We start from the raw sequence: 71380 nt of genomic DNA, 5'->3' as shown, positions 1-71380 counted from the left end.
CTCATGGAGAACAAGCAAAACATCTCAGAAGCTGGGCAGCATTTCGCTTGAATAGTTCAAATAATCCCTGTATTTAAAGTCAGAGATATGCTTGTGTAACTTAATTGAATGAGGACGTTACACAAAAAAATATGTTATCTAAGCCTGACTTGCTTAATGCTTTCTGCTGGTGCTACCAAAGAGTCATCCTGAGTCTGTGACACCAAGAACATTCAGAATTTAAAAAGGAAACAACACAAACTCAAATCCTTATTCTTCTGGGTAAGGAAATCACCCAGCTTGGGGATTTATTTGGCAGAACTTAGTATGCATCAAATCCGACTGAAGATCTGGAAACTCAATGTCTTGCTAATGCTTTTTAAAGGGAAACTCACTCAAGATGAATACAATGACGACAGCAAGTGCTCCGTGATGGTAAAAAAAAGCACAACCAACAAACTGACACATCTAAGAAATACTTTTCTAAGACACACAGCTGCACTGCTGAACTACCTGATGGTCAAATCTCAGAATACAAGCTTTCCTCCACCTGACAAAGACCATTCAATTTTTAAGACTTTATATGGGCAGCTTTCTAGTTGCCAAAGGTTGTAGAAGCTTTTCAGTTTTGTTTTTCACACATTGTCGAAAGATTTTTTGTTTTGGTTTGTGTGCTTTCAAAGGCAGAACAGAAATATTGACAAAGGCACTATTCATGTCAGTATTTAACTGCTGATTGACAACTCTTTTTCTGCGTGCTGGTGGAAGCTGCTGAATTATAGCTTTGCCTGGAAGGAGCCAACAGTGAAACTGAACACCTCTTCCTCAGTCCCAAATAACTGCAAATCTAAAGGGTCTTTTGTTGAAAGATTATTGAGTTTCAGAAAGCCAGGCAAGAAAGAAAAATATTTTTTTTCCCAGTCAAACTCTGACCCCTGAACTCAGGGTAGATATTTCTACCATCCTCATCAGCATGCCATCTAACAAAGAGGTTGTTAGTTTCCATTAGGTGTTTTGTTTCCTCCTACTTAATTTCAATGAAATAAGAACAAAGATAAAAGTGCTAGATGTTTAAAAATTTTATGGCATAAAAAAAGAAAAGTTGAAGAGATGGACCTTGTTAAGTAATGAGACCTTATTTTCTGCACAAGGAATAAAAACCAGAAAAAAACCCAGAGAAAATAGGCAGATATTTTAGGTTTGATATCTTCTAATAAAAAGCTATTTCACATATTTAAGCAGTATTTACACATAAAATTGTCTACTAAAATAAATGGTGCAAAGTTTCCATGAAACAGCTGCTGCTTCTGCCTCTTAATATTTTGAGCTTTCATTTTTTAATTTGTCCTTTTGAAAGGGGAGCCTTGAGAGGTCTCAGGGGGACCTCATTGCTTTTTTCAGCTCCCTGCAAGGGGCTGAGGTGAGTCGGGGCCTGAATCTGCTACAGTGCCTGCAGTGAGAGGACAAGAGGGAATGGCCTCAGGCTGAGACAAGGGAGAGTCAGATTAGATACTAGAAAAAAATTGTCACTGTTAGGGTGGTCAGACACTGGAATAGGTTTCCCTGGGAGGTGGTGGAGTCACCATCCCTGGAAGTGTTCAAGAGGCGTCTGGATCTGGCATTGGGTGATGTGTTTTAGGGGTTTAGGGCAGTGCTGGGTTGGTGGTTGGACTTGATGAAGGTCTCTCCCAACCTTGATTATTCTATGAAAACACTTACCTGGATATTGCAGGGTAAACCTGCTGGACTTTGTCTTTCAAATACATGGAAACAACTTGGCATTTACATGGGCCAAAATACTCAGAAGTGTTTCCATTTCAGAGGTGGACTTTCTGAATGCACATATAGCAAGTGAGGCAAAGTCAGCCCCAATATTCACCATATAATAATATACCAGGAATAAAGGGCTTATGGCTATATTGGCTTTTGAATTGTCTCTCTAGTATGAGACCATTTATCTAATTTAATGTTTCCAGATATTCTAACATGTCAAATAAATAATTGAATCCATAGAAATATCAAGATAATTATTTTTCAAAAGGAAGAAAGACAGTAAAAAGATGAGGGAAGCAGCAAAAGGACAGTAGTAAGCTGTTCATAAATGTCCGTGTCCAATCCAGCATTTTTACAAAAACTTGTGTAACATTTTGTTTTCTGGGTGCCCAATAGTTTTGTCACATTCCTCAGTGTGTAAATTCTGAAAGAGGCCCACCTTTTTCTCAAGAATTTTCACCTATTCAGGTGCTCCTCCATTGCTTGACTCAGAAGAGATGTTCTTGCCCTTCACGTTCTTTTAAACTTTTAAACCATTAGAGAGGATATGACTCTGACAGTCTGGCAGAAAGGGCTTACATCATTCTATTCCCAGCATCTGTCCCAATTAAGGAGGTGTTTCCTCACATTTTTCTAGTAAAGCTCTGCTGGTGTCATCAGCCTCTTAACAGAGATGCCAATGGATCTCTTCACAACCTGTCAGTAGTAACTGCTATTTTGTTGGGTTCCACAGGCTTTTATCAGGACCTTAAAGTCTACATTTCTCCAATAATTGCTTCAGTTCTTAAAAAAAACAGAAACAAAAACAATTACCATTTTCAGACTTCTTATGCACAAGATTTTGGGAGCACAATGGGAGAAGAGAAGAACTTTGAGTAGAAGACTTAGACAGCAAGTTTTTCTTCCCATTTGAACTCTTTCTTACAGAAACCTAAACCAACTAATATTATAAAGGAGAACTGGTTTAAATGCTTTCAGAGGAAAATCAGGGAAATGATCCTACCAAACGACAATGAGAACTTTGCCTAAAGGTGTGCAGCCATCACTGGCAGTGCCTGCACAAGTAACTTGCCAAGACCAAAAAAAGAAATCAGTCCCACAAAACTTAAAAATTCAGAAATAAATTTTCCCCTCATATAGAAAAGGAAGCCTCTTTGGGCCCTACCTCCTTAAATGATGATGCCTTACAGTCCTTGCTTTCTACTTTACCTGCACCTAAGTCATGTACATACATATGTAAACACTTACATGTAAGCACCAACATTCTTTCAAATTCAATTTTCTCCATAGTTTTCTGGAATTCTGGTGATTCCAAAACTTGACTTTGAGGTTGCTACAGGAAAGGATTATTCTAACATCAGAAGCACATTGCTAAATTCAGTTAAAGAGCCTTAAAAATTCATAGTAAATTCCACAGAATATCTCCAGAATATCTCCAATTATTAGTACTATGTGAACTGTGCCATAAGCTCTAGAGTATTTTACATAGCCCTATTCTGTGGTGCTTTCAACCCAGCAGTACTGCGGTCAGATGAGTAAGGATGTCCCAAAACTTCTTCCAAACCCTCTTTTTTTTCTAGTAAATGGGATTCCCTTCTTTCTCATGTCTGTCCCAGTTCTGCTTCTATAACTACTTAAAAAGTTGATCTGTGTTACCGTTCTAGACAGCTATTTTCACCTGCGTTATGGGAGACATAAACACACAGTGGGTAGGCATAAACCACAGCTAATCTGAACTACTTTAATTTGGTTTTATGTGTATTTATACTCTGCCATGCATGCTATTAAATGTTACTTCAAGGAGCAAAACTTGAGTGGAAAAATACTCTGGTGCACTAGAAGCACTGAGTGCAGGTCCTCAGAAAACTACAACCTCTGGTAACTCTGAGCAAATCATTCTTCTTTCTTTGCCTGGGGTTTTTTATCTTAGCAACTGTGTAGGAATTCTTCTTTTCCCCTACAACTTTTTCTGGTTTTATCTTCAGACAATGTAAACTCTCAGTACAGGAAATTTCTTGCTGTGCCTTTGACTGGAACCAGAATGAGAAAAATCTGTCTCACCTTCAACTTTCTGTGCACTTTGTTGGAATGACAGTAAAATAAATGCTAAAAAAATCTGGCCAGCTCTGTTAAAGCCATTCAAACTAATATTACTTTTAGCTGTTTTCAGTTTTTTGGTTCCATTGTGCTAAGTGGCAGTTTTAAATATATTGTTGTTAAATTAGTTTAACAGTTCCTGTACAAACAGAACTAAGTGCCATCTAAACAGTTAAACCACTGTTTTTCACTAGGTGCCTGACTGGGGGGAATTTCCAATAAGAACTGACGTAATACTTCTGTTTGTGAAACAGACAGACAATGTCATCCCCAGGCTGCATTGCAAAGGCATATCTTTGTGTCAACAAAGTGAGGTGACCTGTCCTCATCATTGATGCAAAAGTACTGGCAATCTGGGAGAACTACACTTGGCAAAGTTAGAAGTTAGCTCTGTGACTTTCAGGTGGGGTCAGATGATGGGAGCAAACTCGCTTTAGACAAGCAAAAGTAAACAAGTCTCCAATAGGTTTTTGACATAACCTCTATTCCCAGAGAAAAGCAAAACCTAATACACATTCTGTCCAAAGGCCAAATGCTGAGCCTAGGCCTTGGCTGCATATGCCTAATTTTTACTGTAATCAGCAGGAACTCTGTGTATGTCAAAGGTCAAAACTGAACCCCAACTTCAGCTTGGATCAATATAATCATTTTGCCAGCTCCACCTAAGTGTAATAAAGTAGAATTCAAGCTATCACATCACTGACTAATACATTTCATGTTTAAGCAAAGATACAGAACTTTAAATTAATTGTAGTCCAAGAAAATAAAAGTAAGTGCAAACCAAATAAATACCTTGAAGTACAAAATATAAAACCCCAGACATTTATCAAAGCATAGCTTAAATGTTCTGTGCACAAGAGAGTACATCTGAAGGAATAAGAGATGTGCTAAGAAACCAGGCATTAAAGGTGCAGAAGGAGAAGTAACTCATGGAAGGACTTAGGTCAAACATGTCACCTCAACTACAGTGTATAAGGAAAGAACAGCAAGCAATCTTATAAATGCCACTGAGAACTGGACATTTGTAGTTGAATCCAAGTAAAAAGTACAAAACCAGTTCTCCAGCCCTTTTTTCCACTGAAGGGAGGAGTGTTTTCCCTTTTGAGCTGCCTACTGGCTTGAATTAGTTTGGCACCATCTACTTCCTCTGTGTCCACCATGACATGAGACTACAATGAGTCTTCCCCTTCCAGAGCATCAGTTTTCATTCTGTGCTCTGTCTTGGCTGTCCCTTAGGAATATGACTGTATGAGGTGCAGCATCTGACATACTGCATGAGTTAAGTCCCCAGGCACTCCACTCTTAGCAAGATTATGAGGTCCAGGTATTTCTAATTCTGTTCCAGCAGAAGCAACACAGGACACCCGCTCAAGCTCTAGTCACAGTTGTATGTGTCCTTTGAAGGGAGACAGGCATGAATTAAATTTATTTTTTTACATAGTAATTCCCATTCACACATACAATCTGTACACACAGATTTGCATACAGTTCTTGGGAGTTGCTTGGTTTGTATACACATAGATACAGTTGGTTGCATATAACCACCTGTCCTTAACTGGCACATCTCTCACTGTAGTTATTTTTATAGTAAACCCCTTTTTATAGTAAACCCCTCTTTTGACAAAGATATCTTGATCATTCTTTTGGGATGCACTGTATGATTTATATGCTTGGAACAGGAAAACATACCCCTCATACTACTCAGAGCCCTCAAAATTTGTTTTTCTGTATATATCCAGTTTAGCTAAGTTTATATATTTAGAAAGTAGAAAATTAATAGAGCCATGGAAAATGTTAAATAAATCTAAATTGTGTGCATGTTATGACACAGTTTTAAAATTTCTGCCTTCCCAAGCGGGAGTAGAGACTATGTACTATAGAGTGACTATGTATATATTGTATATTTTAAACTGTATTATGATTTAAAATATTTTATTAGTAGAGAAGCACTCAGATCTTAAACAAACCAGTCTTAGAGTAGTTCTAATTGTAATGTAATGTCTTCCAGCTGCTACTGCTGTTCCTGTTGGCTGCTAGGATTTATGTTACACTTCACCTTGAGGTGTTCTGGCAATGCAGGGTCTGGTTCCACTTCTCTCAGCTCACAGTAGTGTGATGATGCATTATCGACATGGCCCAGCATGTCTGTCAGGGCTCCCCCAGAAAATGCTGGGCATTTTGTTTGGACAGACAGCACAGACAGCACCTTGGCAACATAAGACCTTTGAGATTTTAGTAGTAAGGACTAAAAGGACTCCTTGTATGTTATGGCAACTTTTCACTCTGAAATGACAATTTCTTTGTTACCTCAATATCCTCCTCCTTCAGTGCCCTATTTGTAACCTCAATATCCTATCTATTTGACTTAAAGGAAGGAATTTGACTTAGTGCTAGCAAGTACGAGGTCACTAAGGAAACAGAATCTTCTACTGTGCCTCTATGCTAGCCTTGCTATAAGCACCACTGACTAGGAGAAAGAGGCGAGACAGGAAGCCCTGTCAATTTGATAGATTTATTTGGCAGGTTTAATCCCTGTAAAAAGATATAAATTGAAGGAAGTACTCAATTACTGAAGAAATACTGTTTGGAAACTGTAATGTAGAAGAGTGGATGAAAAACCTATATATCTTCCATGTTGAATGTGCTGCTTTGCCAATCCATTTGAACATCCCAGTCTTGCTTTGTTAGAGCTTCATCACAAAATCAAATTCTCTCTCTTGGCTACAACCCATGATGCTTAGAAAATATCATTAAGGCGGGGGGAGGGGTGGGCATGGGGGTGTTGGGGAAGGTGAGAGGGGAAAGAAAATAGCATTGAAAGTCAGGAAAAAAAAGGAGTAAAAGCCAGATGACAAGGGGTGGGGGGGGGGGGGGAAGGGGGGAATAAAAACAAATTTTAAGCTGACAGCATATTCCCACAGACCCAAGATAATGAAAAATAAGTTTCAAACCACATCAAGAGTGCACTTCAAAATGCCTGGCTTATTTTCCCTACTTTTACTCCACTGAGTTATTACTGGTCAGCATCCAGCAAAGAAGACACCCTCTTAACTAGAGAGGACCTTCAAACATAACAAAAAATACAGCTGCAGGCCAACTGGTGTTCTTCAGCCAGGAGTAATAGGACTTACGAGAGAAAAGCAAAAAGTGGAAAAAATAGTATCTAATCAGAACTGTAGGGGGAAAAAATGTGTCTATGTGGAAAAAGGTAATTTCCAAGTTGAAAACTAAGCAGGAAACAGGCTTGAAATAGTGGAAAACAGTAAACAAATTCCTGTGAGATGAACTAACATTGTGCCCTGCAATGAAAAGTAATTGGAAAGTAAAGAAAACAAGTGGTTTAGAGCCAGAACATAACAAAAACCATCACGGAGTCTCAGATCCCAGATAGCCCACACACTTCTGGTGCTAGGCACATCTTGGAAGAACAGTCTGTCTCCTGTTTGACTCCGGAGAGTTCACAGGAATTTTTAAATCACAGCTGTCTCTCCTGAAGGGGATCTAAGAGATATAAAGAACATAAAAGACACAGCTGAATTGGTGCTCTCCTTTCCAAATGCACAACCTCAAAAACTCGCTATTACATCACTGGGACAGAGAGACATCAGCATCATTGCATCCAGGTCTACTTCTGTGGGTACCAATAGTTAAACTCAAAGTTCAATACAAAAGCACTTCTATGAAATGCTTTTCTGAACTTTGACATTGTCTTTTCAAATTTCCTGTCAATCCCATTTTATTTTATTTTCTTTAGGGTGATATTGCCTTTCAATTAAAGAATCCCACCTCCATCAAGAACTTTCCTGTAAACCAGTGGATTTCCATTTTAGGCATAAATTTCTCCATTTTAGGCATAAATTTCATAATGAGCACATAGGATTAAATCTCATAGGATTATGAGATTTAATCCTATGTGCTCATTATCTCCATGCAGGAAGATGTATCCTCCTGAAACTTGTCCTTCTTTCTTAATTGTGCTAGCTGATCTAATGACTCTTGTGGTACAAATTAATGTTTTATTTTTATGGGTGTCTGGAGCATTATTCTTATTAATTTATGAATTATAAACATGAGTTACAAGATCCACCTTGCGGTATCACAAGGACACCACTCCCCCATTATGGTTGTCTGTAAGTCAGTTACCTTCCTTATGCCTCATCTGGAAGAGTGATACCAGAGGATGAATCCATGGAAACTACTGACACATCTGGAAGAGCCAGTGGTAACACAAGAAGTTACCTGAGAAGTTGCTTGGCTTGTGACATCCTGTACCACCACACAGGTAGGTAGTACCAACTCTGATCTCTTGGAGAAATGCCAGCAAAGCTGCAGCAACCCAAAAGGATTTAAGAGCCCAGTGTGTAGTCCAGAACCATGCTCCAGCGGGTGTGATGCAGCTGATCTCTATCAATCAGCAAAAGAGAATTAGTTGAGATATACCCATGATTCATTCAAATGAGATGGCAATACTGGCTCCTGTAAACCATCATGCCCCTACCCTAGCAGGCCAGGCCACGTACTTTGACCCCTAGTAGGAACTTAATGTACTTGTTAAACAAAAATAATTCTCTTCTCAGCACTCCTAAGGCATTTGCATCACAATAACATGAGTAGCTATAACATTGAGAAATCAGCATGGCTTTTTTAATAACTGCTGTCATTGCCCTTTCATTAATCAATAATTCCAGATCTCTTCTAAGGGTTCTGTATCAGCAGAGTTCTCAAGGGAATCTTGCATGTGGAGATCTTCTGTGCTCCTAGGAAGCAAAGACTGTGAGTTGATTGAAGACTTCTATAAAATATTCTTTTGAGATCTGCTTTGTGTAGGCAAATCTGGTCTTAGGACCTCATAATTAATCCCAGTATAACTGCTTCATCCAGGGTCAGCATCTTTCCTTCTTTTCTGCATGGTCCATCATCCAGGGCCATTCAAATTCTCTTTATTTAAGCATGGGATAATTTCCATGAACCCAGAGTGTGTCACAGTGTGTAGAAATATCTGTGTGCTAACTCAATGTGCTGTCACTTTCCATTATGGCATGAAGCTGCTTCAAGCCACTGTATTTATTTAACAACAAGGTCAAGACCTCTGTGTAGGGGGTTAAAGCAACCACTAGTCATTCCAAATTCTTATGTTGATGAGTATACCTGTACAACACCAAAATATTTCTTTCTTCCCATCCTAAATAGGAAGGAGGAGATTTACAGTTTAATGGGTTGCTGCTTCACTGTTTTTTTGAGTGTGACCTTACCAGCACATTTTGTACCTTGCACCAAGCGCAGCTGAAAGTGTGCATAATGAACCCTGGTGATTTGTTGCTCTATATGGATTAAATCTGGTGTTAATTTCAGTGGACCTTACTATGCAAGGTTGCAGACTGTGGTGGCTCAGAAGGATCTTCAACCTACAAATAGGCTCCAGCCTTTGAAACATATATGTTCAGAGGGCTAGATGAAGGTAGCAACTCTTTGACCTGTCTGTTTCAAACTACTGGTGAATCTTGGTCCTGATTGCTCCTCACTGAACTGTACAAATCTCTTCACACAGCTAATCCCAGTGAAACTGCAGTCCATGGCAAGGCCTGAGCTTTGGAATCTCTCTGGCTTGTGGTATAGCTGGCTTTCAACAGGGGTTGTAAATACAAGCTACTGGCAGTGTGAAAATGCAGTCACTTGCAGTTGCTTCATTATTTTCAAGTGACAGTGAGCTACCCCTTACAGATAGAAAGCAACCCTTGTTTCAGAGAAATGACTTATAATTAAGGTTAGCATTTAATGTTACAGTGACTCCATGACTCATCTCCTTGGGATCCTCTTAACTAGCTGTTCTGCCATTGAAAATAAGGGAATTCCAAAGGCAAGTCAATATTTGGTCCTGTTTTGTTTAGAACTAGCTGGTTTCCAAAACCCCACCTTTATTTTAGTATGTGTCTATGAAAAGAATTTTCCATTTGGTTTGTATCATTTTCAGCTCTGTGGAACAGACCTGCACAAGTGTTTGGGAACTTTTGATTATAAAAGTTGCTTTTATTCAATGTTAAGGTTGTGACTTCAGAGTCAAAAACTACTACAAAATACCTAACATTATTTCCTTTTGAAGTGAGTTTTCTCTGCACAGGTGCATTTGATATTTCTAGATCTTATTTTCAAATTTAGTGCTTCAATAGAAGGGCAGGGTAACTGAATGATTCCTTATAGAATCAGAATGGCTTCTGTTGGAAGGGACCTTAAAGATAATTTCATCCCAGCCCCCCTGCCATGGGCAGGGACACCTCCACTAAATCCCTGTCCAACCAGGCCTTGAACACTGACAGAGTTTGGGCATCCACAGATTCTCTGGGCAACCTGTGCCAGGGCCTCACCACCCTCGCAGTAAAGAATTTCTTCCCAATATCTAATCTAAAGTTTTCCCCTTTCAGTCTGGAGCCATTGTCCTGTCACAACAGTTCCTGATGAAGAGTCTCTCTTCAGCTTCCCTGTAGGCTCCCTTCAGATACTGGAAGGTTGCTTTGAGGTCTGCACAAACCTTCCCTTTTCCAGGCTGAAAAGATTTCACTTCCCTAGCCTGTCTTCATAGAGGGCATAGTTGCTCTATAAAGAGCAAGTCCTTATATTTTAGCTGTCCGTGGAAGATGATATTTTTTTAGGCAGCAACAGGAATAAAGGTTAGCTAAATTAATTGAAAACTAGCAGAGGCTTTGCAACATTTTTGTAGAGCTACCTGCCCGGTCTGATAGAAAGCCACCAACTCCTCCATGCTCAATTCCCTTATAATTAAAGAATTTCATATTACTCACCTGCTACAGACTTCATACTGTAGGAATAAAAACTTTCAGGATCTCAGATGCTGAAGCAGTTGAGGCTATACATGTTACTTACACAAAATTTAACTAATTTTGTGTACAACAGTCTAATTCTCTCTAATGCCTATTCATCCTGGCTCATTCCTATGTGCCAGGAATGGAGCAAGGGATATCACATTGCATATAAAAGGGCAACAATAGTTTACATTTTTGTACTTTATGCAATTCAATGTCATTGAGAACCTTGAGACTGTTTTCCTACCTGGTACAAGAAATTTTACAATTGGAATGTTGCAGTGCTTTCCAAGATGCCTTAAACACTGTGTTAGCAAAAATTCCAAGTTTGGGAGTCTTAAAATTACTTAAGTTGTTTTTTCAAGTGCTTTGTGCCAACAGAGCAGGAGCCAGAATTCAGATTATAAACCTTAACATTCATTTTTGCAAGATATCAGAACCCCAAAATAGGGTAGAAAAAATTAAAGGACCTTCTTAATCTCTGTCTACATTGCAATGCCTCTACAAAGTGAAGTCCAAAAGCAGAGATGCTATTTGTTTTCACTATGCTATGATGTAGGAAAAAGTTTTTCCTCTCATACTTGCCTGTTGTCTGAAGACTTTAGTTCTAAATACTCCTGGTAGATGTGAAACTGGCTGTTAGGGCTTTTCTCAAGCAGCACCTCTTCACTCATAAGTAACCATGTTCAGGGAGGGATATAGTTTGAAATCTCAGGTAATACAAGTAACCAGAAGTAAATACTCAATCCTAGTAATGGGCTTTTTCAATCAGTGTAAAACATTTTAATTTGGTTGACAAGAGCACAGCTATTCCAAGCTCAATTGGATAAAGATGTTGCCCAAGAAGGTAATAAGCTTTCCTCCAGTGTCTGAGTTTAAACAGGACTATTTTGCACATTTCCTATAAAGAAAACTTTTTTCAAGTGCTTGTTTTCTCCCTATGCCTGTGCTTGGTAAATATTCTCGTACAAGAAATCTCAGGCTCATTCTAAGCCCTAGCTAATGCCTGAGGAATAAATATGTGCCACAGGACTGGGTGCCTCCTGTAGGTTTTTTCAATATTCCAGTGAAAGGTTCAAACCATGGGCTCTAGAAGCATATGTAACCAGACCTCAAGTGAACTTGGTCTTTGCAGTAGCAACAGACTGTCAGCATTTACAGAGTAGTTCTTTAATGTCCAGAACTATTTCTGCCCCTCAGAAATGTCTTTCTGCCCCTCCTTATGCTTAGGACATGCACCTTCAGGGCCATCCACTGAGAGAGTGATCAACAGGAGATCTCTGCATCTGGTTCCAAGCACTCAAACAGCAATTCAGTAATTTTCTTAATGGAAAAGCTGCATATCTGTCTGCAGATTGAAACAAGGGAAGAAGCATTTTTCAGCAACTTTATTTGATCAGAGTGCTCATAGTTAACAGAGCATGTTTTGCTGGGGGATCTTTTTCAACTAGGGAGAAGAGGTTTCTTTCTCTAACTGTGACTCTCAGAGCTTCCCAAGACAGCGGTTTACAATGAAAACCAAATGCCTTGCATTGACGATGTGTTTTATAAAGCAAATAAAACAGAAACAAAAACAAACAAAAAAGAAAACCAAAAGATCCTGAGGATCTGATTTTGAATACTGAGTGGGAGCTGTCCTTTGCAGCAGAAATTTTTCTTTCTGGTCAGGCAATATATTTTTCTCATGGCAGCTTTGTGATTCATGTGATTCATGGTTCTCAGGGAAACTCGCCAGATCAGGGTAGCATGTGCCACACAATCCTCTTATGCTGTTCCTCTAATCATTATGAATTAAAGAAGTAGGTTAATGATGTTTCATTTCCTAAGAAATATCATTAATTCACATTTATCCCTCATGTTTTAAAATGTCCATCACCATGTGTCGACCAAAGAGCTAAACTAAGCCTGGGAGGAAGCACAGGGGGCTGAAAGCATAGAATAGACATGAAAAATAAACTAAAGCACAAGTCAGTGAACAATATATACACATTATCTTTGTGGTTCAGGAAAGAATTTTTTCCTACTGGAAAAAGTGAAGTGAAAATAGAGTTGATTTTGACTTAATGTGTTCCTTTCAACCTGCAATGAGAGAGGAAGGAGGTACACCTTAAATGTCAAGAAGTTAAGTTTTAAGAGAAAATAATGTACTTATCTGTCTGTACCAAAGGTTTCTAGTGAACTGGAGAGTAAAAGCAAAGGGGAGATGGATCTGGAAAAGGTGTAAGATGTTTTCATTACTTTTTGAAAAACCCCTCAAATGTTTTTTGTGTGGCATGCACAAAAGATCAAATTGGTCAGAAGAGTTTGTCTATGCCTATTTTGGGGGTCATTAATCCCTGAAGAAATATACTGTAGTCTTAAGCACCACAGGGTTCAGAGATCTGAGATTAAATTATTGAGTAAAGCTTCATAAGAGCTACAAGTGTCAGAGCTAGTCTGGAAGACCTGCACAGTTGATCCATGGTTGTTTTGTTTCCTTTACTAGAGACAGTGAATGGAATTACTCTCCATTCACAGAACATATGACTGATGTTCAAGGACAGTGAAATCTTTCATGAGCAAAACTGGCAAGAGCAGAGTATATGGTATGGTTGAAAAGCACTGAGCTTCTGCTTGATTTGTTCTGTTTGTCTCTGCAAACAGTTACTGTAGGTAGGTCACCTCTTTTACCCATGGGAAGGCTATATTCTTGCAACACAGCTTTCTCTCAGTGATGAGAGGTGTGTGAAAAAATAACTACAGGGACTTGCTAGTGAATAGCACATCTTTTTGTGGTTTAAGGAAAAAAACTGTAATGAAAGAAGGGTTATATATAGGGTGGATTTTGGTTCTGTGTTCCTCTACATCAACAATGGACAATGATGAACAATGTTAAAACGTCAAGAGACTCAAGGCTTAAATAAAAAAATTGAACTGATTTGTGTATGCCAAGATTTTGTAGTGAGCTAGACACAAGGTAACTTCAGGCTCAATTATCCGCAAGAACATTAAGAAACTCTTTAGGCAGCAAGAGACCCTCTTTGAGAAACAATTTCTGCTAGAGGCTTTAGAGGTCGTAGATCTCAGCATGTGAAGCAAAAGAACTGCTCACTCGATGTTTATAGGTACGTGAACCCCCCCTCAAACATGTCTCTAGTTTCATTGTATCTAGCCCTTGTCAGCCACAGCCAAATTAACTGAGAGGGCCTTTCCTTTCCTGGAGAGCCCCCATTGTCATCTTTTCCCTTGCATATGGCACATACCTTCCCAGTGACTCTTGGCTATAGAGCCTTCCCATCTCAAACATGTCTTTGATAAACAGTTTCTCTTCTTGCTAATAATAACTACACTCCAAACAAAAAAACACCACACCCTTGGAATTTGCTGAATTTATGTAAATATTGCACTTCACTCCAATCCGGGCATTACTTTGCCTTCCTATGTCTTTCTATTACAGCTCCTTCACTGAAGTCTTGGTTAATGCATCAAATCATATTTAGGCTGAGTTCCTCCTGCTGTTACCAGCCTGGATGATTTGAGGCAGTTTCTCAGCACGTAAAGATCTTAGCAGTAACTCAGGTAAATGTTAAACTCTCTTCAATTTACAGTGACATTGGTCAATAGCACCTTTCAGGTAAAAGCATATGAAATGCTAAACATCTGTTTATTGCCCAATGAAATCTAATTGTTAGCCTACAGCATATTGCTACCTCATCAGATGGCCAGTTAACACTATTCCAAACCTAAGGTACATTCATATGCTAGATTTAATATGCTGGCTGTTCAGCCATAATAGTGTGCAAATACTATTTTGCTATTACTGGTTCCTGTGTTTTAAACCAGCACAAGTTATACGAGCATATTTGTGTGAGTGGAAAGGTGATTATGCTTCTCATTATATTACTTGATATTTGTTGATTGAATATTGCTTTTAGTAGGTAGATAGTAGCTTTACTTGTGCTGTTCAGAGCACCTGATGCTTAGCTAATGCTTAGGAAGTATCAAATGTAGTGGCTGTGGTATGTGTTCTAAGGGCTCTGGACTCAATTACACATTTCTCTTGAGGTTTCCTGTATTTGTACCCTTTATGTTGGGCAGGCTACCTCCTGTATGTTGAGGTACAGAGGACACAACTCCCCAGTAGCTACCTTCTTCTGAAACACCTTAATTCTTGTATTATGCTATGCAATGCACGATATCATGCTTACCGTGGCTAAACTGTACTTGGGACAACTCGTGTAGATTGTTGTTATCACTTCTGCCCGTATTTCCTCTGTTCCACTCGCTAGGCATATGAGTGACTAGCTGGAGAAGTATCTGGGGTTCTGTGTGTGTGCATCCTAGAACAGCTAGCTGCTCTCATCTACTGTGCCTTCTTGGCTGTCTCCCTGATCTTCCATTCCCCCTGGCCTGACTGAACATGAGGTCTACAAGCTGTAAAGTTTGTTCTTTAATTCTACCTAGTAAGCAAAAGCCTGATTAATAGGCTGTAATTGAAGTTAATTAAGTGAAACTGCTTATTTTCTGCAGGAAGGATGAGGAGAACAAAAAGCACTGGGTGCAAACTGAAATACAAGACATTTTGTGTAAACATAAGTCTTTTTTACTGAAAAGGTGATAAAACACCAAAAGCCCAGAGAGGCTGTAGTGCCTTGGTCCTTGTAGATACTCAAAATCCAACTAGGCATAGTCCTGAGTAATCTGCTGTAGATGACCCTGCATGAGCAGGACAGCCAGACTTCCAGCCTCAGCTCATCTCTCATGCTGTCACACTTTCAAAACAAGTCACAGGTTCATTCAAAAACACTTACACTGCTCAAATATTTTCTAAAAATTTGACACAGCCTCTCTGGAAATGGGATCTCATAAAGTAAATATTTCCTGGGCTTGTCAATATAGAGGGAAATATGTGACTCAGCCCAATACTGATAAAATTTAAACTGCTCTCTGACTAACCAGCAGTCACCTACGAGACTAGGAGAATTGCTACACATTCCCTCCTTGAGAATATGTTATTAACTGCATTAAATGAATGAGATAGTCTCCATCACTCAGCTTTGCTGATTTTTATGTGTTTAATTACAGTTAACTCTTTTCAAGAAGGTTCTTTCCCAGTGACTAAATCTGGAGGATAAAATTAAACATCAGCACACTCAGTGACAGAACTGCCCCCAACTTAATTTGAGTCAGGATTCTTTGCATGTTTGACATACTGCCAGCTTTTAAAAGTCTTTTCTAACAGTGTATTACTTGGAAAAAATTTCATGAGAAATGTGGATTTTGGTAAAGTGTGATGAGTATTTTAGTTACAGTGAAAAAAAAGTTTAAAACTCTGAAATCAGTGCAGAAATCCAGTTTTATTTCAGTTTTCTTATTTCAGTTTTCTTCTTCATTAGCTACACAGAATGCTTTGGAAACTGGACATTAGCTGAATTAAGTATGATTAGTCTTCTTAAACGTCAAATCTCTGTGGGATCAGTTTTGAAAATCATCATGCATGAAGCATTTCTCTGTTCCTATTTAAAACACGATCTGACAAATTAAATTGTAAAAAAAAAGGTAAAAAAATGCACAAAACTATCAAGATGGCCTAAAGCATTAAAACCTAAAAGACTTAATTAAAAAAAAAAAGGCACTGCTGTTAGTTGTATCTACTGTACTACCCATAAGTACAAGTGACTGGAAGCTTAGAAGTTTATATAGTTACTAATTACATTGAGAGCATACATCCCCATAGGTTTATTGAGAAGAATCAGATGATGTTTAAAAACCCTATTTCTGATATTCTCAGTGTGACATCCAAGGTGGAGCTTAAAAGGCGCTATAATTAGACAACCAGCTATTTAATTCTAACAGGAGCCTAAGAAAAGGCATCTAACCTCTGAAGCAGGTTATGGCACTAGTTAGCTTAGTGTCCCATAATTGGCATTTGCTCGAGGAAACTGTGTGTGGTCTGGAGGCTGCCCTAGAGTACTCCGATGTACAAGTAATGAAATGGATCTGGCTGTCAGCCTTAGCCATGCAAGTCTTCTGTCCCTGGTTAAACATTCAGCAGGTCTTACGCAAATGCGTGCTGATGCTTCTCAGTTGTTCTCCTGCGGCACTCCTGTAGCCTAAAAGGAAAGAGGAGAAGTTGTTGCTTTAAGGAAAGAAACTGTCACTGCCTATTTCATGGTCTCGTTGTGTACCTTTGTTCTCAGAGTAGCTCCTAAAAATACCTGGAGAGTATGTTTTCAGTGCTCCTTGACAGAGTTTTGTAGAAGGCACTATGTGCCTGAAAAAGTCATCCTGTCTATTGGCTCTGGGTGACCATGAGTAAGCTCATGGCAGAAGGGACTGCTGAGGACTGCTTCCTACTTCAGACTATCTTGTCTCCCCGATAGCCTGCTCTACTTCATTTTGACAGAAACTGCTTGAATGTCCAGCTTGGAAGACAGGCTGCAAACAGATACTGCCTCCCCCTGCAAAATTCCTGGCAGAAGAAACTGGTGTGCTGTGACACCCAACACAAAATCACTTTTCTGTCAGTGGACTTTCCTATCAGTATTCTCATGTTTTGTACTTAAACTATGCAGTTATTCCAATGGGCAAGTCCTTTGACACACATACTGTTTTTTTTTATTAAGCTTATATAACTTATTGTGTGTTTCCTGGAGAGTTAGTTAATCAAGACTTCATCATGGCCAGAGGCCAGAAATCACAAGGGATTGACATGTGTCTTTTATCTATAAATTTAAATTTTATCTAAAATTTAAATTTTTTCTAAAATAATTAAGACAAAGAGGAAGAACTGAATGTGCTTTTGTTCAGCCAATCTTCTCACTCATAAAAGACAAACAAATTACTTTACATTACTCTCTTGGTATTTATAATTTATAGATCTCTGCTTCCCTGGGTCCTTCGGTGATCTGGTAAGCAGAAGAAAGTTTGCTTTTCCAGTCTGTTTACCAGAAACCAAGTCACTGAGACCAGAAGGTTTTTGTAGCATGAAGTCATTTTAGGCAGCTGAATGGTCCAGACTTGCTACCACCTTCTTGTTTAACGGAATTCCATTTAGAGGAATTCATGAAAGAGACCTGACAATTAAGATTTAGCTCTTTCCTGTAAGCCAGATCCACTGCCCCATAAATGGTGAAAACACTGCCAGATGGTTACAGATCAGAGTAGGGAAACACTCCAAGCCAAAATACCTAGTCTCACGTACTATCTTATGTACTAAATATTCAATAAAGACTTAAAAGAAAAAGAAAGAAAACAAACACTGAATCCTTGCATTAATTTTGTTCAGAATTCTTCCATGCTAATTACCCTTTAAAATCTGAACTATAAATTCAAATTTATTTCTCAAGAACTTTTCAAACTTGGCAAGGCTAAAATTTCAGTTTCAGCTGTTTGGTAATGTGGCAGGCTTCAGAAAAATAATTTACATGGTACTTTACAACTATAAAAAACTTTAAATTGATCTGACTAAGGACTTGCTCTAGGAAACTCCTGAGCACTGAATTTCTGGCTTCAAGGAAAATGAAAGTGTTCAGTATCAAACAAAACTAAATAGTGTTTGAACATCTGTGGCTGAACATCCAGAATCAGTCCTTTCTCCACAGGTAAGTAGTTATTTTTCCCAATGCATGGAATAGTGCTGAAACCCTGTTAACCCCTCCCATGTGTTCCAGCTTGGTTGCTCCAAAAATGGTCTTAAGATTTCTTTCCTATCCAAATAAAATCACCCATTGCCTAAGAATGCAGACAACAGACAACTGGCCAACTCTTACTCTCAGAGCATGTCTTACTCTCTGAATATTGTGATTATGAAGAATTGAATTGATTAAAGAAGTATTTACAGTAAGCTACAAGGTTTAAAACCTCTTGAAATGTGATCCCTTTTGGCAGGACAGTTTAGGCAGGAAACGTCATACCTGACTAATGCTGGCCAAAACAAAGTAGCTACTTCACACTTTCCATGGGCTAGGTTGTATTTACCATCATTTGCGGCCTGAAGATGCTTAACTAGTAGCAGATGTCTCACTAATCGTCTCTGCTCAGAAGGAGAGGAAGGCAACAAAATAGGGAACTCCACATAAGGGAAGTGCAACTTGACCAATCAAAGAGTACTTGAAAACAAGGTTTATCTGATCCAAGAGGAGATGGCCCAGGAAGGACAGAGGTGCTGACCCTTCTGCATGTCCCAGGGCAGGGTCACTGCAGCCTGTGCAGGCAGCAGAGCAGCCCCTTGTGCCCATCCCTACAGAGCTCAGAGCCCGGGGCTGGGTGAGGAGCACCTCATCTTGTACTTACGCAGACAGTCCTTTCTCCAAACTGGCTGTAGAAGGTCATTGTGACTTTGTGCTTGTGCCCAGTCCTCTGATCAAAGGTGTTGCAGGTGTCGAAGGGTGGGCTGTACAAATGCAGGCTGACAGCAGGCTCTGTGTGGCTTATGTTCTCCACACGGTGCAGGCCAATGGAGTCTACACCAGCAAAGGCACAAAATGGCAAAAAGAAGGTGTGTTAGCAGAAAGATCCAATGAGATCTCAATTGCCTAGAAAAAATACTTTTTAAACTGTAACTCATGAGCAAATAGGCATGGCCATACTTCTATGGGCAACAAGTAACTCAGTACAGGGAATTTGACTGGTGTTCTCTAGCACAGATTCCTAAATACACTGGTAATTCAAAACGTGTTATTGCCTTCCACAGTTCATGTCATTTCTAGATTATCTGCCACAGGATAAAGGCCAACAGAAATCCCAAGAAAATTAAGGAAGACCATACGGTAAATATTTTTCTAGCTCTCATTCCCAAAGGACTTCAAGCTCATTTATTTTCCTAGGAGACCTGTTGCTATACATGCTTCAGAAGCGGGAAGGAGGCAAAAGCTTTTGTACTTTACAAGTAACAAGGATATCAGTCACATTGAAAGTCAGCTACATGCATTTGGGACATGGACTTATGGGCAGACATATGGTGTCTTCTACTGCAGGCATCTGTTTCCTAATGAATCCTTCCAGTTTATTGGTTTGGAGAACACATTTTTCGTTGTTTTCACTTTCCTATAAAGCGACTAATCAATAGTGACTGACACACTTCCAGTCATGACTGAATACTAAGCATAATCAAGCTATTACAGAAAAATGTAAGGTATGAAGAATCACATCTGTGAAACAAACCATGTCCATTCTACACTAAAATGGAGGTTTTGAGTTACTTAAGAGAGACCTTGAATTTAATTTATGACCCTGCTGTAAAAACATAAATTATTTAATTTATGATTCTGCTGTAAAAACAGCTCAGGCCTTTGTACTTGAATTTGTTATATAATACCTGGACATGTATTGTGCAACATAGCCATGGTACCCTGAGAGTCATGAGTACACTCTTAACTCTGATTGGAAGCCCAAAGTGTTGTTAACATACTTTGTCTAAATAGAGGATGTAGCAGCTGGGGGAAAGTCCTAAATCTTTGCTCATCTAACGGAGAACTCAAATAAACATGGTTTAGTGGTTTCTGACCCTTACGTACAAGAGCAACCAAGAAGCACACAGTAGAATCATGAAGACACTTGCTATCAATGTAATTATGGCAATCAACACACTGTCAGTGTTTTCCTTCTGCTTGTTTAATGTGTTCCTTTTAAACCAAAACATCTGTTATGAAACATGGCAGAGATCCAAACAGCCTCAGAGAACTGGATACCAAATTTGTTTTAAACAGCTGAGGAAGCTTTGGGTAAGATGCACAGAGTCTGCAGTTGTTTGCATTGGAAAGGACTGCATATGCAGGGAAACCTGACTGAGGTGGAGAACCCATGTCCCTGGCACAGGAGCATCAGCAGATGTGTCAAGCCATTTCCTGCCCTATAATTCAGTGTTTTCATTTAGCACGGCAAAACTTCAACAGAGGGCTGCAGAACACCAGTCTTTCTCCCCAGTGCCCTCACCCTGGCAAAGTTCCTAACCCAACATGAGTCTTCCTCTAGCTGGGAAGTTCCCAAGGTCAGCCCCTCTAGATGCGCTCTCCAGTGTTTTACCCATGACATATGAAGCAGATGACCTGCTTGTCTGCTGCTTCACCTTTGTTCTGTTGAACTCAAAGTGGTCCAGCACAATGTGCAGGGTCTTTCATAGCACCAGCACACATTACACCCAGATGGCAACTCCAGAATGGTCTCCAGCAAAGCAGGAGGTGGTAATAGTTACAGATACATGGGTTGATGCCGTGGATTTAGGTACTTAAAGAGCCTTACTGATGGAATCTTAGTCATTCTCAACATTGTGTGGTTTTTTTTTTTTGTAGATTGGGAATTTCAGTTTTGCTCACACTGCACTTCAGCACTACAGCCTTTTGTTGATTTGGACAAGAAGTAGCACTGTCACAGGTTTCTGTTCCTGGCTGGTCAATTTATTTCATAGACAGTTTTTACATTTTCAACATAAATTTTCCATGACTGAGTAAAAGGATTACTTCTTTGAGAACCAAAAAAAAAAAAGCAAGGTGATCAAGCTACCTAAACTTTGCTTCTCTTATTTCTTAAAAAATGCTATACAAGTTTATATTTACAAGCAATTTCACATAATCATCAGGGGCAGAATACTAAAGGCTGTTTGGACTAGAGGAGATACTCAGTATATTATTATTATTATTATTGCTACTAGCAATTGCTACAATGTTTTAAGAGTGAGTGAAAAGCACATTTTTGATGCGGTTCTTTATTTTACTGAATCTAAATACAGGCTTCTGCAGAGTCTAAAGAGTCACATTCTTAAACTGTGCATAGAGCCATAGGTATTATACTGTTAAATGTAGGAGACTAAAAAGCAGATGAACTCTTCTGTTAGGAATAAGACTCATGGACAGATAATTGTCAAAACAAGCTTAATATCTTACCATTAATGTAGGCACATTGATTTTCCCTCAAAACTCGTTCTGATTTCTTAGTCATTTCACCATTTCCTTTTTTCTCAGGCCATTCAAACAGAGTCTCCTTTAGATTTCCCTGGAGGATCTTCATAAAGCAGTGTGAGTCAGTGTGATCATGGATACTGCTATATATGTAAAAAGAATAACCAAACTCAGTGTGATATGCATATTTAATTTCAGTGCAAGACAGACAACATAGCATATTGTATGAGGACAAAACCTTAGAATGAAATTCCATTCCACAAGGGACGTGTCTTAAGGAATGTCTACTTACACTGCTGCTATGGAAATATATTGAGCTAAGTTCATATACAGCAAGATTTGGAGAAAAGTCAGATATTGGTCAGCCTATGACTTCAATATGGAGAACCACAAAGAAAGTCTGGAGAAAGGAGTAGGGCTGAAAATTTCTCCAGAATGCAAAAACTCTTCTGGGCCAAGAAACAAACCAATGCTTCTACCATGATCCCAGGAAAAGGCTGATACAAACTTGCAAGTATACCTGATCTCTTCAAATCCACCATGCTCACTTCCAAAATATGAAGAAATTAGCTAATGCTGCTTAATTTCTATAGCCCCTTTACTGCTGGGATTCACATGCATTGTTGAAAAAGAAATGCCATACTTCTCACTCTGAGAGTACTAAATACAACCAGCTATACTAAGCTGTTAATTTCACTGGCATTTTCATGTTGAAACTCAACAGAATCTGGTAGGATTTGTTTGCTTTCTTGATCTCTCTTCTTGCTCTGAAGCATGTTTTATTTTCCACATTCAGAGATTACATAGGGGTTAGATATTTAGTTTAGTATTGGTTTATTTTTCTTTAAGTGCAGGAGTAACTATTATAGAAGTAAACAGGATTAGGACAAAGGGAGAGCTCTCCTCTCATTGGGGCAAAGGAGGGAATTTGACCCTCTGAAGTACAGCGCTAATAAGTTGCAATCAAAAACTTGGTACTTGTACATTACTGTTTCTATTCAGCAGAAATTAGGATTTCTTGCAAACTGAGATGCTGAGAGAGCAGAGCTTGCTTCAGGCACAGAACACTTCACAAATGCCACTTTGTCATGGTCCTTCCAAATAACATGAGAAAATCTGACCTTCGTCTTGCAGGAAGCAAAACCAGCTTGTCTCAGTCTAGCTGTAACAAATGTCCATCCAACTTGAACACAGTTTAACATAAATTACAGGCTGTGTGGGAATAGCCTAGGAGGAGTAGAGGTGGTGAGCTCAGTTTCTGTATTGCTCTGAGTTTCCTATTATGGCATCCTCTAAAGAATGCCATACATGATCAATTGCAACAAACACAAAAACCCTGTTCCAACATCTCCTTAGGTTTTCTATTTAGATTTGAGAATATTCAGTCCAAAACCTGCATATTTGCTATTGCATTTTTTGCTTCAGCCCACACTTTGTGAAAGACCTTCCAAGAGACAGATCCTGCCCTGACATAGTGTAGGACAACACAACCTAGTGAACAGTCTATGCACATGACTTGGGAAGCCATATCAGCATTATGATCCATTTTGAGGGAAGAGATGGGATGCCCGAACCTAGAGAAAGCCAAACAGTTCTGGAAAGGGGCTCCCTCCTCCCTATCGGCAGTCCTAATCCAAATCTACTTTTCTCATCTTGCCACAAAGGCAGATTTAAACACCCTGAAAGAGTGAAGACTATTTAAACTGCACCTAGTCCTGCTTCTGAGGTCGGGTGTTATATGGGTCTGCGGTATGGGACAGGTTGAACAGGGTCATATCTCTGGGATTAAAAACAGTAGAGAAGCTTAGCTTTTGTAGAAAAACAAAGCATTTTTGAAAGAGTGCTTTACAAATGGTCATGGACTACAAACTTGCAAAAGTTACAGCAGATATTCAGGACTGCAATACTAATAGGAGCTCTGCACTGCTTACTTTCCAGACACCTTCTGATAGCTCCCATAGGACTTATTTATTTTTCCTCTATTTTATATGACAAAGACACAAAAGATATGGGGAATTTATATGTTTGCTAAAATCATAGTTTTTAAATACCAACCTGCCATGACCTTCACCCCAGCACAAGATCATCAAGTTGAACTTTCCATTTCCATTGTCCACAAGATTTCTTGTGTACCTGAAATACAAAGTGTTTGCTCTTAACTGTACTAATATGTCTATAAAAGAGAAAATTATACAAACATGTTTATGAAAGAAGGTTGTGACATACAAAAACTATTTTTCTTCTGTTTTCTTGAAATCTAAGTTTTACTTAGAAAAAATGAAATTGTATTTATAAGTTTGGCATTTTTTGGTAAGAGTTATTTTTCTGGGAAGGAAAAGGAATATCTAGTATTTTGAATACTATTTCTTTTGAATTACATAGATGATTGGAGTTTGGGAACTGTGAGTCAGACTAGAGTGGTAGACAGGATCAAATCAAAATGGTTATTGAATGAAGTCACTTCAGCAGCTGGCTTATAATTAGAAACAGAGGACTGCAATGAAACAAGAAAAATACATAGTTACATTCTTCTGCAGCTCCTTTTCTGATATTCTTGGCTTTCCTTCTCTTACACAAAACTCATTTGTACAAAGCCAAAATAACAAAGAACGAAGATGCCAGACTTCCTGCACATGGTCCTCCCACTCTGTTCCTGAAAGTTCCATGTCTTGTACTGTAGCATTTTTGTGTGGATAAAGCACCTGTGAGGGACGTTTTGCCAGGATCTACTTCTAAACAAAGTTTATTAGAGCAAAATTTCTTTTCAAATAACATCTTATGTTTGTTTCCTTTTACTCTCCTTTAAGTTTCCCCTGAATAACTGATCACCTTGTTCAATTGAAAAGTTCACTAGAGAAGGGATTTGGATTTTGCTCTAGCTTCCCATAGCGTGACCCTTCTGATCTGGGTCTGATGCTATGGTACAAGTAGCTCAGTGGGAGACCTTCAGATTTAATTTTAGCAGTAACCATGAGTATTTGCACTTTGCCAAGTAAAGAAAATATTTATGCCTACCATGGTATGCCTCAGTCTCACCTGAAAAATGCAAGCAAGGGCACACAGAAAGTGCACTGATGTCAATTGAATACTTTCAAATTAGTATCCCCATAAGTCCACTCTATTTTACTCAAGAAAGGATGCTCATAGAGAACTACTTTCAAAGGAAACATCTATATCTATACACTGCCTCTCACTGCATCCACAATGTGTAAATATATTACGTAGACATATTTCTCCTATGATGTCAGAAAACAATCAATGCTGGCATTTGACAAAACTTCTCAAGTGCTGTTATTTCTGCACAGGTCTGGCTGGACAAAAATAAATTAATAAATAACAAATAATAAATAAATATATAAATAAAAGGTTGCCACAACCAATGTTAACACTTTATTTTCCTGATTCTTAGTTTCCTATGTTCTGTTACAAATGTCAAGATTTGTTCCAAATGGAAGATAGTCACAGAGAGGTGAAAGGAGGCTAAAAAAGTCTATAGAATGATGTTAGAATCATTCAGCTAGAATGATGCTGTCACAATGCCACAGTTAAAAAGAAGTTTTGGAGTTTGAGGTGTTTGAGTGGGGTTTTGTTTCCATGTTTGTTTGTTTTTTTAAAGAAAACACTCGAATAAAAATGTATTTATCTTGAAATTTAAGACAGCGAAGCCAACAGCGGCAGAGATAAATCAGTCGCTAGCAGAGCAAGAGGAGTTAGAACCCCAACAGGTATTTTCCTTCCAGCCGGTGAGCAGCAGAAAGCCTCGATCTGCACTGCGCCGGAGCCCGGGGCAGCTCCCGGCCCGCCGACACGGCAGGGCACGCAGACAGGCACCGGCTCGGCCACAGACCCCGAGCACGCCTTGAGTGCAGGTCCCTCTGCGCGCCCCCCGCGGGCTTCTCCCGGGCTCCTTCTCCCAACTTTGTGGTTTATCGCTTATTTCGGGGTCTGCGGCACGCCGCAGTCTCTCTCTGGGCCATCGCGGCCCCCTGCCCGGAGCGGGAGCGCGCGGGGGCGGCTGCGGGGCCGCCGCCCGCCCGAGCCCCGGGGCCGCCATTGGCCGCGGCCGCTCCGCCCGCTCCCCGCCCCCGGCCCCGCCGCGACCCCCGCCCCGCGGCCTCTGCCCTGCGGCCCCTCGGCGTCGCCGGTGGAGCTGTCGGCCGGGTGGCGGCGGGGGCGGGAGGGGCTCGCCCGGCCTCCCTGCTGATCCCATCCCCGTCCGCGGCTCTGCCTCGCCGCCGCTTGCGCGGCCGGGGGCTCCCTGCTCCGGGGTGTTCTCTACCTGTACTGGTCGAACTTGGCGTACTGCAGCCACTCCTCGGGGTTGCTCTCGTACGACTCCATCAGCGCCTGGACCTCGTCCACGCTGACTTTATCCTCGGCGAATATCTGATGGAGGATACGGATCAGCTCCTCCAGGCTCCGCGCCTTCCAGGTCTCCGTCTGCACCGGCTGCTCCATCATCGCCGGTCGCTGCCGTGCCGCCGCCAGCCGCTGCCCCGGGCCGGCCCCCGCCGCCTGCCTTTATGCGCCGGGAGGCACGGCGGGAGCTCACCACCGCCCCGGCGGGCGGGCCCGCGGACAGCTGCCCGTCCCCGTCCCCGTGAGCGCGGCCACCGACCCCGGCGGGCGGGGGCAGCCAGAGGCGGCTGCTGCAGAGGCTCCTCGCACCGCCCGCTGCTGCTGCTCCGCCGGAGCCGGGGCGAAGCGGGGAAGGTCGGGCCGGCGGGCGTCTGGCGCTCCGGTATCCCGGCGGGGGAAATAGGAGAATTGGCTATTGCTGCCGGGCGGAAAGCATCTCTCTCCCTCTGCCGGGGAGCGCGCCCTGCCGCTGCCTCCGTTACTCACACGTTGGTTTGAAAAAATACATCCAAAAGCTCTACTGAAAAGCAAAACAAGACACACAGCTATTTCAAGCACACAGAAGATTGTTGCTGGAGATTGCTTACAGACAGCCTGCCCGTTGATAGTGCTGTTTCTTGAAAGCTAGTGCACTCTGCAGGAACATTTAGGGCTGCCGTAACCATTAGCGCTCAGAATGACACCCAGAAATAGTAAATGGGACAAAACAGACCGTGCTAAAACAACAGACTGTCCTCACGCTCCTCAGTCTATCTAATCCATATACTGGCACCAGAACAAGTAGATACCACGCCAGCCGTCTTCCTTCCACTTCAGCTGTTAATGAAATCTGTTATTAGTCTGTTCTTAGTTGTAATTAATCTGTTATTAGTTATAACAGCTGTTATTAGTCATGAATTCTGGCGACAGAATTCACTATACACCATAGAAGCGTATTTGAAGAAAATCCATCTATTCTTTCTTAAAGAGAAAAAAAGATTCAGCTCTTCAGGTCTGCCTTATGATTATGGATCTGGAAGTAAGCAGATTGGTGGTGTGGCCTGCTGTAGCTCTGAGGCTCAAAGGTGCTCACAACATTGGCAGCTTGCAGTTCCCCTTACAGACAGTTACATTAAGGGATTTTTTCTCTTCCCTCTCCCTGACCTGTACATGAAAGTACAGGCATGACAAAAAGAAGTGCCATTAATAAAGTCAATATAGCTTGAGAGCCTGAATGAATTTCTGACTTCACTGCAGTATGCAATACTTTCCCAGTTTTAAATGGTGCTGGAATCTAGCAAACTGGAATGAAACACAAATCAATGTACTGAATAGGTACATTTTTAGCCATCACTCCAGAACTTCTTCTGGCATGCAGAAAGCAGGCCCTGCTTTAACAGTATTTTGTAAATTATTGTTGGTATGTGTGTGAGAGAAAGAGAGATAAAACTGCAATGATTTCAAGATTTTTAAGGTCTGAGAGAACCTAAGACTATCCCAAATCTCTTAAACACAACCCTTGTGCTGATCTCAGCAGCCCCGTCCACTCTTCCTGGGCGAAATGCAGGTAATGAACAAGTACATTGCTTCCCTAGGTAACTTTTTCAAATCCACAATTAAGAATGAGTCTTATTTCTTAACAAAATTTGCCTTTGTTCAATGTCAGCTCTTGGTTGGTGTTCTCCAAGGATTAGATGGACAAGTAGCACATTTTTCAGTACATCTCAGAAGTCTCATACAGCACCATCAAAACTGCTGTAGGTTACAGAGAGTTAGAAGTAGTGTGAAATACCCTGTCATTTATTTCAAAGGCAGAACTCATGTTCTTTTGGCAGCTGTTGGAAGCACTGCCAAAAGGAATAGAACGTCTCTCAAGAATAAAATGTAAGAATCACAATTATGGGTTCTGAAATGCAGCTGAGGTAAGTTTTCAAGAATTTTTTGTCTTATTCTGATAGTCACAGGATCTGACAGAAACTAATTTCCAGCAGCTATATTTCTCTGTTTATTTGTACACCTGTGCTTGGAGGTATTTTCCCTGGTATTTAAATCCAGGGGAAAATTAGTTATGCCACTGCCGTTAATCCCTGACACCTCAGTACTTTGATTCCTTTGCCACAAATTTGATGAGGTCATTAGTTAAATACTGCTAGTAAAAGGACATTTTATACCTCCCTCTCTTACAAGTAAGGGATCTCCCTACTGCAGGCTGGATCTACCTACTGCAGTTTACAACTGCTACTGTTTATTATAGTTTATATAGTTATATTTTTATTTGCTCCTATTCAAAAGTGTTTACAGCTTTTAATTTGGAATTGTTCAACCTACTTTTTGATCCCCAAAACTTCTACAGGAGTTGATTACTTGACTGATTGAACATCATTAGGAACAATATTTATGTCTCTCCAACTTGTGCTTTTGCTTATGCCCTATTAACAGAAATGACACAAGGGGCTGAGCACATACAGCAGTTAACTGTCACTGAAAATTCAATATAAAAAAAGAGAACACTGAAATCCACACAGCAAAGGAATTGTATTTACATTCTCAGTTGTGATTCTGCACAAGTAGACTGCAGGACTTTATGTGCTTTTATTGCAGGAAGTCATACACCTGAAGAAATGAACTATTATATGTATTTCTCAAGTATCCTATTAAAAACTTGTCTTGGAGAATAGGTGTTTGGGCTTTAACCACAAAACTTTTGGTTTATGCACAAACACTGAAGCACTCTGTTTTTACCCAATAAGAAAATCAAGCAATCATTTGACATGACATCTAACTCCAGGAGACACTTACTAGCTAAGTGCTCAGTCACTTACTGGCACATCATCTCCTACTGGGGTGCAGCTCACAAGGTTTCTCTCATGCTTTACTGAGGAAAATCTTCAAGTCAGATCAATGGAATTATCAAACTGCAGCATTAGACACTTTGCACCATGTACTAGGCCTGCAAATGTAGCTTGTGACTGTACTTTATTTTATATCTTGTAACTCCAAATAAAAATTGTGAGCTAGTTGAAGGTGGGATCCAAGATGTCTAAAGGACCAGACTCCTGTGGCGAACAATTATGCTGTGTCTCTTTGGTCTGTTAGCCTGGCCACGCAATAGCACTTCAACACCCTCATGAGTACTTACACCTCTTCCTCTAGATGAAATTACTTCCACCCCTTTTACTAAGTCACCTCTTTGTTAAGTCTCTGTTCACCTAAGTTTCTGATGTTTGTAGAGGGTTCTAAAGAGAAAACCTGGATCTGCAATTGTAGTGCAAGTTTTGGGGCTACATGACTCAATGTAGTCATGAATCAATGTATCAGTGCAGCTGTCCTTCAGTTGTATAAAGTGAGATTGATCACTCAGTATGCAGGAGATCTTTGATGAAAACCTGCTGCATGCACAGCAATTCTCAAAAAAAGCTTGAGAACAATTGCATCAAATATCATGTAGTTAAACACCATCTTCAAGCTAAAAACATGAAGTAAAACACCAGTGAAATGAGGATGCCACAAACAAAATCATGTAATTCATTGAAAAAACCAACAACTACTAAAGGGCATGAGCTCTGCTGAAGGTAAAAGCAAACTCCAAACAATGCAGTGAAGAGCTGTGTGGCATTAAACCACACACCACAGAAGGGACTCTTGGAAGAATCAGTCTGATCCACTTTTAGTGGGAAATGCATATGCTATAAATAAAATACAAAATATTGACATTTTTCTCTGCAAGAAAGACACTTAAATAAATTTGTGGTCTTTTTAAATTTATGATATTTACATGAGAAAGCCAAAGTACTGGCTAGCCTCCACATTAGGAACATTGCTGTGCACTTTTATGTGGAGATCTTTTTTCTTTCTTTGAGGTTTCCCATTAAGAGCTCTTTAGGGTTATTAGTTCTGCTACCAAACAGAATTCAAGGGAAACATCTTTGTCTGCTTTAAATCATATACTGATATTTGCAATTGGAACATGTTAAGTCAAACCTTTTTTTTTTTAAGGTTAGGCCCTCAATGCAATTATATTTTAATGGTACATTGTGTCAGTCTAATTGATATATACACATTATATAAATAATTTGCAAGTGGAATCATTCCATAAGAAGATACAGAGCAAGGATTCCAAGACTCCTGTACTTAAAAAAAAAAATTATTAGGTAATGTTCATCATCTACTTTTAATAAAGAAAGGTATGATGGAGCCAAGACATATAGCTAGTACCTCGCCACCATCTACAATCTGCATATTTAAAAAAAAATGTTGCTTAATGTGGCTATTGGTAGGCATTTAGAGCCTATCAATTTTGTCATTTAGAGACAATTGCATGGAGGGAATGCAGAGGAATAATTTTTTAAAAATCCCTAGATTGTTCTTGAAGTTTGAAGAGGGACCATGTTTTTTGTCCCAAAGTTTAATTCTTCTTATTGCACATAAAAGGGATGAAATCTCACCTGAAATTTCACCTGTGTACCTAGCCACAAGTATCCCAAGGACTGATCCCTGGCACCGGGGCCAGCTTGCACAGAACAGATTTCATCAATGTTATTTACCTCCTGAACTCTGTAACAGGCCGATCACATCCTAAGTGCCCACCAGAAATGGTACCTTGCCAGTTCCTGAATTGAGCACAGGCCAAAACCTGTGCCAGCAAGTGTTCTAACAACCAACTGTACAGATGACTGAGCTACAGTGTCCCAGAAATTTCCTGGCACTACCAAGTCTAGTGACATAGATGTAGTGTGACAGGCTTAACGTACTCATTTTGGTCTCAGTCAAAAATGTGATTCAACCTTTTTTAACCACCTATTTTAGGATGAAACAATCTCTAAATGAGCTTTTGTCGCTCTAATTCTGACTAAAAGAGGCATCTGACGTCTCACAGCGTTACTGCTATTAAAGCAAGAGCAAAGTGTGGGGTTTTGTAATGTTTAGCCTTGGAAGCATATTAAACATGGTACTAACAAAGCTGAAGCGTGGTCTTTGCAAACAAGAAATGCATTTTACAGGTTTTCTTGTCAATCTTTTTTCTTCTTGTGATGATCCAACACAAAACAAGGCTGAAAACCTTTTTTTTTAATGCACATTGAATTTTATACCAGCTTGTAATAGTCACAGTCCTTATGAAAAACTCCAGAGTTAAAGAAATTTTTGCTCCCCCTTTTTTTTCTCACCCTCAAGATCAAGATGTTGTAGTAAGATAATGTCTTGAATAACCTTTATATAATATCTCTGAAAAATAACTGAGATTTCAGGGTAGTCAAGAGCAACATAAGCCAAAAAGCTGTGCAGAGGCAGAATTTGACTTGCAAAATAAGCATGAACAGTGACAATTGGTAAATAGAAGCTGCTTTGGCATTGGAAGGAGTTGGAAAAATGGATGTGTGGATTTCCAACCCCCTCACTGTGACTTTACTGTGTATCAGTACATTCAAGTTTGAGTTGTGGGGATAGTTAACACAGACAAATCTTCTGTTAAGGTCTAAGCAGTAGTTTTCTGAGACTTTAAAGTCCTGGAAATGATGACATCTGCTCAGTATGCTCATAGGTGGCACAACTGTGTATTTAATCATTTCACTCTTCATGTTTCATTTAGCTTCTTCAGGTTTCCATGTGCATTTAAGACTAGTTCAAACTACAAATTAGAAATCCATCATTAAAGCTAGTCTCTAAACCATTATAATAATTAATAAAAACAGTGTCTCACAGTGTGAAGGGTTTACATCTGGTGAGTATTAACTTGAAACAGGGTAACTGCATTTTGCATAGAATTACTTTTTAATATCAGGATGTTGTGAAGTACTAGGTCTTTCATAAAAACAGTGTAGTAACTTCCCTTTCCAATACTTATCTTATTTCTCAGTCTTTAAAAATTATTTATTGAATTTTTTTCAATTTGTCTGTTAATTCAGTTACATTAAATCAAGTGAATTAAATTACATTACAAATATTGGCAGTTCAGTATAGTTGCAGCATCAGTATAGTAGCATATCGGTTGAGCACTTTGTCTCTTGGACAGATCAGTGAGAGTTGTACAAAACAAAAAATAAAAGTCTAAATTTACTCAGTCTTTACTTTCATGCCCTTTTTCTCCCACTCTAGCAATTGAAGTCACTTAAATGACACCAAATGTAGAGAACACAGCTCATGTTCTGTATTCTCATACTGAATATTTCCAGTAAATTGGAAACCTAAGAACCTGGGCTTCTTAGGTTTCCAATTTACTGGAAATATTCTTTTCAAAGAGAAAAGCCTATCAGGACAATCTATGATTTTAGAAGCTATAACTGTTCCTTTTTAAAATAGGAGATTCAACATGTCTCTTGCAAGTTCTAAAAGCAATGTACTGGGAAGCACTTATTTGTTTACTTGACACATTATCTACTTGACATGTTTGCAGTATGGTTGATTACTTTAGAATACGAGCAAGGAAAATTTTCTGCCACCTAAAATCACACCTCAGCTCCAAACAGAGTCCATGGTCCTTAAAGAGCTACCAGAGCTAAGTACTGACCACCTCCCTGATGCACAGTACAAACCCAAAGGGAAAGTGTCAAAAAGGAGGACTCTCTCTGTAAAGAAGGTACGGAAGTTACATGGGGGAATTAGCAGAACTGGAGCTGGCAGTCAATAAAAGGAACAGAATAAAGGCAGCCGCTTAGGAGCACTGAGGAAACAGAAAGCAAGGGCTGGATCAGTAAGTACTCGCTGTATACTGGTAAACTAGACGCCAAGAAAAAAATTACTTGGGGTTAGAAAAAGATTAAGAGCAGAAAAATGCTGAAGCAACCAGTAAAAAGTAAGTATTGTTCAGGGAACAAGCTGAATCTTAGATAAATTAATAATTCAAAGCTTCATGATTCATTTATCCAAGTCCAAAAATGCATGTGGTAAAGAAGGAAATCCAGACCATACTATGGGTTTTACATTATTGGATTATCACATTTTGAGGAATTGCGGCAAACGATTTTTTATTCAACTTCAGAGGATAAAAATTATTTATAGATTCAGCATAAATGACAACTTTCTATAATTAGTTAGCAGACACAATGACCTATAGTTCTTCAAGATCTCAATGTCTTTTCACTTTTTAAAACCAAAACACAATGCCTCCAGTACACACACACACACATCAACCTTCTTGCATCACTTCTGAAGAGCATATTTGCAGTTTATCAGTAGTTTCATTTGTTAAGATCAAGTGAGGTGAAAGGCACCAATAGAACATTCTTTAAAGAGAACCAGACTAGTAGCTTATCTTAGGTAAACATACTGTCACACGGGAGAACAAACTACTTATATTTGTAAAGCCAGCATGTGGACATACTATGAAAAAGATTGAAAAAGAGCCCTAGATAAAACTATGCAAATACCTTTGTCCTTGTGTACCCTCTAGTGGCTGTCGAGGTTATGCTGGCCTCACAGTAACTAAGCAGGCAATTTCCTCAACCAGACAGGATCAGAGTGCTTCCCTCTGCAACAGCTCTTTTAAAGAGATGGAGATTCATGAGATCAGGGTTCTGAGCAGGCAAAAGTATAGATTATTTGAAGTTTAAAGTTTGCAACAAATTCTGCCTTGTTAGTTTAATGAAGGGAACCCAAGTTTTCCACTTAAAAAATGCCAATATACATCAAGTAATGCATATAGTGAGCATTGAGAGCAGGTGCCTGTGTAACAGTGGTGTATGTGCACGCTGCACACAAACTGTGGCAACGTCTGTAAGTTAAGCTGGGTATTACTCTTCCAGAAGTCCTTTCAGGTGGAAAAAAAATCAATACACAGGATGCAGAGACTACATAAGAGCCACTTATGTATGAAATAGCAGTTCCAGATTATAGTAAAAACATTATTTAAACTAGAAATGGCTATTTTGTCTGTATGTGCTCAAGAACTGGATTACATCAGGGACAAAAACTGTTATCCAGTATAAGAACATTCTCCAAGCAAACAACTAACATTTAATTTGGTTCAGCTTAAACAAACATAAAAGACTGTACAACAGACACTTCAAATAAACCCACTAAAGATCCCCACCCCTCACACCCAAATTTCCCAATAAATAAAAGCAAAGGTCAGCAACCTAGCCAAGGTACAAAGTCCTCTCAATAATGGAAAAAACCTCAAGTCAATTCTCACTGCTATGATTTAGCAAAAGAATATAAATTGCATGCTACTGTTTAGTGGACCACACAGCTGGTAAAACATGAAAATTAACAACAGTCAAAAAGAGAATATATAGAGGTTTTAGCAGCTCATATCTACTTTTTCAAGAACTCTAGATGCAACAGCTCGCTACATCATTCAGCTAAAGATGCAAGTCATTAAACAGTGCAAGAAGAAACAGCTTGAGAACTGCTGAAGTCTTGAGCCTTCAACAAAGCATTACAAAATTTGTGCAGGAGGGAAGTATTGTGAGGCCTCTCATAATGCTGTGCCATCCAAAATGAGGTACTCAACTTACCAACACGATGAAGGCAAAGGGTGGAGTAATTAGACTAGATACCAACCCCTATATATTACAAGAAAAAAAATCAAAATACTGTCTTGAAATAATATGAGATAATGCACATTCAAGATGAAGATTTCACAAAGAATAGGATGCACACCACAGATGTACAACACATAAGAAGTAAACTGAATCTCAGGCTACATGTACAACAGACATTACTTTTAATAAAAAGGTTCTCTTATCTTCAGTACAACATATGGACAGAGCTGTCCAGTCAGTCTTGCAGACAACTGAAAGTTTCCCTTCAGATACAGCAATTAGGTAGTCAGCAGCAAGAATGCTGGCTCTACTGTACATGGCAGGTGCAAGTCCCCAGATGTACATCAGAAAAAAAGCCATGTGATCGTACAGCCTAACCAGGTCTTTGCTTATTCATCTGCACCATATGTTCATAGGCAGCAATGCAAAAATCCCTCTTTCTGTGTGTTTACAGCTTGAGTATAAGTTAGTCCTTTCTCCGTTTTTGAAGAGAAAACCTGAACAACTGTGTGGCAAGTCATTTATCCCCATGCCTGAGTTTTGCAATAATGCAGTACAAGCTTGCCATCACTTCCAAAACACTGCAAGAAAAAAAAAAATAGCTGTTACAATTATTCAGGGACTACCATATACATGAAGCAAAACAAAAAGTCTTCCCATCAGATAAACATGTCATGGAATATTGTCATGAGAAAGCTCCCCATTACAGTGAGAGGCATGGAAACACACTGCACATGAAGGAATGCATTCCAGAGACTGCATGAAGTCACATCTCTTTGGACCCCATTCACACAGATCAGTAAACATCAATTACACTACAATTAAATGCAAGCTATTACTGCTGGGGCAGTGAGAGATTTCAAGTGCCCAAGGTGTGCAGACAAATCCTGCTAAATGCATTTGGAAAGGATATTCAGGATGAAAGTTACCTCATAGAGGGTCCCCACTTCTTGGTCTGGAGATGGAGCAAAAGACTGGTTTACGTATATGAACTGCAAGAAAATGAGGGAGAAGAGATGGACATAGCACAGGATCCCACTGGGAACAGAGAAGAATCATTCTGCAGTCAAAAGTTCTGCTATAATCTTTAAGCATATAACAGAATACAACCAGTTACTATCATCTTCACTTCAGCATGGAGGAGCAACAGGACTATGAGGAGTCCCCTCTGTCTGACCAGCTGACCAAGCCAAATAAACGTCCTGATTTCCCTTTCCTGCAAGCTGACCCATTACTCTCCCATACTGCACAAAGTGGTTTAGCTCTTGCTCTTATTTCAGCCCAAACCACTTATGCTATTCCAGATTTGCTCAATTAGAAGTAAGAAACATCTTGTTCTATTTTCAAGTCATCCTTCTCACTTCCTGCTCTAAAAAATACATTTACATGTATAGGAGCTAATCCTCAATGACAAAGAGGGCCTTGTGATCTGCTATGTGGGGCAACAGTGGACACTGGGGTATCATGTGCTATTTCCAAATAAAATATATAAAATTCCTAGGGCTTTGTTCTAGAAGCATAGTCTTAGGCTTCAGCCACACAGGAAGGCTACGTGCTCCTGGGGTTTTTTGTGCTGAGGTAATGAGATAATAGTCACGGACTCAAACTGTTGAGAATGTCCTTGGTCAACATCATACTTATCACTCTTCTTTGAGATATTAAACCATGGAAAAGCAGATCCCTCATGATTTCCAGGTGAATCAGAAGGCCAGTGCATTTATGCCTATATACTTACATAAGATCCTCCAAACAAAGAATAGAATGAATTCAGCTACACTTTAGTTGACTACTTTAATGAGGCTAGCTTTAATTGTGTATCTTCAATAAAAACTTTGGACTGTACTGAGAGTTCACTGCAGAAAAACAAAATCAGTGCAACCGTATTTCCAGCTCTTCCAGTATTATCATGAGGCCACTTTGGCTAGTCACTTCCACAGGAAGGAATCCATAAATAACTCCGGCAATCTGCTGCCCAAGGACAAACACCTCCCAACTCCCTATTTTAAAAGCAAAATCAGTCCTATGACAGTAGCTAAACTATTTTAGATGTGAGTTCTGAAAGAAACAGACACTCAGATTCAGAATGCCGATCCCAAAAACCTCTGGACTGCTTCTCCAATACTCTATCTCCATAACTAGTTCCACCAGGTACACAATGCCTAGCAATGTTTCCCTGGGACACACGGCTGCCCAGCGTGCACACAGCTCTGCCTGACAGACACCGAGAAATACAAACACTGCAAAAAACCCAAAGGTCAGTGCCGAGCACACCCACACTGCGCTGTACACACCCACAGCGTGCTGCACCCACCCACAGCTCGCTCAATATTACATCCTGAGTCTACTTGGAACAATTCTCTCCGTGCTCCTACTCCAGGTTTCCTGCAGGCAGCTGTAGCCTAGATTCCAACAGTGTCTTTGCCGGTTTGACAACACGGGCCCTGCGCGCTCAGCCCCCGCCCGGTGCCCGCCCGTACCAGCTGCTCGGAGGCCATCAGCTTGAGGAACTTCTTGATGAAGTCCACGAGGCCCTGGATGGTTCGGGTCCGCTCCACCGCCCACTTCTTGGTCCTCATGATGGGGGTGTCGCCCACGGCCTTCAGCAGCACGTCAACTGCGGGGAGCGCCCACCGCGTCACAGCGGGCCCGCCCGCCAACGCTCATTGGCCCAAGCCGCCCGCCCAAGCCGCGCATTGGTCGCCACGCCTGCCCGTCACCGCGCCCGCCCGCCCCCGCGGAGGCCTCCCACCCCATTACTTTTCTTTTTCGCGTCGCCCGCGGGCTCTTCGGTGCCCGGCGACCCGGCTGGGGGTGGGCCCGGTTCGGCGGGCCCCGCCGCGGTCCCGCCCTCCGGGGCCTCCTCCCCACCGTCGCTCCGGCCGCCGCTCTGCGTCGCAGCGGGCGGCGGCTGCTCCTCGGGCTCCGCCATGATGCCGCTGCTGCGCGGGCGGCGGGAAGTGACGCCACCGAGGGGCGGCCTCTGCTCCGCGAGGCGTTTTGTCCCTCGTGGGACGCCGTCTTTCCCGTCACGTGACACGCCAGGAGCGTCCCGTGCGCCCCGCCGGCACCGGCCCGAGAGCGGGACCGGGCTGGGCAGCGGAAGGGAGGGAACGGAACACAGCACAGATCGTCCGGCCGCCGCCGGCCCCCGCCGCCGCCCCGCCATGATCAAAGCCATCCTCATCTTCAACAACCACGGCAAGCCGCGGCTCTCCAAGTTCTACCAGCGCTATGTACGGGCGGGCCGGGGCTCGGCGGAGCGGGCGGGCGGGCGCCGTGCGGTGGCCGGGCCGCGGGGTTGTACATGAGGGCCCCCAGCCCGGCCTGGCCCGGCCCTGCCGGCTGTGCCGGGCCCAGGCAGCTTCGGGGGAAAGGGACGGTGCTGAGAGCGCGTACGTGAGGAGGCTTCGGAGAAAGGCGGTCCTGTGTTCGCTGGGAGTTGCCTTTGGGAGCTCCGGGGTGAAGGCGGGAGGGAGGGCGTCTCGTCCAGCGGCACCTTAGCTCTCCGGGCTGCCGCGTGTAAGCGCCGCTCTCAGCCCTGCTGCCCGGCGCGGTGTCCGGCTGCTGTCTCTGTGCAGGCAGGGCTGGTAGAGCGGGGCAGGTGAGCTCTTGAACAGAGCCTCTCCTCTCGGAAAGTCTCAGTGCACTATGAAATTGCAGATGACGTGAACACGTAACGAACTAGAAAAGAGCATTCTTTTACATGGAAGAAGGCAGGCACAATGCAAATGCAGCACAAACGCTCAGTTTGGATGGAAAGAAGGTGCACTGGAAACTCGTGATTTAGTTGAAGGATAAGAGATTTTAAGATAATATTTTGAGCGTACTGTACTGTATTTCCTAGCAGATATGCTGGGTTTGCTTAGGCATTAAAGTGCAAGAAAACAGCTGGTATTTCTTAGAAGTTATGTAAACAAATAACTCGTTTTCTAGCAGTGCAGTTACATGGATTTGTGACCTCTTTCTTGTAATTCAGGTTATTAGAGAACTCATAGATCATTGGAAGGGATGTATCTTACCTGCACACCTCAGAGCAGGAATGATGGCTGTGACCCTTCAGTTTGCGCGGTCAGGCTTTGAATTAAAGGAGTGTAACTATTTCAGGTCCTTCTTTTGTGTGACTGAGGTAGAAGGGAAAGGAGATGAACAAAGGGCCAGAGGATACCAGATTTTTCTTATAAAACCATTCTGATCTACCAGTTTCATAACTGGGCTTTGAACAATTTCTCAATGCCTGAAGTAGGGTAATATGTTTGTGTAAACAGAATACTTTGAAGTTTTGAAAACGTGAATAGCAAATTAAAGTAAGAAACTTTCTGGTGCACAGAAACAGGTGCAATCATATAGATTGTATTTTTATGTGTGATTTCAATAATGTGGATTTGTTTGTGGATCTTTTGAAGCTTATGCATTCTTTAGTGTCAATTGCACTGGTACTGGAGGCAAATCTCAGCTTTTTTCTGTGAGGGGATGCATCTACAGCTTTCTGGAGAGATTAATTTTGTCAGATCTGTGAAAGAGGTACTTTTTTCATAATACTAAAACTTATAACTCCAACTTTTTCAGCTGATTTATATGAGAACAGAAACTGCATAAAGTGAAGTAAATAATATTTTGCAGTTAGGTAGAAGAAACTAATTTATGGCAATTAAAATACATGTCATCATCTTGTCTTTCAGAGTGTAGACCTGTGGCCATAATTTCAAAGTTAAAAATTAAGTTTCTAAAGAGCCAGAAGAATTCAGTCTCAGAAGTGATGTTTCTGATCTTCTAAAATTAAAGGTCATGGCTTAGGAGAACCTGTTGCTCATGGTGCCTTTGTATTTTAGGGTATTTCTGGAAGTATTACATATTGTGGGATTTGAAGCTTCTCTGCTCTCTTAAAGCTTTGGGGACTTCGTTTTACTCTCAGTTTATGGATAAAAGTAGTTCAGGCTACCTTGGAGATAGAAAAAAATTCAAGGTACTTGAGAACACTTCTGGTTTACTTAAGAAAACTTACTTTTAGATTATCTTTTTACAGAAGTTCCCTAAAAACAATCACTTTTTCACATTTCTCAGTAATAGCTTTTTCTGCAACTTGTAAATAATGGCTTTTTGTGTTGAAATGACACAAACAATACATGTCTTGTTAGCTGGCAGATTTAAGGCTTCAGAAGTAGATAGTTTGAGAGTGCTGACATACTTTGTGTTTTACAGTCTTGTGTGCATTGTCAATCCTGTTTAGCAAAGTGTATTTTCTTTCACAGAGTGAAGATACACAGCAACAAATTATCAGAGAAACTTTCCATTTAGTATCAAAACGTGATGAAAATGTCTGTAATTTCCTAGAAGGAGGACTGTAAGTATCAAGTTTGAAATAAATGCCAAATACTGGCTTTCAAGTATTTTTATTTCTGATTGCAGTACAACATTTCACAGCTGTTTTGTAAATGCCATGCCACTTGAGATTTGTTGATACACATGGAATTATATCATTCTGCAGCAAGCGTACATAGTCTTTACTAACTGAAGCATAGCTATATGTGCCAAAATGTCTTAGGCAATAAATAATTTTTCCCCTAGTGCATTAATAGCCACAGTGATATATCTAGTGCCATGAGTGTTTCAGATACAAAGATGGGGAAGGAACAGGCAGATGTTGTTTTGCTATAATCAAGCTGAAGATTGCTCGTCACGTTTTAAGAGGCATTGGCATTTGCCATATCCACTGACTCTCAGAATGACAGAATATTCTGAAGGGACCCACACGGTGTCTGAATTGAACAGCCTGTACAGGAATCCACAACTCAGCCTTGCTGTTTTTAGCACCATGTTCTGACCAACTGAGCTAAATCTCTAGAAAATTTAATACTTTGTAACTGGTCTTTGGCTTGAACTCCTAATATTTGAGCAGATAGCCTTTATAGTAGGATTCCGCAGCCTTTTTATCAGGATTTGGGCTTGCTGCATGAACTAGGAAGAAAAAAAATAGGTTTTAAATGCACTAACTAATACAGTTTCAACCAAGATATTTTATTAATAAAGGAAAAGCAAGGTAGGAGGAAAGTGAGGCTTAGATGTTCTGTCTCTGTAAGACACACAAAAAAATCTCTTTTGAATCATCTTCATTGTTTCTGTCATCTTGCTTTAGCTGAAGAAATTCTGAAATGGAGATGTGTTTTATTTTGAAGTATTTATTAGCCCTCAAGAGTAAATAGATAAAAAGCTACCCTATAGAAGAAGGAGTCAGAATTGGTGGAATTAGCTCACGATCTCCAGTCTGTGACAGAGATTGTCATAGTCTGTTAAAATTATATTTATGGAAATTTCTGGTTACTGAAAGTCGGTCTTCTAACACCTAGATTTTCTGTGTGCAGAGTCAGTTAAATGCTTAGCTCTACCATATCAGCTAGGATGTCTTTTTTTCTTGCTGTGCTGATTTTTTTACATACTGTTTTTTAAATTTAAATTATTCTTTTCTGACTACTCAACTGGTGATTCTATCATCAGGTTCTTGGAGATGATCTCAAGTTGAAAGCATTCTGGTTTGAATTCTGTAAGTGAGAGGCAGAAGACATTTGGAGCTTTTTAAAAATGACAGCTGCCTAAGAAGAATAAACTGAGATAGAGAACAGAATTCTGCTTTTCTCCCTGCTGCTCAGTTACAGGATTACCATTTCAATATTTTTTTCAGTTTTTTTTTTCTTTCAGGACAGGGTTCACTTTATAGTTTGCAGTTTACCCAAAGGCCTCAACAGTTTATGTGTAGAACTATGTGTACTGCAAGTATGAAGTATTTGAAAGAATTGGGTAAATAGATGACAAAAGAAGAAACTTCAATTGCTAGGTATTTCCGCTGTCCTATTTGTTTGTAAAAGTGTTGTCTGAGACACAAACATAATTCCTGCTCTACAGAAACAAAGGGTTCCCCTTCCTTACCCCCTCCCTGCTCCCTACCAAGCATTAATGCAGAGCAATTTGCTTAAACAAAAGTGACCTAAAAGATTTTTTTTTTTAAATCTGTGTATTCTTTCTCTGTGATAATGACAGAAATTAAAGGGATGAGTTATGTTGCACAAAATGAGTGATTCAGTTCTGGTACAGACTTAAGGAAAAGTCACAACAGTCACACCCATATAGGTTGAGCCTAAAAAATACTTTTGTTTATCTGGGAGTGGACCTCTTACAGCTCAAAGCAAATGTCAGTGGTCTGAGGTAGATCTCCTGTGCTTTATGTGCCTTTTTTTGGAAGGCCGTAACAGAAGAATGGAAGAACATACCTCTTTAGACCTCTTCTCATTCAGGGCCATGATGATTAGTGAGTCCATAAAAATATAATTGCTTCTGTGACTGTAACATTGCATCATGAATTACTGCTTGAAGTATGGTCCTATTTCTCAAGATATCAGACATTCTGTAGCACAAGTGTTATATGTTCTTTGTTATGAAACGGATCATAAACCTAATTTAAGGCTTTTTTGGTAATCTAAATGCCAGTCTTCATTACAGATTTCTTTTTTTTTCCCCTCTTGATGCTCTTCTGAGAAGGTCAGGGAAGGATTCATAGGCGTACACTGTTAATCTGTAAAGCAGATTAATCCCTGTTCAGTGCCTGCCTGCTAGTGTGGAATGAAAGTACATTTAATACCTGCTTTTTTGTGATCTGTTTGAATTGATTTTAATAAAAAGGTGCACAGGTTGATGTCATTTTTTATCCATATGGATAACAATAACTGCTTGTGTGGTAAATGTAAATTGAGCTGTCTTATTACTTAGTCTTCTGTTGAAATTATATCACAAAATAAAAGATGCAATGTAGCTCCAGCTGTTAATAATAGGCCTCCTGTTAATTGAAATTATTGTGAGGATTTGCTCAGCTTAGCCTGAGATGCTAACTAAGCTTTCCTCGTTTTATTTCCTCTTTAGATTAATAGGTGGATCTGATAACAAACTAATTTACCGACACTATGCCACCTTGTATTTTGTCTTCTGTGTGGATTCCTCAGAAAGTGAGCTTGGTATTTTAGACCTCATACAAGTAAGTTCTTTTTGCTGCTTTGTGGTTTTTTGGAGTTTTTTTGCTTTTTTTTTATTCTTAATAACTGTAATTCAACTCTAAAGTAGCTTAGAACTTAAATATTTTGCTTGCCTTTTTTGGAAGGTTGCTTTTATACTGTGAACATACCAAAAAGTGCTGAGTATTATTTTCAGATTGTTTACAGTTTTCTGGACTGTCTTTGGAAAAGTCGTTGTCCAAGTTGATGGGAAAGTGAGGAAACTGTTGGGAGCCTCCTGAGCACAAACTTGTTTTTGTTTTAGCTTTTCAAGACCTTTTTTGGCTGCAGGTAAAAGTGGCATAGTTCAAACATTTGCTATGCAAGTGTGGATCGTGAGAACTTTGATAGGCAATGCTCTGTATGTATATGTCTATATTTATGTATATTAATATATATCCAGACTCACACACACATAGATGCATGCATATATTTACTCACTATAAATATATATATAAGTATAATGCATAAATATGTCCAAAACCTCTTTGGATTAAATTTTCCTTGTGGTTCATGAGCTTTTTGACAGGTGTGCCTTAGAAAAGGAGGGCAAATGGTCCCCTAGGTGTGTGTTCTGCTCCAAGGTAATTGGGATGGGTAGGGTGGGAGTTGTTCGGGAGGAAGATGGTCCATAAGCCTACATTCTTTTTCTCAGTGAGAAAGGCTCAACAGCACAAATGGTTTAATAAGAATACTGCTTAATAGAGCAGAGTGAGAAGATGAGTGTAGGTGGTAAATCTTACAGCTCTTCAGGTGCTGGACATGCCACCTTCATGTGGCACCCAGTGGATCCCAGTTGGGTTTTCCCACAGTGTGCAGGGCAGAGCAGATCCTGTCTGTGGAGACATGCTCTCCCTCTTTTGAATCTTTGAGCTATTATATAATTTCCTCAAAGGAAAACAGCTCTTGCTAAAGGATATTTTCAGGAGAACTTCTTGCTGCAGTTTGGGGTTATGGCAAGGCCATGCAGGTGGCATGCTCGCTGGTACCATGTGGGAGCTGCCTGCAGGCTCCTGTTACAGTGAGCTGGCTGAGTTTATCCCTTGGCCAAGGAATTTTTGCAGCACAGCACAGGCCTCTGTGTCTATTCAGGTTGTGTTATGTGGATGTCTAACCCCTAAACCTGCAACAGTCTTTTAGTCAGAATCAGTACATTCCTTTCCTACAGTTCATTTTTGCCAAGGACATCACAGGTTATAGATTATATTAAGATCTGGCCTGCTCAGCCCAGTAGAGCAGACATGGCCTGTTCAAGATCACTGACACCTCAAACAGAATGTCTTCTGCAAGGCTTCCAGGTACAGTTTCCTTCCAACTCAGGGAGCCATTGGGATCATTGAGTTCAACTCCTGGCACTGCCCAGGAGCCCCCAAGAATCCCACCATGTGCCTTAAAGCATTGTTCAAATGCTTCTTAAACTCAGGCAGGCTTGGTGCTGTGGGCAATATTTAAACTGCTAAATATGTCTGTTATCAACCTAGTAACAACTACCATGTCTAGTAATATGAATGCTCCTAGGTCAGGAGGCCTCTGACTAAATCAGTGATTTTTCCAACTTAAAACTTGCAAATAAACAGTTTCATTCTTAGTGAACTCAGATGTGGCAAAAAACAGTTTCACACCATTAAGTGGTTTATGTCATTGCATAAAATGGATCTCTTTTACATACACACATATATATATCTAGAAAAGAGTAAATATAACTTACTGTTAAGCCTTTCAAAAGTTTGCACATCAAGAGAATTGGTTTATTACATAAGTAAAATCTGTCCTGACATGTGGGACTGTATCGATTGGTTATTTCACTGTGGAAACACTGTGTGTCTCTAAGGCCTCCCAGTTCCCTGCAGACCTTTCTTGAAGTTGTATAGCTTCTCACAGACACCTCCTGCTGTTCAGAACAGCTGCTCCAGTGTTGCTGTTCCGGACAGTAGATCCAGAAGAGTGCCTGTGTGGGTAGGAGGGAAGGAAAACTCCCATCTGGATTCTTATATGATCTTTGGTCATTGAACATTCTGCAGTATCTGAACAGTGCAGTGTTAACGAGTAAGGTACATGATGGTTTTACCTGTTTCTAGCAGTTTGTTGTACAGGGTTGCTTAGTTGCCTGTCACATATTGTGTCTTCTTACTTGGAAGAGGCAAAATGTTTATGAACAGAGAAAAGAAGCATATTCATACGTAGACAGTGCAACCTGAATTGTACGTTCAGATGTTGAAGCAAATCCCTTACTACTACCCATAATTATATAGCCCCCAAACTTTTTGAATTAGAGAATTTAAACTTTTCTCTATAATGTTCTGCTTCTTGTACCAAAAATGCTTAAGTAGATTTTGATCTCCTAGTCTTTGTATTTCACATTGTTTCCAAAAATGCCCCAGTATTTAATTACATGTCAACATAATTGCTTAAAGGAAACTGAAATAATAAAAATGCTATTTCCATTTGTAGAAATATTTTGTTTTTCTGACTTGTATGATTTTCTTTATAAATCATACAGTCTCACCACAGTACCTACAGCTGTTGAGGATTCAAAATTCTCTTACACATTGTCATTCAACCATTTGATTATAGCATATGGTAATTAGAGATGTGTTAAATATTAAGAGTATTGAGATTAATTAAATATTTTTAATTTCTAGACTGGCTTAGAAGAAGGATCTCTGTAATCCTCTTAGCAGTAGCAATCAGAATGTATCTTTTACTGACAAAGGGCCCTCAGAAAGTTTCTTACTACTTGTCAATCACACATGCAGTGTAGACTAACAGGATATACACACGGATGTTGACTGGAGCAAATAAGCTTTGTTTCTTCCTGAAAGTGTTGAACCATTTTTATACATCTTTGTTTACTGTAGTTCAGAGATAACACAGGTAGGAGTAAGACATCTGGGCTTTGTTATGACATACATATAATGTATGACTAAGTAAGTAGATATATGTAGTAGTTTGTGATGGAAAGTAAACTGGTGAAAGAAAGCTAGAACTCAGTATAGCACTTTTGAGGTTTCTGTCATGTAAACTGGGTAAATGCATGGGAGATTAGGTTACATATGGTAGTCTGCAGTTCTTTTCAGCAGAAAGTTTTTGTCATGATACTTAAGATACTTTTGTGAATGCCACTTATCCCACCATTAGGTCAGAGCTGTTTCACAGGTAAATCTTCTTGACTCAGGCTTAATGAATATGCTTTATGCGTTACAAATCATGGACTCTGTCTCAGATTTGATACTGTCTCAATTTGGATTTCTTAGTTCGAAAGGCAAATTCACTTTGTTAATTTTTGACCATTTTCTTCCCTTTTTTTCCTAAATATAAACACAAGTTTCCTTTTATTTTATTTATTTTCTTGAATTGGGAGATAGGTCAGCATCTGTGCTATGCTTAGGTTTTGCAGTCTTTTGGATTCTGTAAATTCTGTCGTGCTATTTTAGCATCTTTATGTTAGCCTGTGAAGTGTAAGGTTTTTATTGCATGGAAGAAAAATATGTGTGAAAACACAACTAGCTGTAGACTGCCATAAGGAAAAAATGAAGGGTCTTTACAGTGGTACCTTAACTATGTTATGGACCTAAGAGCCTCTGTCAGCTCCAAGAATTTGTGAGTGTCTTGGCCCATAGCTGTACTTTGAAGACATAATGAGTCAGCAAGCAGCGGAATCTGTGAGAGATCAGTCTTCCATGGGAAATTCAGTGGGGCCTTTCGAGGTAAGGGTGTTCAGTGAGAGGCATGTGGGAAGTGCAGTGCAGTTTATGTAACATGTTTTTCTCAGTTCTTAAAGATAAAGGATCCTGACCAGAGATGCTTTTATGCTAATTAAATAAAAAACAGAGAGGCATATGACTGAAATGAGAACTCTCCAAGGGCAGATTGAATTACTTCTGTCCTCAGGTTTACCATTGCTGTTTAGGTAAGGAAGAAGAAGGTGATATTCTTGGTATGAGTTACTCCTGTTGTTTTTAGCTTATCTTTTGTACCTGCTTTTGTTAGTATTTGACATTATCTATGCTCCAATACATTTAATTGATTAAGTGTTCTGAGTTTTCTGCTGCCCTTGTTATCTTCCTACTAATGTATGATTTACTCCATTTTTATCTTATTTGCTTATTTTAAAAATAAGCCCTTCATCGAAAAGGTGATGTTTTGTTTTGACATATGGCTGAGTAGAGAAAGCTCCAGACTTGCATATATTCAATAAAAATATTGTGGTTTGTTTTGTATAATTTATGCTCCCAGTGTGTATCTGTCTTTATTTAAGCATATTTCTTACAAAAGAAAGGTGTAGGGGTTTTGGGGTTTTCATTTTTTTTAATGTTTTCTGTTTACTTACATGGAGATGTGTATGGGGTTTTTTTCTTTTTACCATAAAAGATTATAATTTCAAAAATGAAGCACAAGGGGGAGCTAGTAATTAATTCCGCATGCATCCTTATTTTCCTGCTATTTCACTCCTTTATTTATGTTACTCTTCCAGTAACATCATATGGTGCATCTGAACTGATGTGTGTGTGTGTCAAAGCTATTGATGTGTTTTCTCTTCTGGTTATTGATCTACAAGTCTGCAGCATTTGAAGTGATTACTGAAGTACTTAAATTTTAGCACTGCTTGCCTCAGTGTGCAATTCATTTGACTCAACTAAAATTCAGATGCAAGTGACTCTGATTTTATTTACCTTTTCAATTATTGCAGGCATCTTAAAACAGGCCAAGAAATGTTAGTGTAAAAAAATCTAGTTTTCCTTGCTGGCTAGTGTTTTAAAAGATAATTTATAATAGGTCTAGACCTTGTAATTTTTGGCATTATTCTGAGTGAACTTGCCATCATGAATGGAAGATTGGGGAAATTTCCAAAGCTTCTGTGAGAAATCCCTGGTCAGTGAAAAATCTCTGTGAAGGAATAGTCAGTGCCAGCTGATTTCCCTTAGATTAAAAAATGTTTGTTGTGCATTGCTGGTCATGCATTGTAGACAGAGATTTGTGAATTTGTGTCTGATGGGGTTGCTGTGTAATAGGTAAAGGTTTAAAAGTAACTGCTCCAACAATTAATGAAGTGCTGCTATAGAAGCTTTATTTATTGGAAGAATGTCAGAAAAGTTAAACTTTTGTGTTGTTGATGTGTGAGCCTGCATGTTGCTACTAAACACATGTGGGGGGGGGGGGGTGTTTTTAGGATTCTTGTGTTGTCTGTCTTTAATGGGTTCCTTTGTTTTCCAAGGAACTAGACAGATGTCAGCGTGTGAATCATGTGCAGAGTTGGTGACTATATGAGGAATAGTGTCAAACTCTTAGCTCTTGTAACTAAAACCATTGGTCAGAGGTTGCATTTACACTGTTTCCAATCTTCTTCTTGCAGCTAATGTCAAACAGCACTGTTCTTGTAACTGCATTCTCCTAAGGTGCAAGGAAAGTAAGAGAACATCTTTGGTGATTTGTTTTGCACCACATGTTGTCAAATGTGTAGTTTTTCTGCTTAATATGCTAGTTTTTTTTTGTTTGCTCACATCCTGTCTTTACAGAAGACTGTTATTACTGCACTGAATTAACAACTGCTTGAAGAAAAATCCCTGCTTTGTTTAGCTTCAGTATAATTTAACAGAAGCATATTCATTTTCTTAGTTAACTTGTCACCAAACCTTATTGTCCTGAGTCTGCCTCTTAATATGCTCTGTGTTCATAGTTTAAGTGACAGATTTGTATTTTTGGTATTAAAGGATAGTCTAAATGCATGGATCATTAGTTAATTTATAGTTTGATTTCAACATTTTAAAGACTTTAATAGTAGTAGACATAGCAAGGGTAGTGTGTGATCATTCTCTCTTTTACAGTTTGAGCGGGATCTGAAGATCAGCAATTAAGATGTGAAAGTAATCTTTGTTGATAAGGCGAGGTAGACACTTGGGAATGGGTGATGTCAAGCAGATCTGTTTCCCTGGGTTGGTAGATAAAAATACATGTCTGTAGAAGGAGGACTTCATCCACAAAGAGTGGAGGTGGATGGAGTTACATCCAGGTGGTGTCTGGTCAGCAGTGGTGTTCCCCAGAGCTCAGTGTTGGTGCCAGGCCTCTCTAATATCTTTATCAATTATCTGGATAAGGGGTTCGAGTGTTCCCTCAGCCAGTTTGCAGATGACTTTGTGCTAGGTGGGAATGTTGATCTGCTGAAGGGATTCAGATGGGCTGGAGGGATGGGCCAAGGTCAGTTGTAGGAGGTTTGATAGGGTCAAATGTCAGGTCCTGCCCTTGGGTCACAGCAGTCCTTGCAGCGCTCCATGCTGAGGCAGAGTGGCTGGAAAGCTGCCCAGTGGAAAAGGACCTGGGGGTGCTGGGTGACAGCAGCTGAACATGAGCCAGCTGTGCCCAGGCAGCCAGGGAGGCCAGTGGCAGCTTGGCTTAGATCAGCAATAGTGAGGCCAGCAACTGTCCTTCTGTACTGGGCACTGGTGAGGCCATGCCTCAAATCCTGTGTCCAGTTTTGGGCTTCTCAGTACTAGAAAGACACTGAGGGGGTGGAGCAAGACCAGAGAAAGGCAGTGGAGTGGTGAAGGGGCTGGAGCACAAGTCTTACAAGGAGTGATGGCTGAGAGAGCTGGAGGTGTTTAATCTGGAGAGAAGAAGGACTGGGGGGTCCTTATTTTTCTATACCACTGTGTGAAAGGAGGTTATAGAGATGCTTCAATCTCTTCTCCCAAGAAAGAAAAAATAGGACAAGAGGAAACAATTCATGCCAGGGGAGGTTTATACTGGATATTAAAAAAAAATTCACTGAAAGGGTTGTTGGACATTGGAGTGGGCTGCCTGGGGAAGTGGTGGAGTCACCATGCCTAGTGCTTTAAAAACATCTAGATGTAGCACTCAGGGACTTGGGTTAGAGCTGAATTTGGCAGTCCTAGCTTACCTCTTTGACTCACTCATCTTTAGGTTTCCATCCTAAACAATTCTGTGACTTATGTCAGATCTGTGCCTGGACCTAGGCAGTTTGAAATCTGGTGCCTCTCAAATACTAAGGTGGGGTTCATAAATCATGTGGAACAGAGAGTCAAAATGAGGTGTTTGTATTCCATACTGCTTCTTTAGGATGTTTGAGTTAAGAATTGAATAAAAAATTGCATACAGTGACAACTTAATAAATAATATTAAATACATGTTGTGAGAAAATGGCTTTGAAACATACAAAACTGATTACAATTTCCAACAAGTTGCCATTTATTTTCATGCCATTAATAAAAGATCAATACATTTTTTTCCAAAATTTACTTTGAAGACCCTAAGCTCAATCTTATATTTAACTTAGAGAGATCTTGACAAAACCTGTGTCTGTAGGAGTTATCCCTTGGAGAAAGGGAACTAAGGCTGGAGTCTCTGACAGTACTAACCACAAGCACATGGTGATTGGCATTTGGGAACTTCAGGACTGCAAATGCAATTATCATTTCATTATCTGGACTAAGTGAGGATCAGTTGCTCTTGGTCTAGCAAGGTACAAACATAAATGCCAAGGAATCTGTTCCAGAAACACCCAGAGGAAGGTGATGTACAGACCATATCTGGTAGGGAGCATCAGGGGCTGGAGTGCAGTAGCTGCTTGGATCTTTATGCTTTTATATTCTGGATTCAGGAAGGATTTATTTGCCTATGTGTGAACTATTACAGACTTTTCTAAATTTATATGGTAATATGCCTGACAGGATCAGTAGGTGTGACATTAAGACAGATGCCTTTTTCATCCTGGATTCAGTGGGTCTGTACTGTCCTGCTGCTGGAAGGAGTGATGTTGACACTTAACAGCAAAGTTAACAGTCTGGTTAACTAGGAAATGCCTGCAATGCAGTAATTACTAAAAACAATGATGGGAAAAGCTGGTTTTCTTTGCTTCATACTTGAGTTCTAATGAAATGGGAAGGAATACTTTAAATCACAGCTGAGAAAATTATAGTGTAGGTTGTGTTACTGGTTTTTCAAGATGTATCTGTTTTTTAAAACTGTGTGACTTTAAGCAGAGTTTTAACCTAAATTGGCTTGTGCATACAGTTTTGCCCTCTACATAGATAACATACTTTTGACGTAATGTTAATCACATAATTTTGGTAGGTGCCTTTAATGCCTTAAGATCTGACCGCTGTTTAATTTCTGTATTTGCTTTTCTCAAACCTCACACCTAATGGAACTGCAGAGTTTTTGTTAAAGATTGACCTTTGGTGCTTTTTTTCCCCTCTTTGCAGGTATTTGTGGAAACACTAGACAAATGTTTTGAAAATGTCTGTGAGCTGGATTTAATCTTCCATGTAGACAAGGTACTGTGATCGCATCCTGTAATATTTTTATCAAGTAATACATTCGGTTCAGCTGATACTTGATATTAAACTCTGCTTTACTTTCCAAAGAAGGGTAACAAAGCTGATGAGGGGTCTAGAGAGTATGTCTTGTGGGGTGTGGCTGAGGGAGCAGGGAGGAGGTGTTCAGGCTGGAGAGGAGGAAGCTCGAGGGAGCCACGCTGCCCTCTACCACCACTCTAAGGGAGATTGTAACAGGATGGGGGTTGGTCTCTTCTCCCAAGTAACCATGGGCAGACAAGAGGAGATGGCCTCAAGTTGGATACCTCTTCCCTGAAAGAGTTGTCAGGCATTGAAGCAGATGGCCTGGGGAACTGATGGAGACACCATAACCAGAGGTGTTCAAGAAGCAATTGGACATGGCACTTACTGCTGTGGCTTAATCAACATGATGGTGTTTGGTCAGATGTTGGAATGGAAGGTGCATTTAATATGCTATGATTATGTAATTGAAATGCTGGGTGGCTCTTTCTGTTTAAAATCTCAAAACGGACTGTCTTTTTTCAAACACTTAGAAACAATGTTGTTTGAATATTCCTAGCTATAAGAAACAAGTGTTGTACTTACTAATCTAGTTTAGAGAAATTCTCTTACTATAGTCACCCTTCATTTAAAAGGACTTTGGCATTTCTCAGTGTACTACCTAAAATGCTGAGAATTTAATATACAGAATTTATTCCTTCAGTTGCATTTTGTTCCTACTGTTGCTTTCTGTGCATTTGCCTTTCCCCATCTGTGAACATCTTTCTGCATCAACAGCAAAAGATGTCAAAGGAAAAGTAAGATAGAAAAAGCAGACTGAAAATAATACCAAGTTAGGCATCTGAAAGAACCAAAATACTAATTAGATACTCTAGTAAAAATAATACATTTTCACAATAAAAACCAGTGAAACCTTGAGTAAAAAAGCTCTGAATGTGACATTAACCAGTGCAGTGATTTTTAACTTGAGCGTAAATGAACAAAAGAATTCAATATAGAGACATGAACTTCTGTATTAAGGCAAGGCTGCCACCAACTGTACAGTAGCATTAGTTGGGCAGCTGTGACTAATTTGATGTCATCTTGATTCTTCCTTTTTTTTTCCCCGTCCAGTTTAAGTTCATCAGTATTCTTATAGGTCAGAGAACAAAACAGGAAGATGTATCTGTGAGAATTAAATTAAAGTGTTAAATTTTTTTTAAACTGCTGATACGGTCAACTTGTCAAGAAGCATAATAAGGCACTGAGCCTTCAGATGTATGCATTAACTTTCTCTTTCTTGTTAATATATTTGAAGTGTGCAAAAGGGAAAAACAGCAGCTGCTCCTGTTAGATCTTGACAGTCTTGGTTATAATGGGTGCTTATGTGTGGGTGCTGTTAGGGGTGAAGTCTTTAAAATATTTGTATTTTGAGTGGTCTGATACTGAGAAAAGTGAGGTTTGGCTAAGTTGTTTGAATGAGAGTTGTTCTGTGTCTTCAGTTCTTGATGGAGCTGTGGGACGTTGCTTTATTGCAATTCTCTTGTGAGAGCTGCCTAAACCAACATTTTTTCTTGTAAAAAGATGAGGTGGCATGTAGAAGAGTTAAACTATGTAATCTCAACAGCTGTTACTGTGTGGTATTTTATGTGGTATTTCTGTAAGGAAATATTTATGCTCCTCAGGTGTTTATAATTGTACAGGACTCAGCAGTGACTTAGAGTAACCCAGAGCCAAGACAGATGCTTATTCAAGAATATTGATAGAGTATGATGAATTCATTTGGAGAATGGAATATAGGTGGAATGAGTGTTTCTAATGTGCTGTAGCAGATGAGGACTTGGAGTGTTGGGGAGTGTAGTTCATACAGAAGAGAATTTAACTTCTCTTCATCTGTATTACAAGCAGCCAAAAAACTTGTTATAGCTGGAGCAAGACATTTTCACATGTCTTGTGAGGAGGAGGGGCAGGTTTATTTCAGTCCTACTGAGTCCAAGAGCCTAATGCTTTCTGATGGAAAAGGCATCATTGAAAGCTATTATACAACTAAAATAATAGAATACATTCAGCTAGGGATGTAAGGGAATACTTTGTTTTTTTCACTGGTTTTTGGCACCTATTGAAATATCTCTGGGAGTATCATGATTTCTTGCAAGAGTTTATTATCTAACCAGATGAGTGAACCATTCAGAATCAAATTTCTTGAAGACAAGAAAATGTGTTTGCCAAATTTCCCTGAGAGAGTTTTTTTCTTGATAAATTCCTTCTTTAGAATATGCATTCATGCTTTTAGAGAGTGCATTGAATGTAAATAGGAAGCACTCTTGATTTTTGTAAAAACACTTCAAAATTGTTACTACAAACCAGCAATTTCAAATTTTAGAAAGTTGATGTTCTCAACATTCAGATCCCTTTTGGAATATAAGATATCTATTTGTTGTGCCTTCAGTCTTTCACTTAAATACTATTTTGAATACACTATTGAAGTGTATTCAAAATCTATCTATCTAACTATCTATCTAACTATCTCTTTTGCACTTCATTTCCACTTAATGCATTTTTATTAATGATTTTTTTGTTGTCTTTTTTTTGCAAAAATAGTTAGTGATTTTTTAAATAAGAAAAGATAGAGACAATAAGGTGTATTTGTACATTTAATATGTATATGCAATGAATTTCAATTTGAAAAGAAAAAACAGTTATTGTTTATTTTTATCTTGTTGCTGCTTACATATGAGCAAATGTATTTAAGAGGAGGGAGTCAATGGATTATGATGCTTATGTAACTTTATTAGTTAAGCTGTGATTTCCTTTCATATGGAGATTACCAAATAAAATTAATTAAATGCTGTTATTTAGAAAGCTGTCCCTTTAGAATAAAAGTGGGGCAAGACAAAATAGTCAAGTTTCTTTAAAGCCATCTATGCTTTGAACATTTTTGAAGGCTATGTGTTATACTTCACTATTGCACTCTGAAAGCAGGAAAAAATGCAGAGAAAGGTAAGAAGCATGACCCAAGGTATGGAGTGGTTTGCAGTGAGGAAGAAGTTAAATATTCTAGATACTGGAGGCAAAGGAATAAGAACTGTATAGGAAGAAAGGTTTTGGAAGAGCACAAAAGGGCCTGAAGAAGGGCTGTTTTCACCTTAGCTAGATACATTAACTATAAACTTGTTTAGAAATACACTAAAAAGTATCAGAGAAACAAATTCAGATTTGTTTTTTAGGTATGACACAAAAGCAAGGACTGTGTTGGTTTTTGATTTACTGCCTTCTGATTATTTGATTTAGAGTTTTGCTTCTATCCTTGATTCATGGGGAAATTGGGAGAATGTCCAGAATAGTAGTTAAAATTATGCTTTTGAGATACCAGATTGTACATGTTTATTTCTGAAAAGTAGAAAAATACTCCTTGTCTTCAGATTTAAATACTAATATACTATTAAAATATTATACATTACATGGTAACCCTGGATTTTTACTAGTAAGTGTGCAGAAGGATGCCTTTTTAAAAAGAAAAAAACCCAAACCAAGTCTTATTATGGTTTGAATGCAGACTCTGAAGCAGCAATTATGAACCAGAGTTTTCATCCTCAAGTCAGGGCTGCAGGGAGGAGAGATATTCAAACATACCCATTTCAGCAATGTCCTCAGCTGGTTTCTGTGCTTCTGCAGTTTGAGTCCTAGCTGTCAGTCTTAGCTGTAGGTACTGAAGACTCCATATTTATCAGGTGTCTTGGGAATGTCAATTCTACTTCTTAGCCAAATCTTGGGATCTGTGATGGGTGAGGGTCAGAGTCTCTTCCTTCTCAGGTGTAGCCCGGAGGAGTATTTACACATCTACTTGTGAGCAATTTGTTTAGTCTTGTAGGACCTGCTTCCTAGAGGTGTTACTCCTGTTGATGCTAACTCAAACTCTAATAATTGGATGGAAAATGGGAACAAAAAAAGAGGAATGGGAAAGTTTCTTAGCATGTGAGTAAGAGATGTGAACAAAGAAGATACTGGAGAAACAAATATGATATGATGAGCTTTGTTTCCAACTGGCTTTAGATTAAGTGCTAACATTAATTAAACGACTTACAGACTGTTTCCCTGTATCAAGGTACCTAGACCATTTTTTCAGATTGTACGTAGGATATTTTTCATTTTTAAGTTCTCTTTTGGTCTCTTTTAGGTCCATAATATATTGGCTGAAATGGTTATGGGTGGAATGGTTTTGGAGACCAATATGAATGAAATTGTCACTCAGATTGATGCTCAAAATAAACTGGAGAAATCTGAGGTAAGAGTGATGCACTGTGTAGTTTCTAAACTGAAAACAGGGTTATAGTAAATGCATGCTATATAATGCTCTTCGTCCTTCATGGCAAACTAAATAGTGTAAGCTGCCTGCTTATAGTACCAAAATTTGCAGTGTATCTCAGGGTGCTGTACCTTTCATCAGAAGTAATAAACTGCTTAGTTGCTGCTGGTTAGATTTTACTTTTTGTATCTAATTGCATTGTGCACCATTGCTATTAAGATACTTCTGTAGTTCTCTAAGTTTCTGTTATAGAAAACCTTTTAGTTCCAGCCTACTTGTTATGCTGGACTAGTGACTTCAGCACTTAAATGAAGTTAGATAAAGAAACGAAGTGTGTCTTCCAAGACTACATATTCCTGTCTGATAGTATGTTTCTAAGCACCTGAAATAAATAGCAGCAGAAATACTGCAACACAAGGAAATAAATTGGACTGAAGTGGACTAGAGAGACTTTAAAGCCCAGTTTTAGACACTTCAAAGTAAATATGAATTCTGCAATTTTGATAATCTGAGCCTTTGGTCTTCAATAAGTGAGAAATTATATTCTGTATTCATCCATAATGGGCTAAGTGAGGGATCACATAGGAGTTTTGGGAATCCTTTTTCAATTCAACAATTGTTTAATTTGTGTTTAGGAAAGACATTTAGAACAAGAAAGGATCTTAGAATTACTTTATCTTTGATACAGTATATTACTGCCACTTTAACGTCACCATATGTGCCTTGTAAGCCAAAATGCTGCTAATATATCTTTGCTAAGTCTGTGCTACATTCTAAAGGATGGGAGTAATTCCACAGAGGAGTACATCAAAATAATAATATCCAAGTTTCTAAACAGGCCTTTGCTTGAATTGGAGACTTTCTGAAGTTGAAGTCAGCTGAGCAGACTGCCAGGTGGCATAAATATGAACTAAATGGCATTTTAGGAGAGGACCAAGAGAGCTTCTTCGTTCTAACTGAAGTGCAGTAAAGAGAAAAATGAATTTTTCAGGTTTTTTTGTGGTACAGTGTATACTGTTCTAATTCTGCAGTTTCAAGCTGTGCCACCTCAAGTTTTTTGAATGCATTTAATTCTTTGTTTTGCACAACTTCCAAACTATATCCGGTCAACAACATGTGAAAAACAATAAAAAGCTAGGTATGATGTGACACAATACATAGCTATATGCATCTGAAAGGATTCTATAGTAGATTTTGAACATGTCCAAAGTGTTCATTTTAATGTTTTTCTCGCACTCAGAATGAAATACTGAACACAGAGGTGAATATTTGGAGTTATTCTCCTAAATTTTTATTATATTTGAATAACTTCTGTATACTTACACTTTTCCTTATTTGATAAAAAAGCAGTCGTGTTCCCAAAAGCTGAACTTGCTCAGCAGTTGTGCTCTACCATGTATTATGTTCATATTGATTCTATCTGAAAGAATTTAATTACATAAATTCTGTTACCAGATCAACTGTAGATCAATCTCTGACTAGTCGTCTGAAACACATCGATTCAGTGCAGCCAGCTGCAATACTTGCTGTGTTCCATTATTCATCAACAAGTCATTCTTTCTTTTAAGAGCTTTTAGTATAAAAGTAGATGGTAGGTGATCTGAAAAAACCCACGCAGAACTTGAAGTATATACCAAGTGAAAGGAACTTGTTCCTTTACATTCAGCAATGAATTATAGAAGGTAAAGAAGTAGCAGTGATAAATTAAAACACTTGGTGACTAAGATGAAGCAGAACATTTCAGTCTGCTCATCACAAATACTTTCTTTTTCCTTAGTTTAGTGACTATTTCTTTTCAAATTTAACTGTTACTGTAATGCTGAGATACATCACAATACTTGATGTTTCCTTAGATCATTAATCATTTGTTTAATGTATATCCGCAGAAAATTACTGATTGCTATTTCTTATCTTTTTGTCTTTTTGATCAAGATTGTAAATCTTTGAGTATGTCTTTCCTGAACACATATTTTCAAGACACAAGCAAATCCATGTAAATCAAAATAAGTAATAACTTAATAAATTTTGAATGCTGGTCACTAAGAAACCAAAACTAATGAATCTTATTCATTTTCTTTAATTAGAAAAAATAAAATACAGAAATTAGTATTAATGTAGTCCGTAGCATATACGAGTGCCACCTGTGCCCCACAGCACTGTTGCTTTAGTCCCTTTGGCTTTTAGACCACCATCATGCCTCTTGCATTTACAAAAGAGCTATTTTAATGTTAAGTGGCCTTTTCTTTTATAGCTGAAATGATGAAACTAATAAAGCTGTAACTGGGTTACATTTTCAGAAAAATACTTCAGTTTTTCTTGTGCCCATCTGGCTTTCAGTAATATACAAAATTTAGCTATTTAACAACAGGTATTTGTTTAGTTATGCACTAGGTTTCTAAACAGGCTTTCAGTTAGAATTTAGTGAAAAAGTCTGAATGTATTTATTAAATTTACATGTACTTACCAAAATTATCAGCTTGAGGATTTTGTGAATATTTTCAACAGAGATTAATTAAACCACTATAAGAGAGTCCCTAGCTTACATTTGTGATTGAGCTAATATTATTTGGATGGGCTACAAAAGAAACTATTTTTACCCTGAGAAATGTTGTATTATATGCATTTCCCTGCCTTTCAGTTTAGCGTTAATCTGTGAATGGGTTTCTGGTCAATCCTAAAGCCAAAGAATCATTGTGATAAAGGGAGGGAATTCTTTGGGAGAGGGGTCATTGGGATTTTATTCTGAGCTTCTGGAAGTATTGTAGGTAAACCTGGGCTACCTCTTCTCTATTTGGAGTGTTCAACTGCGTGTGATTTAGACTTTTAAGCTGGGCCTCATTTTTTTTCTGAACCTCCTGATCTTTTCTGGCTCTTTCCATTCTTCTCTCTTACAGACCTTTATCTTTCAGTCTCCCAGACAGGACAGGTAGACAAAGGTATTGCTGACTTTTAGAAAAAATGTACTTTTAACAAAAAGGGAAAGCAAAATGATGTCAAAGGCAATAAATTACGTAGGCCAGACTCAAAAATTATGTGTAAAAATACCCATACTAGTCCTTGTAGCCTACTTTTTGTGCTAGTTTCTTGTAGTTCCCTCATCTTTTTATTGGCTATAGTGTATTTTACTAGCTTTTCATTGACATCATATTTTTTATTTTATTTCTCTTCCTGCATTTTAGAATTTAACTTTTCTTTGTATCATTGTTAAGAAACAAAAGAATATGAACTTGTGTGAATATTAGCCAAAACATCCTGCTTAATTAATGTCAATAAAAAAGGAACACACAGATAACAAAGTAAGATATGATGACATAATACAAATAACTCCTTTGATGGGAGAATTTTGTCCCTGATAATCTAAAATAAAAAATACAAACTCTCTTACTTCACCATTTACTATTTCCAGATAAAAACAAAGAACTTTTACCTGCTTGCAAAGAGAAGTTTCAGAAAAAGCTTCAGGTGAATGAAACGTTAAAAACCCTAGCACAAAAACCAGCAAAGTGAAATCGTTCTGTATAGAGAGAATAAAATTATCAGAGCAATTTGTAAAGTTGATGTAGAATTTCCAAAGTTGATGATCCAGCCTTAAGGATGTTGAACATCACATGAGAAGGGCTGTCAGCGTGTACTCAACTTGAGATGTACATTTGCTGTCATTATAATCTGAATGTCCAGATTTTGATCTAAGATATCCCAGCAACTGCAGTCCCTGAACATGAATGTTAGCCAAGAACAGAAGAAGGAGAAGGAGACTGTATGTTTGAAGTTCAGTTTATGGTCAATGTCACTGCCATTTGTTGTTTGAAGCATTTAGTTTAGCTCAACAGTTTGAATGTCAGTCAGTGTTAATGGCAGTACTTGAAAATTAATTTCCACTTGTTTTAAGTCTCTGTGTATTCAAACTGCAGGTATTTTAAACAGGTGGAATCTTAAGCAATTGAAACTTATTTAATTTATTAATATCTTTGCTCTTTACTTTTTTTGTGGTCTTCCTAGTATAGTGTACGACAATACAATTAAGATTTAACAAATATAACTCCGCAGTTGGATTTAGTAGCACTGAGTTGTAAAAGCATTAGCTAAAAATAGTTCTTGGTAACATGCAACATTTTAACCTAAATTTGAAGTATGCTACAGCACATGAAGAAAATCAAGGATGTGACCTTCCTCTGCCTAATATGTTAACTAACACTTGTAACATACAGTCTGTATTTTATTGGTAACACTAGGGAGCTTGATCTCAGATTTTTGGTTTGGTTTCTTTTTGTTTTTGTTTTTCTTTTTGTGCAAAGCTACTTTTCTTTTTCTGTGTTCTGCTCACACATATTCTGTTTTTATTTTTGGGTCTGGCAATGAAAAACAAACAAACAAATAATTAATCATTCCCATCCATTACTCTTTTTGTGATTCAAGTGCTTAAAATTTCTAAGAGTATGTCTTAAGTCTTCTTATCTGTTTGGCCTCATTTTGATATACTTGCAGACTTCATTTTGGTTTTTCTCTAATTACGTTCATTTATTTAACCTCATGAGCAGGGGACATGATCATTCCTTTATATTATGTATCGCATCCTTTCATGATTTCATATCCCTGCTGCTTTGAAGTCATACTTGTTCTGAAAAGAAGCATTGCAATGAAACACCAGCAGCAGAGAGGTCCTAGTACCTCTGAAGTATCTGGAAAAGGGTGGCTTATTTTGCAGTGTTAGCCTTCATTATTTTGTTTTCCAGTAGGCTGTGGTTTTTTATATATTTATTTTAGTGCTAGCTAGCTCTGTGTAGAGTTATTTGAGATGATAGTTGTAACATTTTTATTTGTATATGCATATTAACAATGTTTGTGATGTGGAACGCTTTACCCAGATTATCTGAATTTCTTTTTAAAGAGTAAAACAGGGTTGCTGGGATCACTTTGATATGAAGTTACCAGTTGGGCATTCTAAGAAAGGGTGATGATGAGAACAAAGAAAATTTAATCCTATAGTGGTTAATAATGACCTAAGTAAATTAATGACAGCTTACGTTTCTCACTTGATAGATTAGGACCAGTCGAGTAAAAATCCTGTTATTAAATGTGTCTATTTCAATCTATGAAATAGTATCTTCTTTTGCATATATGGTATTGCTCTCTAAAAGTATATGAACATGTTTACAAGCATTTTTTGCAATAATGGAACCTAAAATTTTAATACGCAGCATTTCAACATTAGAGCACATCCTTCAACAACAAATGAATTTGAGAGTACAAAGGAGCTGCGGCAAAACTGTGTTGTATTGGCTTATTGTTATACCAGCTGTATGCAATTCATATTGTCTTTCTGAAATTGCATTAATTGTCTTAAGAAGCTTCACTTTCACTTGCTTCAGTCATTTGCTTGCTGTGACGGACGATTCATCATTCTCGCTGCATGTTTAAAGCTTGCTACATGTTTTGTTTTTTCAAGTGGGACAGTTTTTTTCTTTGCACGTCACCAACTTACCTGCTGAATTACATGATCAAAAAGGCAGGTGGAGCTTGTTGAGTTCAGTGTTACAGTGGAAGCTGTATTAATCAGGTGTCTCTAGAAAATGCCTCAAAAGCACACAGGGCTGAAAGTACTACTTGTTGTACCTTTGTTTGTAAATACAGTTCACTTCCAGTAAAAGAAATGGAAGGACTCTGCTACTAGTTCACTGCCTGACATGCTAAAAAGGAGTGCTAAGGAGTTAAAATATAATAGCATTTGAATTATATTTGTTATCCACCTTGGGAGTTCAAGTGCTTTTCAGTCATTTGATCCATTAGACATTTTTTTATGAGCTGTTTGCTCTCTCTTAGAAATGCTGTGTAAATGTATTGTGCTCGATAGGGTGGACATTAATTGTGCTAAATAGCATTCTGCCATGCATTTTATGTATACGCTATCCTTCAAACTCACTTAATATAGAGAATTCCAGGAGAAGAGAATGTAATAGCTTGAAAATCTCTACTCCAGCATGTGATAGTGAAAGATAATCTTGCTGTCAAAAAAAGAGGTAATCTGACAATCAGAGCAGTTTTGTCAGGGATCTTCACTGATCTTTATCCAGATTGGTCCTCATGAAATGTGACTGTTGGAAGTTATGACTGTGTAGGGGGGTGGAAGGGCAGTGGTTGTGTCAATTGTGGTATTTTTAATAATTCTCAATTGTGTCTCCATTGTATCCTATGCCATTGGGGCGGGAGGCAGGGACTGTAAGTCTGTATAAAGAGGATAGTAGCAGGTAGGTAAAAATAATAACCAGTTATACTAAAAATGTTATTTGTCCATTAAGAATAAATAACTTCCATTAAGTTAGGGTAAAAAATCTCCATCCAAGTCACCCAGAAGGCACCTGTCCTTTGAATTGCCAGCCATGTGCTACCATGTCATTACTTATTATATTTTTCTGGTTTCCCACCACTTCAGTTGTAGATTGTATAATTCATTGCTTTTAATTAATATTTTCATTTTCTCAGTGGAAAACAGTTTACATTGCCCTATTTTGCTTAATGAATTTTTCTTCCATTACTGCAAATAGAATTTAAAGGATTAAAAGCATTAAAAGAATATTGGATAAAACAATAAAAGTCTTATTGTTTATCCAATAAGACTTCACTGGAAGTTACCTTTTGATTTAAAATTAGTATTTCCAAGTTCTCAGTTATAACAAGACAGTGTTGGGCATCTTCATGCCTTCTGCACTGTTTTTTAGTAAATGGAAAGAAATTGCAGTGTTAATACTCCTCCTTTAACTTATTGCAGATTCAGGGTTATTCAGATTTTAGATACTTCCATTTCTTAAAACTGCTAGTATTTTCCCCTTTAAGAAAATACTGCTATTGAAAGAGCCTCTGGGGTGAATGACCTGACAGATTTGGTGATGTTAAGGAAAATGAAGGAAAAAGAGGGTTTCAAAATACTTTTTTGCACTTTTTGAGTTTTACTTAGTCTGTACTTCTGAGAACAGATAATTCTGTTGATGATTCAAATTGAGAGCAAATTTGATAACATCAGAGATGCAGTTTTCTGAGCTATCTTCTCTGCTCCACATGCTTTTCCTAACTTTGGCATGTCTCACATAAGAGAGTTTGACAGGGAAGATATGGTTAATGGATGACTTATTGCTTTCTGGTCTCTGTTTCTTCTTCTGGGAATCATCCCATGACTAAAGTCTAGGGATTTATGATGCTTTAGCCTTTCCATGTAAAGGGCTAGTTCAAAATCAGAAGCTTCAATCAGTTTTATTTTGATTTGGGTTATGTTTTTAAGGGGAGAAGGAAGAACAGTAGGTAGGATGTTAAGTGAAAATCTGATGTTAACTTGACTTTATTTCTTAAAAGTGAGTTGTAGAAAGGAGAAAATATCTTTTTTTCATAGCCTTCAAAAAGTAGAGTTGTTATCTGACAAGTGTGTGGGGTGTCTGTCTCCTTTTGTGAAGTTGACCAGGTGGACACTGAGGAAGTCAGATGCACTCCTCAGTAGTTTTACCCTGCACTTGTAATGAATTTCAGTGAAAACCAAGAATCTGAAAAGGTTATACTTTGAGTGGTAGTCATGTACCAATGCTTTTTAATAATCAAATATGACACAACCTTTTTTCTGCTTTCATTCTGCTGTATTTCTTGTTCAGAAATACTTTGTATGCAAATGGACTGGTTTCTTCAGTCTTTGAAAAACCTAAATTTAAAGATCTTCCATTTCTACAGGTTTCGTCTTTTTAAACTAATTCCTAGCATCTTGCTTTGTTTCTTGTGGATTGCTCCTTTTTAGTGGACCTGTAAATGCCACACTGTAAAACTAGTAAATCACACTGTGACTTTTTTGTTTCTGAATATTTTTAATCTTACTTTTAAAACATTAAAATAAAAGTTAATTCTTTTTACATATTCAGAAAATTTGTAATATGATACCTTTTTCTGCTAATAAGGGCTCTTCTTATAAAAATGTCCCATGCTTTTTTATTTCCTTGCAAAAATAAAAATTATTTTTACACTTCTGTGGCAAGCCTGAAGTAAAACCACTCTGCAAATTCTAAATCTGCATAGGGAATCTGAACTTTCAGGAGAAACATTTCCGTACCTAAAATGAATAGTCTGTTTTTTTCACAACTTCAAAAATAGTAGTAACAGTTAACAGTCTTGTTTTAATAGTCCTTAAAATAACAAGGTTTTGAATAGGTGTTTTCAGAAGCAATAGGGAAAGATGATTTTGGTATGTCTTCAGGCCTCTGAGCTGTAAATTATTAGCATTTCATAATATACCCCAGTGTGCAAACTTGGCAGCTGCTTTAACTAAAAGCATAACTAAATGGAAGTCAGCAATTCTCTGTTGTAAAACTTGCATGTTTATACAGAAAGGCTCTAGTTTTGTATGCAAAGACACTGCATGCAGTAGAGAACTTTAATAAAAAATAGGTGCTGTGTAATAGCACCTATGTTGTTGTGTAATGCTCAAGGGGGTGCAGATACGTTAGTGTATAATTAGTTACTGTGGGAAACAGGTTATTCTAGTTTGGCTGTAGAGTTAATCTGTTTGCATGCTCTTCATCAACCACAAATGCAGGGTGTTTATCCTTTTCATCTTAGTCTAAGCCACCTTGAAATACCTCTGTGTGTACATATATATGTATTTTTGTATGTGTGTGTGTATATATATATATACACACACAAGTGTGTGTGTCTGTGTTTGTTCATTGATTTGACTGACATTCAGCACCTTGTTACTTTGAGGTTACTTATTCTGAACCTGTAACCAATGCTAGTCAAGTGTGAACCACGTGAACTTTTTAGCATAGGTAAGAGGCAAAGGCAGCACACTGGACACCCAACACCTTGAGACTGTCTGTTCTGTGACATGCACATTACATGTGCTTGGATAAGCCTCCTGTTCCTTCCTCTCATACTTTTCCATCCAGTTGACATTACACGTTTTACCATACAAAGAGGAATATGTGAACTGTTTTCTCTTTCTGGTTTAATATTTTCAAGTAACCCATTTCATTCCAAACACAATTACCATGTGGTTTTTCTAACTGTGTAACCGTGGAAATACTTGAAAAGTTAGTTGTCTGTGTAGATTGCTGGTGAACCTTCTTGTGACTGACTTTGCCTGACTTGCGTTTTTCCTCACTTTATATACAGGCTGGTTTAGCAGGAGCTCCAGCCCGGGCTGTTTCAGCTGTAAAGAATATGAATCTGCCAGAGATCCCAAGAAATATTAATATTGGTGACATCAGTATAAAAGTACCAAACCTGCCCACTTTTAAATAACATGGCTACTCCAGGTAATAACAAGGAAGAAATGTAATAGAGATTTACTGCATAATTGTTTACTAAATAAACATGTCTTACTTTTACTGTTTGGATAAAACTCAAGGTACTGCATAGACATAACCTGAAAAATCAGTGTGTGGAGTTGAATGTTGCTTTTGTCTTGTTTGTGAAATTAAAGGAAAGGGGTAGTTCCCATGTGATTTCTAAATTACATTCCTATGCCCTTGCAAGGCATATCACTGTGTCTCAGCTGCTGCAGTATTTTGGGGAAGTATTTAACATGTTCTTTACTTTGTATAACCTATAATGCTGAAGTTTTTTTGTATACTCACCAAAGTCTATAATTAGTGTGTTCTTTAACTACTTCTGTTTGTCATGATTATTTAAGACCTAAGTGCAAATGTTGCATGAAAACATTTAACTCATGTTTTGTTAAATAAAATCATAACAAACTGGACTTCGAAATACCTGTTTTTTGAAGTCTACTGTTTGCAATAAACCACATTATTTCCTATTCATGGAGCCAATTGACTATATATTGACAAATAATGTTGTAGCAGACATTGATATTGTAGTTTAATCTCTGAAAGGCTTACACAGGGGTATTATGCTGAACATATTGGCTCTTTACATTTCTCACAAAAGCTGTTCATTATTATACTGAAGGAAAAACTACCTTTACGAAGATCTGATGATTTTTGTTTACATATACATGTTGATACTTACACAGTCTGATAGACTTTCACTGATGGTCTGATTTTGTCTAGGGGAAAAAATGGGCCCTGTGATTGCTCTGTCTTGTGAGAAGCACAGAATGGGCTGAGGACTTTATATTTGGGCAGCTCAAACCTGTACATGAGAGTCTATCAAATAATGTGATAAAGAAAGGCACTCTGGAAAGATAATTGGGGATACTCTAATAGGGCCTCTGTGCCTGGTAACATTGTGATTCTCTACTTTGAGAATTAGATTTATGAGACACATAGTATTGTCAAGATCTCAGAGAAATCTAAGTGCTATCACCTCTGCGTAAATTACTCAGCCCTTAAACTCTTCTGTGATTTAAAAAACATAAAAGGGGGATAGTGATTGTTTTTTATAATCATGCTTTTAAGCTCTGTGTGATGTATGTCTGTTTTAATGAATAATAAAAATATCATTGGGATATTTAAGAATTCCTGCAAAGTCTTTTTTTTTTCTCCAAAGAAGTATTTAGTTGATACTGTATATGAAAATGCAATAGTTCTCTATCAAGAACAACAGATTTCAGTCTGAAACGTCCTGCCTTACTTCAGATGTGAAGTGTTATTTTCCTTTCAGTTGAATATTAAGACATAGTCTATAAAATGTACTTTGAAGCACATCATATTTTCTGTTTGATCAACAGTAGCTAACATCTTTAGGAGTATTTGAGAAAGAAAAGAAAAAGAGAAATTATTTCTGTAGTAGAAAATCTTACACGATCCAACGAATTTTAATGTATTTCTTAAGGTGGGAGTGGGGAGAGAACAACTTCACGTATATTCTTGGTATTACATTTAGTAAACACTGACTAACATACACCATATTAAAAATGCTTTCAAAAATAGAGTTATTCTCTCCCAATCTCTCAAAAAGAATATTTCTTCTTCCAATGAATTTCTTAATTTGAGGCTTCTGAAAATTTCAGATGGGGTTTAAGTAATTAACTGCCTCTTTATCATTTTCACCAAAGAAAGTGAGGGAGTAAAATATGCAGCCATTTTTTATCCCCCATATGAGGTATTCCTCAGTATTCCCAAATTGGATATCTTAGCTAGTACAAAACTGAAACTCACCATTTCACCTGCTTTTGCCTACTTTTGTTTATCTTCTTAAAGCGTGGCACATGTGACATTGAAAGTAACGATGTTGAAAGCTTTCCTCATTGTTGCCCCTGTTATGATATGGTTAGTTCTCCTGCCAAAGGAGGAATAGGACATTTTGAAACATTTGGTACTCTGACCCACAGAATGTTCTGTGGGATGTTTGTTAAAGCAACTCAGAATTTCAAAAATTCTTGTGAGTCCTCTATTTTTGTCTCACTTTCTTCCCTCTAGTTCTTTTTCAGATTTGTAAGTTAATGTAGTTAATTATGTAGTTAAAAAATTCTTCATTCCTTGCAGAGAAGTACTTTCTGTCTTTATTTGGATGAAACACCCAAAAGAAAGTATGTCTGAGATGCATTTTGACATGAAGCATATTTCAGATTAACTTACCTGTCAATAGCCAGCCTGTCTTTCATTTCAGTGAACTAGGTTCAGTAGGTTCTTTGCTTTTAACAATTATATGGCTCTTCTAAATTCTTTTGGTTCAGTTTTGTGTGTTTTATAACTGTTGCATGTGCTGCTTTTTTTCTGATCTGATGTGTCTTCTGCCAAAAGACTTTTTCTCTGAACAGCTCTTCTGTTGACACCAGGCTTTTCATGAAGCTTCTCTGTGACTAGTCAGCAAATATTTAATGTGAGGCTGTAGCTTAGAGTTGGTGCTTCCTTATTCAGAAGATCTTTAGATGGGAAAAAACACTTTTATCAGATTTTTCACAGTAAAATTGCACTCCTTTCTAAGAGAAATTCTCATCCATAGAAGAACCTCAATGGTAGCACTTTCCCCTCAAAATAAACACTGATGCTGTCACCATGTTGGCTTCCTCTGGGTAGCTGAACCTGTCTGCTTGCCACCCCTTTGCCAGAGGAATATCTTTACTTTGCCTGGCGAGGTACTGTCCTCTTACCGTGTCGTTAGACACTGCTGGGAAGAGGGGGTACTTGCTTAATAGAAATTATGGAAATGGTTTCTTTCCCTTTACCTTCTAAGGCTTGCCTTGTGTCATACTCAGATATTCATAGGCTTGCCACAATATTGATCTGCTTTTGTTCTTCACCTTCATGAGAATGATGTGCCTTTGGAATTCTTTTTCCTATTTCATCAGTTTCCTCTCAACCACTGCTTAGGATTCAAAATGGAAACGGAATGTGGGATCTAAATGTTTAAGCTCTTGATTATGTATTTAAATGTTTTTAATGCTTTTGTAACAGAAAAACCCACCCTTAGCAGATATAGGTGACTGTGTGGATATTTATGTGTTTATATGTGTATGTCTATATGACATCATTCTTTTGCATGTTGTTAAAAAGGCGAAAAGGCCATTTGAGTCATCCATCACCTGTGGGAGACAGACAACTAGTTTGCCATTCTCCAAATCCATAGGGCCTGCCTTTAAGTGGTGCTGTTAAGGGTACCAGCGTGTGTAAATGAATCACTGAAAGCCATTTTTCCTAACTCCAGGCTTCTCTTAGAACTGCAAGATGGATTCTTCTAACCAAATAGAAAGGGCAGAAAGGATAATATTTCAATAGGGTGAGCGGGCATTATCATCTGCCTCCTTAGACTTGGAACAGAGCAGCTAGTTTTCTACTGGGGCAGGGGCAGTAAGTACTGCTGAAAAAATATCTGGCTCTTCTTTTGTTAAAAGGTAAGTCTCTCATGTTGGCAGAGAATGCTGTCTGTGGTATCAGCAGCACAGAAAGTACATCTGCTGTGTCATTGTGTTCCTCTCTCCTCCCTGGACACCACACCATATATTATGGGGAAAAGGGGAAATTTTATGTTACAAATGTATACAGAATTCCTCTTCTTTAACAGCTGTTGCAGCTGAGATTCATTCTGCTTGACGTGGGTAGATGGAAGAAAGTAATTTGTGGCAAGGAGAAACAGGTTCAAGCCAAAAATTCACATTGGTGCTGCCTTACTGTGAGCACATTTGACCTTTTCTTTCTAGCAGCACGTTCCAATAAATGCTAAAATTAGTCTAGAGTTTTACTTAGGCCTGTGATAGTGAAATGAGAACTTGCTAAAGTTCTAAAGGTTACCTCATAAAACTCCTTGATACAGAATTACAGCATATGCAGGGCATACCAAAGGAATTGTCTGCTTGTAACTGTTAAAGGAAAACAGCCTAGGTCCTGTAGAAAATATATTTCTCAACTTCTGCACAGATTTTTCATAATTTTTAGGAAGAACAAGCAAAGCAACTGAGTACTGCCAAAAACTGACTAAAGGTGAACAATTAATTTCACAAAAAGTACTGTTTTGTTATTTGCTGCTAACAATTACCATAACAAATCATAAATATTTTTCCATTGAGGGAAATTATCTGTCCTTGCAAATTTTGGTGTTCAGTGATTACTCCAAAATACACAGTGCTTTCGTTCTATGGGCAAGAACACAAGGGTTGTCACTCTGAATATTAGCTTGGCAGCCAGATCTCTTGTGTGCTGGTTTTGGTCTTGTGGCACAGTAGGAGTGCAGTGTGACCCAAGAGCAACCGCAGGTCAAGACACCCTCTCTTTGCACAGAGCAAATATGCCTGTGACTGGAATCCTAGGGACATTGGAGTTGATCCAGCGTCCATCCCATGAGGCAGACTGACAGGCACACTTGTGTGACATGTTCCACTGCTTTCCTGCCCATTTGGGCTCTTCTGAGACTTGGCAACAGACACAGACTTTGGGTGTCCCTTTCTGTGCTGGCTCTGCTGTAAAACCAGCCAGAAAGGCTGCTGGAGGTGTGGAGCAAATCCCTCTCCAGATTCTTAGTGAACAGGACTATAAGCTTCTTACCAGAGCTGCGTGTAAACACAGGCCTGTAACGACAGCAGCCTGTGAGCTGCTTAGATAGACACCTCTCTGTAGTCCCCTCAGTTTTTGTTAGCTTTCACAGATAAATCCATAGACCTTCTTCTTATAAGATTGTTGACTCGGCCAGCAGAGTTGCTGTGGAATGTGAGTTGAATGTCACAGTTTGGGATGTGTGCTGGGTGACTGCATGACCTGTGTGCATGGTAGGATACCTCTGTGATCAGCACTCTCTGTACACCTGAGAAACTTCACTGGTGAACATAGTGTCTGGCACCCACATCGTCTTCCCTAAAGGCCCATCTGAACAAGTTTGGCCAAGCAGTCTGCAGAAGAGAGAAGCAAAACTGAAATGGACTGTGCATTTGAAATAATCATTGCAATAATTTGCTCTGCTGATATGTGCCAGAACAGCAAAAATATTTCACAATTCAAACAGCCATCCCATTCCTGAGTGAGGTGCTGTTTTACTTCATGTGAGAACTGTTTGGGTCATAGGACAGAACTCATAATTCCTTTCCTTTCCTGAGACACTGAGATGTTACCGTGTCATTGCTTGCCTGCCTCTCGTACAGAGTCTGTTTCCACAGGCAGGGAGGTCTGTCTGTCTTTTCTGTGTTTTCAGGACAGGTACTACAGCCAAGTCCAGCAGGGACTGCTGTCCTGGCTGCTGTCCCTCCTCAAGGTGTTGAGCAGTCATGCAAGATGTGATTGTGCTGCCAACATACAAAACATAAATTCAAACTGAGAGGCAGTGAGTTGAGGTTACATGTTAGGAAAGCATTTTTTACTGGCTGGGAGGTAAGGCAGTAAAACAGGTTGCCCACAGAAGTTGTGGGTGCCCCACTCCTGTAAGTGTGTAATGCCAAGATGGAAAGAGCTCTGAGCAACCTGGTTCAGTGAAATTTGTCCCTGTCTGGGGGGGGGGGGGGGGGGGGGTTGGAACTATGTGACGTTTATTGTTCAATCCCAACCATTCAGTGATTCTGTGAATATGTTTCTATACAGAACTATGTTAATACAGACATCTGCATCCTGCCTGAGGTTTCCCTTGCTACTTTAAAATCAAGGGCAGGTAAAGGTTGGTTAGAGACAAGCCCTTCTGTGGACCTGCCTGCTGGAACCGTAGTGCAGGCAAAGGAGGGAGAATGAAAGTTAGTGTGAAAGCCTCTTGCCAGAGGGTAACTTGAATCTGCAGTATAGAAGTGATGGCCTGAGGAAGCCTTATGAGGTGTTACAGTTGTCCTGGGGGCTGTGAGGCTACACAGAAGGCTAATCCAGGTCTTCAGCAAGAGGTGCTATCACAGAGATGATCTGCAGGAAAAAAACTGGTAGGTGGAAACAGAGAGAGTATTTTACAATTTAGAGTCACACAGGAAATCAGAAGGAAGGTAAAAAATAGTGCTCATCCTTTCCCTCATGGCATCAGTGCAACAGATTGCAAAAGCTTGCAAGTATTACCCTATTAAATGGGCCTCCTTCACCTTCAAAATTTCAGTCCTTAGGAATCAGTTACAGTCCATTTAAGTAGTTTAATGCCACTATAGTATCTCTTTAGTTTGGTCGCAGTTTACTAAAATACTTAGTGATGTACTTATCCAAAAACACCTACCCAAATGTTTTGAGTTAGCACAACACAAGTTAACAGCTGTTCCAGCAGTGTCATTTCCCAGCTTCCTGTGCACTCCCACGCTGCTTGGAGTGGGGTGGTGTCAGAAAAGGCCTTGCTTGACCCTGCAGTACCTGAAATGGGGGTCCTATCTGTGCTGGTTGGTTACAAATACAAAACATAGCACCATACATGCTGCTATGAAGAAAATTAAATCTGACCCAACTAATTCCAAGGGAAGAGTAAGAGAAATACTTGGAGGAGGGAGGGTGATGTGAGAGGGTAGTAGCTCAATAAGATGTTGTATCATGCCTGAAGTTATTATTTAAAATTAATTCTTTCATAAGTATGTATCGTGACAAGTTTCCTACTAAATCTCACTTAGGTTTCCCAGGAGGCAAATACCAAAGAGAGGGCTTGGGCAAAAATAAATTGGTAGTTTGCAGAGCAGCTTGGAAAGGATGCTGCCCAAAAGCTATAAGAAAAATGAGTGTAATTAAGGTTGTAAAAGAAGAAGGAGCTCAACAGGTCATTTTATACTCTTGGAACAAAACTGTGACGTAATTGAGAAATCATTTATTGGGTTAAGTGAGACAGAGAGAGCGGGAGGGAGAGAGAGAGAGGGAGGGAGGGAGGGAGGGAGAGAAAATAGCCATTGTAAACCCAGATATTCTTGGGCTAAGGACAAAAGCAGTGAGCTTTAAACTGCTAAAATATGTGTTTATTATCTGAAGTTGCTCCTTGTTCAAATTTTGCTTTTCTGATGACCATTTATCTAAAGGCAGCATGAATGATGAGGAAGCATTAACAGAGATGAATAGAAAATTAATGGATTTAAATGAGAG

At 39.0% G+C, this 71380-nt stretch overlaps 3 protein-coding genes across 6 annotated transcripts; 1 reads left to right on the top strand and 2 right to left on the bottom strand.

Annotated features, from left to right (window-relative positions):
• Positions 1-16361: 16361 nt before the first annotated feature.
• CDO1 (cysteine dioxygenase type 1) lies at positions 16362-28072 on the bottom strand. Its single transcript, XM_071424429.1, has 5 exons — positions 25824-28072; positions 23600-23677; positions 21530-21687; positions 18942-19111; positions 16362-16759 (listed from the first exon to the last, which is right to left on the bottom strand). The coding sequence occupies exons 1-5, from the start codon at positions 26003-26005 to the stop codon at positions 16730-16732; spliced, it is 618 nt and encodes a 205-aa protein (XP_071280530.1). The 5' UTR covers positions 26006-28072; the 3' UTR covers positions 16362-16729.
• A 4755-nt stretch (positions 28073-32827) lies between these two features.
• ATG12 (autophagy related 12) lies at positions 32828-37546 on the bottom strand. Its single transcript, XM_071424427.1, has 4 exons — positions 37120-37546; positions 36840-36976; positions 35292-35354; positions 32828-34943 (listed from the first exon to the last, which is right to left on the bottom strand). Exons 1-4 carry the CDS (start codon positions 37544-37546, stop codon positions 34884-34886), a joined length of 687 nt encoding a protein of 228 aa, XP_071280528.1. The 3' UTR covers positions 32828-34883.
• Positions 37462-65446, top strand: AP3S1 (adaptor related protein complex 3 subunit sigma 1). Of its 4 annotated transcripts, XM_071424425.1 has the most exons (7): positions 37462-37595; positions 39612-39703; positions 42271-42382; positions 50618-50689; positions 54867-54974; positions 57890-57931; positions 64140-64278. In XM_071424425.1, exons 1-6 carry the CDS (start codon positions 37527-37529, stop codon positions 57923-57925), a joined length of 489 nt encoding a protein of 162 aa, XP_071280526.1. In that variant the 5' UTR covers positions 37462-37526; the 3' UTR covers positions 57926-57931; positions 64140-64278. The 4 variants fall into 4 exon arrangements, with proteins under 4 accessions (XP_071280526.1, XP_071280524.1, XP_071280527.1 ...); XM_071424423.1 differs by lacking the exon at positions 57890-57931 and having other exon boundaries at positions 64140-65446; XM_071424426.1 differs by lacking the exon at positions 50618-50689.
• Positions 65447-71380: the final 5934 nt, after the last annotated feature.

This window comes from Agelaius tricolor, unplaced genomic scaffold, assembly GCF_023055355.1.
Source record: "Agelaius tricolor isolate 1412-34295 unplaced genomic scaffold, bAgeTri1.0.p SCAF_4, whole genome shotgun sequence".
Classification (NCBI taxonomy): Eukaryota; Metazoa; Chordata; class Aves; order Passeriformes; family Icteridae; genus Agelaius; species Agelaius tricolor.
The sequence above is the reverse complement of the archived record's forward strand: the minus strand, read 5'-3'. Positions and strand labels throughout refer to the sequence as shown.

Excerpts from the sequence above, each read along its gene's own strand:
- CDO1 (XM_071424429.1), bottom strand. The coding sequence starts at position 26,005 with ATGATGGAGCAGCCGGTGCAGACGGAGACCTGGAAGGCGCGGAGCCTG. Across the intron at positions 23,678-25,823 it reads GCCAAGTTCGACCAGTACAG|GTACACAAGAAATCTTGTGG; the intron begins GTAGAGAACACC and ends TTTGTATTTCAG. Across the intron at positions 21,688-23,599 it reads TGGGGTGAAGGTCATGGCAG|CAGTATCCATGATCACACTG; the intron begins GTTGGTATTTAA and ends TTACATATATAG.
- ATG12 (XM_071424427.1), bottom strand. The coding sequence starts at position 37,546 with ATGAGGATGGCTTTGATCATGGCGGGGCGGCGGCGGGGGCCGGCGGCG. Across the intron at positions 36,977-37,119 it reads GGGCGACGCGAAAAAGAAAA|TTGACGTGCTGCTGAAGGCC; the intron begins GTAATGGGGTGG and ends CGCTCCCCGCAG. Across the intron at positions 34,944-35,291 it reads AAGTGGGGACCCTCTATGAG|TGTTTTGGAAGTGATGGCAA; the intron begins GTAACTTTCATC and ends TTTTTCTTGCAG.
- AP3S1 (XM_071424423.1), top strand. The coding sequence starts at position 37,527 with ATGATCAAAGCCATCCTCATCTTCAACAACCACGGCAAGCCGCGGCTC. Across the intron at positions 42,383-50,617 it reads GTATTTTAGACCTCATACAA|GTATTTGTGGAAACACTAGA; the intron begins GTAAGTTCTTTT and ends CCCTCTTTGCAG. Across the intron at positions 54,975-64,139 it reads ATAAACTGGAGAAATCTGAG|GCTGGTTTAGCAGGAGCTCC; the intron begins GTAAGAGTGATG and ends CTTTATATACAG.